This window comes from Furipterus horrens, unplaced genomic scaffold (genome assembly GCF_987537825.1).
Source record: "Furipterus horrens unplaced genomic scaffold, mFurHor1.1.pri manual_scaffold_11, whole genome shotgun sequence".
NCBI lineage: Eukaryota > Metazoa > Chordata > Mammalia > Chiroptera > Furipteridae > Furipterus > Furipterus horrens.
In genome coordinates, this window is record NW_028327181.1 from 20,565,391 (window position 1) to 20,634,879 (window position 69,489).

At 46.3% G+C, this 69,489-nt stretch overlaps 4 protein-coding genes and 1 long non-coding RNA gene across 12 annotated transcripts; 2 read left to right on the plus strand and 3 right to left on the minus strand.

Annotated features, from left to right (window-relative positions):
- The first annotated feature begins 4,903 nt into the window (after positions 1-4,903).
- On the plus strand, positions 4,904-10,204 carry NRGN (neurogranin). Of its 2 annotated transcripts, XM_090292506.1 has the most exons (4): positions 4,905-5,089; positions 8,497-8,723; positions 8,955-8,972; positions 9,383-10,204. In XM_090292506.1, the coding sequence occupies exons 1-2, from the start codon at positions 5,075-5,077 to the stop codon at positions 8,716-8,718; spliced, it is 237 nt and encodes a 78-aa protein (XP_090148632.1). In that variant the 5' UTR covers positions 4,905-5,074; the 3' UTR covers positions 8,719-8,723; positions 8,955-8,972; positions 9,383-10,204. The 2 variants fall into 2 exon arrangements, with proteins under 2 accessions (XP_090148633.1, XP_090148632.1); XM_090292507.1 differs by lacking the exon at positions 8,955-8,972 and having other exon boundaries at positions 4,904-5,089.
- Positions 10,205-10,470: 266 nt separating this feature from the next.
- On the minus strand, positions 10,471-15,677 carry VSIG2 (V-set and immunoglobulin domain containing 2). 2 transcript variants are annotated; one of them, XM_090257624.1, is made up of 8 exons: positions 15,486-15,524; positions 15,169-15,329; positions 14,605-14,768; positions 13,586-13,793; positions 12,648-12,806; positions 11,625-11,744; positions 11,374-11,518; positions 10,471-10,658 (listed from the first exon to the last, which is right to left on the minus strand). In XM_090257624.1, exons 2-8 carry the CDS (start codon positions 15,227-15,229, stop codon positions 10,526-10,528), a joined length of 990 nt encoding a protein of 329 aa, XP_090113750.1. In that variant the 5' UTR covers positions 15,230-15,329; positions 15,486-15,524; the 3' UTR covers positions 10,471-10,525. The 2 variants fall into 2 exon arrangements, with proteins under 2 accessions (XP_090113750.1, XP_090113749.1); XM_090257623.1 differs by lacking the exon at positions 15,169-15,329 and having other exon boundaries at positions 15,486-15,677.
- A 492-nt stretch (positions 15,678-16,169) lies between these two features.
- Positions 16,170-23,585, minus strand: ESAM (endothelial cell adhesion molecule). 2 transcript variants are annotated; one of them, XM_090257621.1, is made up of 7 exons: positions 23,319-23,585; positions 19,979-20,172; positions 19,192-19,393; positions 18,844-18,999; positions 17,601-17,738; positions 17,192-17,318; positions 16,170-16,962 (listed from the first exon to the last, which is right to left on the minus strand). In XM_090257621.1, the coding sequence occupies exons 1-7, from the start codon at positions 23,386-23,388 to the stop codon at positions 16,719-16,721; spliced, it is 1,131 nt and encodes a 376-aa protein (XP_090113747.1). In that variant the 5' UTR covers positions 23,389-23,585; the 3' UTR covers positions 16,170-16,718. The 2 variants fall into 2 exon arrangements, with proteins under 2 accessions (XP_090113747.1, XP_090113748.1); XM_090257622.1 differs by having other exon boundaries at positions 17,616-17,738; positions 23,319-23,581.
- Positions 23,586-24,651: 1,066 nt separating this feature from the next.
- LOC149997226 (uncharacterized) lies at positions 24,652-35,441 on the plus strand. The gene is made up of 3 exons (XR_016507240.1): positions 24,652-25,078; positions 27,089-27,184; positions 35,259-35,441. It is a non-coding gene; the product is annotated as an uncharacterized LOC149997226 (long non-coding RNA).
- Positions 27,417-58,807, minus strand: MSANTD2 (Myb/SANT DNA binding domain containing 2). 5 transcript variants are annotated; one of them, XM_090257617.1, is made up of 5 exons: positions 54,639-54,675; positions 37,026-37,115; positions 33,178-33,277; positions 31,561-31,621; positions 27,417-28,934 (listed from the first exon to the last, which is right to left on the minus strand). In XM_090257617.1, exons 3-5 carry the CDS (start codon positions 33,251-33,253, stop codon positions 28,082-28,084), a joined length of 990 nt encoding a protein of 329 aa, XP_090113743.1. In that variant the 5' UTR covers positions 33,254-33,277; positions 37,026-37,115; positions 54,639-54,675; the 3' UTR covers positions 27,417-28,081. The 5 variants fall into 5 exon arrangements, with proteins under 5 accessions (XP_090113743.1, XP_090113740.1, XP_090113741.1 ...); XM_090257614.1 differs by lacking the exons at positions 37,026-37,115; positions 54,639-54,675 and adding an exon at positions 58,052-58,807 and having other exon boundaries at positions 33,178-33,433; XM_090257615.1 differs by lacking the exons at positions 37,026-37,115; positions 54,639-54,675 and adding an exon at positions 58,052-58,563.
- Between the last annotated feature and the right edge of the window lie 10,682 nt (positions 58,808-69,489).

Consider the following 69,489-nt stretch of genomic DNA (forward strand, 5'->3'; position numbering starts at 1 on the left):
ACAAGATTTGGTCTGGACCAAAACTGAGGTGGTTATTGGGTTTGCGCTAGAATCTGTTATTAAAATATTAACAGAATGGTTGTTACCTTGTTATAAAAATGATTGTGTTGGTCCAAGGTTAATAGGTGGGATGTGTAGGCCCAGGGTTCCTTGACCATCACTAGCTTTTATTCAGAGAGAAAAGTGGGAAAGCAAACTTAAGAAAGGGAAGGGGAGTCGTACACAACAAGGAGATGTTTGGGGCAATACAGGAGCAAGTTTCAAACTGGCCCCAGGACTTTGAACCACACTGAGACACAGAGAAAAAGGGGGTGTCAGTGAGGGAAGCAGACACCTGAACCCCAGTAGGAGAAAGAGGTAGGTGTGTGTTAGAGCTCCACGGAACAGTAAGGCTGTGGAGCAAGCATGACCACACCTGTGGCATGTACCTGGAGGTCCTGGCAGGCTCCAACATGTCACTGGAAGTAAAGTCAGAGCACTGAGTGTTAGACATACAACCCTGTGTGAGGGAAGGAGATTAGCATTGTTGTCCTCGGGGCCTTTCAGGACTGGGGGAGTATAAGCTAACAGTGATACTAAATGTTGTTCCTGGATCACAACGCTGCCCCTGCCTGGAATGTCCTTCTGCCCATTCCCAGCCCTCTCCTCTTTCCTGAGTTCTATTCTTCCTCCAAACCGTCCTCACCCAGGAAGACTTCTTTGATCATTCAAATTCTCAATTATTTCTCTCACATCTCAACTCCCATGACATTTACTGTCTGCATCATTCATTTGGGTTTATCGTTACTGTAGAAGATATAACTATATCTCATACATATATACATAATATATATTTATACAGATATATATATGTGTGTGTGTGTGTGCACATACATATGTATTTGTATCCTCAGACTATCAGATCAAAGAGGGAAGAGACTATGTCTGATTTGCAACCATTGTAACAAACCATTTAGCCCAGTGCAAGTGCTGAGAGTAACACCCAGCAGTTCAGAGGTGGAAAGCACACAGAATTTAAAGTCAGAACTCCTAGTTCTGCAATTCACTAGAGTCCTAATATTGGACAAGTCACAAGTCACTTAACAGAGGTTTCCCAGGCCTGGATTCCTCCTCAGGAAAGGGGTTAAACATACTAATGCTTCCTTATGTAGTTCTCAAGAGCACAAAATTAAATCATGAATGCGGGAGCACTCTGTAAAGCAAAACTTAGATTCAGGATAATGTTATTATTCTGCTCTGAGTTTTAATCTGGACTTTTCCATTTAATGACTGCGTAGCCTTGGGCAAGTTGTTAACCCCTAGAAGCCTTTGCTTCCTCATCTGTAAAATAGGAGACATAACACTAGCTCCCTGGGTTGTTGTCAGAGTTAAATGAAATCACATATACCACGTGACTAACACAGTACACAGCATCCAGTACTCAGAAGTGTTGGTTCCTTCCAAGCACATTATATTGTGTCCCTGCACCCTGCACATAGAAGTTCAGAAATAGTTCCCCTTCTGGATAATGCTACTAATGATAACGATGATGCTGATGAGGATTAATAAGAACTGTTGGAGAAGATGTGTTATTAGCCACCTACTATCCAGCAAACCTGATTTTACAGTTGAATCCACACACTGAACCCCGTGTTTCTTCCCCTTTCCTTTAGCATATGTGGGTAAGTGGGGAGGAGGCCTCCAGTCTGGCAGAGGCCCCTTTAAAAGTGTGCCTAGGCTCCTCCTCTGCTAACCAAGTTGCTAAAAATACTACTACAGCAAAGCTGCAATATTTGCACAGAAAAATGAATTTCCTACTACATCCACTCCTTCCACTCAAATGGGTAAAATGCTGACCTAAGAAGCCCTCAGATCAGCTCCACCAAAGGCACAGGCCTCTTCTGATCATGGACACCCTCTGTGGGCTGGAGCTGCGATGTTATGTTCAGAATGTGCCCACTCCAAGGAGGCGAAGCCACAAGTATTGGCAAAGAGCTTGTCATGTGCCGCGGTTTTCTCAGTTTGTGAGGACCAGCTCTCTGCAAATCCTCTTCATTTGTCCCAAGAAGGATCTGCACTGGACTCCAGAAGCTTCCCACTAATCCATCTTTTATCTTCTCTTTTGTCCAGCCACCTCCTCCTCTGCTGGCCTGGGCATCTGGTCAGTGCCCCCTGACCCCACATGCTCCTTGATGGATCCAGCACACCCACCCACACCGAGTTTCCTCTCTGATCTGGCCCTTCTGGAGCCCATCTGCCTTCCAGGCCTGTAGTCCTTTTCCTTCCGTAGCTGTGAGGTCTGAGAGTTTTTGAAATTCGAAGAGTCAATGACAGGCCCAGGCCCAGCTAGTTAGTAGGTAAGGCTCCAAAAGCTGAAACGGACACCGGATACCACAGCCCTAGGACAAGCAGCCCTCTGTGGGGAGTGTCATCTGCTGCTGCTCTGCCCTGGTCCAGAGCCTCACAGTGTGAGGCAGCCTGCTGCTCAAAGCAGCGGGACCCAGACATTTAGTGTGGCTCTGGGGCCCCTTTCCAAGCTCATCCACCTGAGCATCAGAGGCTCAGAGTTCCACCCGGCCCATCTTGCCGGCAAACCCTGGCCACCTGGCCCAGAAAAGGAACCGAACTCTCACCAGGGGAAGTATGAGCCCTTGATTCATGGTGGAGAAGGGGTCCACTTCTGTGCCTGTCTTAGGGTGTCGAGTGTGGCAATATGCCCACAGTGCATGTCTCTGTGAATGCGTGCGTCTGTGCTTCTGCGTCTATTCGTACGTGTCATTTAAACAAGGCCATAAGTGTTGGTGCTCCTGCCTCTGGATATTCGAGTTTGCGAGTGTCTGCCTTCTCATTAGGGTCTCTCTGCTCTTCTCCTGTCTATCCTTCTCCCTCACCCCAGAGGCCGCCCATCCCCCAGGGCACGCTCTGCGGCCAGTTCTGCGTGGGCGCCTCAAGTGGGCTGTTGCTGAAATGGCTGTTTTGCGGATGAAACTGACAGTTGCCGTTCCTGGTCTCCCATGGGCCCGCCAGTGTTGAGAGACACCTCGCCCCACACAAAGGTGTCTTTTAGGAAGAGACGAGAGCTAAGCTGCCTGTGTGGGAGTTTGGGGGGAGGTGCGTTGTAAAGATACCCTTCAACTCTGACCAGCAGGAAGGGGGCCCAGAGGCAGTGCAGGCTGCAGAGGGACGTTGCCTAGCAACTTGGGAGACTTTACTGCAAACTCACTAAATCCCGAATTCTAATTTGGGAAGAGAAAAGCACAGAGTCCAGGCCTGATATCCACTCTGCCCCCCAATTCCGCTCCCCCACCCCAGTACTCTATAGTTGAAGTTCCACGGGAATTGGCACAACTGAAGGGCCCAGATGTGCAAGGACCTGAGTTCCCGGGACATCCTGCCATTTGGTGGAGGTGGGGGATGAAGGATGTGCCAGAGACAGATTGGGGAACAGATTTTCAGTTATAAGGTGGGTGGGTCCCAAACAAGCCAGGAGAGACACCCTTACACCCCTAGCCCTGGAATCCCAGCCAGCATCCAGCCCAGCTTGGGAACCCAAGCTGGCTAACCCTGTCCCTGTCAGGAGTGGCCACCACAGGAATTGGCCTTCCATTCATTTTCCCTTTGGCAAGCAAAACCCATGGCACAAACGGCCAGGTAGGAAGGAAGCATGGAACAGCTGTGCCACGACTGACCAGTGGCTGTGGGCTCACTGCAGTGCTGTTTCAGAATCCCTTGTCTCAGCCAGAGCCCCAGAGCATGCTCCCCTCCTTGCTCTGCTTCAGGCAAAGGCCTGAGTAGCAGGCGTCCTTGCTTCCTTCCCTCCTGTGGGACCTCAGCCGAGAAAGACTTTCTAGTTTTCCCAGATATGATCCACCCCACCCACATAACATGCCACACTGCCAGTTCTAGAACCCTGACACGTTGGGGGAGGCTGGTAACCAGAGAAGTGGTGGCTGCCCCTTCTAGATGCTTCTGCCATGTCTCCCCTTCCCAATCTCTCATGAAGCCCACATCCTTCCCCTGTCATGGACCCAAAGAGTAATGACTTTGGGTACTTCCTTGTACTGGGGTTTAGGGTATTTGTCTTCCCATGAGCAAGAGTGAGAGTGGCCAGTGGATCCAGATTAGTGAACCTCTGGTATGGAAAGTAGGAGGAAAGGGTGTTTTCTCCAAGTCAGTATCCATATAGGAATACTTACAAAATGAGTGTTGTGCACATAAGACTGTTTGGAGAAGGGCGTGCAGATAGAAGGATAGATAATAGATATGTAATGCAGACGTCTCAGTTAGGGCAATTGCCCATGTGTGCTCACATGAGCATCTGCATTTACCTGCACAGTACGTACAAGGTCTGCGTAGTTATATTGGCAGGTTGTGTCTGTAGTGTCTGCATGATGAAGTGCACGTTTAGTGAGTCTGGGAGAATCATACACGGACCTGTGGACTTCTGAGCATTTGTGCTTAATGTGCCCACCACCCCGTTGTGTACGGACAGCGTGTTCTTTATTCTGCTGTAGAGTATTGAGGAGAGTTTTTAACCGTGCGTCTTTGGGGCTTTTGTTTGAGGACTGATGGGGGGAGGGAAACTAGAGAGCGGGAGCCCTATTCGGGACTCTGACTAGGTTGTGGAAGTGGGGGGAGGTGGAGAGGGGTGCGCGGTTTTCTATGTATGGGTTGGAGAGTGTTGTGCCCAGATGTTAGTGTTTGTGCCCGGGATGTCGGGGGCCTCCATCTGCCTGGCAGTCTGCCGCCTCAGCAACAAGGGACTGGGTTTGGGAGGATGAGTGTGTAGGAGGAGAGGATGGAAATATGTGGGAGGAGGGGTTGGGGTGGGAGCCGGCGGAGGGGGCGTGGCCATCCCCCAGTTTCCCCGCCCACCATGGCATAGGAGGCTTCTGATTGGTTCCTAGACTGCAGGGCTCAGGTTACATTTGTGAGCGGAGCAGAGCGCGGGAGAGGGACTGGAGAGCTCTGCTGCGGTTCCCCGCAGGTCGGCGCGCACTGCCACTGCCCCGGCGCTGGAGTCTCCACCCCGCACCACACAGACCCACCCCCGCCCTGCACCAGCTCCGCCCAGCAAGGAACCCCCAACACCAGTATGGACTGCTGCACCGTAAGTTAGAGGGCTTGGGGTACTTGCACCTTGCTTGGTCTGGGGCATGGGCTCCTGAGAACCCCCTGGAGGGTGAGGGAGAGAGGGTAGTGGGTGCAAAGACCTGGGAGCAGTAGATGTGCCTGCTGAGATGTGGTGGTGGTGGCGGGTGGTGGGTGGTGTAAGGCACCGACCTGACTTGGAAGCCCTGGGAAAATGCGCTCCCCATTCACGGGGATGGCTGGGAGCCCCTTCTCCAGGTGGTCTGGGTTGGACTGGGAACTCGGCAGGGCTCTGCAACAGGGAAGCTGCAGGTTAGAGGAAGAGAAACCCCCCTAGAGAGACGTTGGAAACCATCGCCGAGTGATGCTCCAGCGACTCGGCTGCCTTCCTACTCCTTTCACCTGGCTTTCGGGCCCCCCCACCCCATTCGCCAGCCCACTGAGGCCGCCAGCGGTCGGAGCACAGTGTGATGCTGTGGACCCTCGAACCCTCTTTGGCACAGGGTAGGATAGTCAGTTTATATTGGTTAGCTTAGTACTGATGATGGACAGCAAAGAGGCTAGTCAATGTGGTTCCGGGGAGGGGTTGGCCCGGCCCCCAACGCCTTCTAGCTCCGGAGGGGACTGGATGACCGCAAGAGAGCCCTGCTGGCGAGGGAAGGAAATGTCTGCAATTTGCCAGCGCCCACGGAGACCTGGATGCGCAAGTGCCTAACATCAAACTAGGTTGCTATTAAGACTCTGGTATGAGAGGACTACAGTGCTCATACGTACATAATTTTTAATTTTTTTAAATTATTGATTTTAACCCCTACATATGGAGAAAGACTACTGCAAAGACCTTGCATTCTCAGCCATTCAGTCAACCCAGCTAATGCTACCAGAACTTACGACTTTGCTTGTTTCCCACCCTTAAAAAAGAAAACAAAAAACGTGGGGTTTGGAAGGAAAGGATGGCTTAGATTATAAGAGATGTGACTTTCTTATTTCTGGGTACCAAGAGGCAGAAAGAACTTAGCACCAAGTCGTTGTGGTTACTATTATGATTTTAACTCATATTAATATCAATGATAGTGGTCAATTTGTGAGTGCTTAACATGTACCTAACACTTTATATTTAATCATCACAATAGCCCTGTAAGTAGATATTATTTTCCCCATTTTACAGATGTGCAAACTGAGGTGTAGAAAAATTCAATGATTTGTCCGAGGAGGCGCAGCTTCTAAGTGTGGAGGCAGGATTCAACATAGCTTTCTGTCTGATTCAAATACTTTACCTCCCCTCTAAATATTTACTACTTTTTCTTATTGCAACAGTAATCTGCTCATAATAGAAAATGTAGAAACTAAAGATAAGCATAAAAAAGAAACATGCCAATCATCTACAGTCCCACTCCCTGGAAAAGCCGTGATGACATAGCTCAGCCCAGTTTTTTCCTCTGTCTGTTATTCTCCAGGAAGCAATTTTTGGTTGTGGAGGGAGGAACGGGCTCTTAATGGAGGTTCTTGGGTTCCACTGAAGAAGAACTCCTTATCCCTAGCAGTCTTTTATAAAGTAGAGAAAATAAATGGATGGAAGGTTTTGCATGAGTGGGGGAGGGTAGGCAATATTGCTGAGATGATAAGAATTGTGGGGGAGGGAAAGTAGGCAGCATGGTGAGTGGAAAGGGGTGAGAGAGCAAAGAATTCAAGAGGCCGGGAAGGAATATAGCTTGTCTCAGATGGTGCCTGCGGGAGTAATTAGGGTAGAAAGTTGGGTCTCTACCTGTAGGCCCTGGTCTGCCCTGCCCATGCTCTTGAGCACCCAGAAAGCCAAACTGAGTGATTGGTAGGCATGTTTGGAATGAATGTCCCCTGCAAAGAAGGAGACGATGCCCACTAAGCAGTACGGAAGAGGCAGGTACGCAATTATCCCAGTTGTTCTAGATGGGATGAGTGGTGACAGAAGGTCAGCCTGAGGGCTATTGGGGATGTCAGCTCAACCTCCACAGCTGCCAGCTGAGGACAGGTGGGCTGGGACTGGTTTCTTTGATCATTGTCCTCTTTTGAGGAGAAACTGCACAGTTCCTTGAGAACATCCCAAGAAAGGTTTGAGCTCTGAGAATCAAAGAACCCAAAAGCATTACTTTGGTTTGTAGATAGGGAATAAGATGTCAGGAGAGGCAGAGAATACTGGACCAGGGAAAGATAAAAGGAGTGGCAGGCCCTCCACCACCTCAGCCACACTGACCTCTTAATAACTCCTTTTAACTGCATTTAACCCCATTGTGGACACACACTGAAGAACTTTGAAATGTAGGAAATGAAGACAGCCTTCAGAAACATGATGAGGGAAGGCATTTGTAAACCTGGGCTTGGACCTCTGGGGGCTTAAGTCTGTGCTCCTGGGGCAGAACCCGGTGGGGGCAGTGTTCACAGAAGCCCCACTAAGACCCATCCCACTTCTGTGAACTGGATGGGGAAACGAATAGAACTGGATGACTGGGTGAGACCTTGATCATCTCATCTCCAGGAAGCAAAACACAGTGAAAGCAGTGGAAGTCCTTAGGCCCCCCAAATGAGGGCAAATTCCTAGAAGCCAGAGGCTCAGATCAGAGGAGAAATGTCCTCCTGACTGTATAGTAACCATCTGCATCCCAGCCCATATTAACTCTGTGAACACACAGAGGCTCAGGGGCTGAGGCCCTCTGGGTGCCAGAGCCTTGCCTCTGAAATCAGTGCCCGCATCAATCAGCTCCCTCCCCTTTCTACTCTCAACTGGGGCAGGCTGTGGGAGAAACAGAAACCAGGGGCGTGGGGGTGGGCCTGATTATTTTTAGGTTGAACCATTTAAAATTGTTTTTACATGACCACTTTTGGCCTACAAAAACAACTATTTCACATCAACTTATTATTTAAAAGAATATCTGCCATTTATTGAACTAGATTGTGCCAGAAACTTGATGCAAATTGTGTTGTTCATTCTTCCCCACAACCCACAGAGGTAGATATTATTATCCTGACCTCAGAAGGGGCCCTTTGGAGTTGGAGGCACCTCTGAGGACGGGGGAGAGGCAGCCACATCCAGGAGTGCCTGCTGTTGTTCACTTTGCTCCTCCAACGCCCGCCCCCTCCAGTCAGCTCTACAGCTCCCCCAACTCTCTTGATGGCGATGGGCCCTTGGCTCTGGATATCGTTCCACTTCTCTTTCCTGAGTGGGGAACACAACTGTGTCAACCTGAACCTTCCTTTTTCCCTGCTGCTGCCCAGGAGGGACACGCGCGCGCGCACACACAGACACACCAGCGCACCGCCCTGTCTTGGCCCTTCTCCAGCTTTCTCTGCACTTCCCACTCCCGCCCTCACCAAACCCCAAGGCTCTACACCTACCCAACCCTCTCCGAGTCTCCGCCAGTCACCCCACAAGTACCCTTGCCCCGCCCCCAGGAGAGCGCCTGCTCCAAGCCAGACGAGGACATTCTAGACATCCCGCTGGACGATCCTGGTGCCAACGCTGCCGCTGCCAAAATCCAGGCGAGTTTCCGGGGCCACATGGCGCGGAAGAAGATCAAAAGCAGAGAGAGCTGCCGGAAGGGTCCAGGCCCGGGAGGGCCTGGCGGAGCTGGGGGCGCCCGAGGAGGCTCCGGCAGTGGCCCCAGCGGAGACTAGGCCAGGTGAGCATGTCGTTTTACAGCCCTGGCACCCTCCTAGAGGTCCCGCTCCTCCTCCGAAGGAGCAAGGAAGGCAGAAGGCGGGCTGAGGGAGGAGAGGGGTTTGGGAAGCTAAGGGCAGGGGACTGGAAATCCCAGACGCAAGGCGGTGGGGGAGCTTAAGGCGCTGCGACCCGAGAGTTCACGTCCTTCTCTCTCCACCCGCTCCTCCTTCCCTCTCCCCATGGACCGAAGAACTCAGCGTTTTCGAAGGTAATGACCTGACCTCGAGGTGGCGGGTGGGAATCCAGAGTGGGAGGGAGAAAAGGACCCGGTCCCCATTCTTTCCCTCTGCCCGCCCTCACCCCCTCCAGCTGGGGAAAATGCACCCTATGACTGCAGGGTTCCTGATACCTCAAGACGCCCTGAGGCTGCGACCGGGACACACCTGGACCAACACAGATATACAGTCACCCCGTTTGGCTAATGAGCATGGCCGGGGGCTCTAGCGCCCTGTGGCACACACGCTCACTGACCAAGGCTTGGTTCAACTCAGCGGCTCTGGGTGGGGGTGGGGTTCCGGAGGCTGGGGCCGCCTGGTGCTCCTGCCCTGGCGTCCGGGTCTAGGAAGGGGGAGAGGAAGTACCAGCGAGGGCAGATACTCAGACCTTCTCTGTCCTCAGTTCCCGAAGAGAGATGGATGCCGGTCCCCTTCGCAATGATGAGACTTCCCTGCAGTGTTTGTGACCCTCTTCTTCCCACCAATCTGCCAGCTTCAGGAGCCTCCCTACGTCCCCAGAGACCCTGTCCCAGGCAGGCTCCCGTCGAGGAGTCGCTAGCTAAATCCGTGCCCTTTCATTTGGTTCTCCATTCTAGTACGGTCCCGTTCGCTCTTCTTCTCCACCCCAGGCCCAGACCTCGCACTCCACAGTCGTCATTCTTTGCTTCTCGCCCCCATCTCCCCGCAGCAGCATGCAGCTTGGCCTCCGCAGCCTCCGTGCGCTCCCCTAGGTGCACCGCAGAGGGCGCCCTACCCCCTGCGTTGCCGAGGACACCAACTTCAAAAGTCCTGTCGTTCGGCGCGCAGCTAATGCGGGCACCTTTCGTCTCTGTGCCGTTCTCACGCTCGCCCAGCTCCCGCACTTTGGATCTGGGGCGAGGAGGGAGGGGAGGAGAGTTTTTATGGTGTTGGATACCCCTTGCTCTGATGGGAAGTGAAGTCCCTATTTCACACCCCACCCCATGCCTGCCTGTAACTCGGTCCTCCCCTCGCCCTGCGGCACCCCGGCACCCGAGAGCCACCGGTCCACCAGCTCTCATCTGCTTTTACAAACGCGGAGCGCCGGGGTGGCTGGGTGGGAGGAGTCTGTTGTGGCCCCGCCCCTGCCCTGCAGGCTCCGTCCCAGGCGGGCTCCCGGGGCTGTGGCCCGAAGGTTATCTCTGTGTGTGTGCATGTGACGGTGCTGGGTTGGAATGTGAACAATAAACAGGAATGTCCAAGTGTTCCAAGGGTGCCAGAGGGGAGGGTGCTTGGGTGCACACGGCCACTGCTCAAAACTTGAGCAAGTCTCCTTTGACCAAACTAAAAATTGGAGGTGGGAGGCAGGAAAGGGCGAGGGACCTCACTTAAACCTACCCTCTGAAGCCAACCGAACTTCACGCCTACAGTGTCACATGTGGGGCTTGAAGCCCACTCCTTCCCCTGCTAGAAATCCCCTTTGAGCTGTGTAGGGGAATTTGCGGTATCAACGGAAAGAAGAGGGAGACGACATGGTACCTAGCAGCTTTAATTGCTGGTACTCCCCCCTCAGCGACGGGGAGGGAAATCAGACCACCATAGAGAGCTTGGACCCAGTGGCCTTCACAGTGCTGGCAGCGAGGGGCTTCTCCAGGAGCCCGCTGCTAGAATCTGCGCTCTCAGAAGTTTGTTCACGAATCCCAGGAGCGATGGCATCCTCCCTGATAGATGTAAACACGTTCGTAGTGAGGACTGGAGGCATTCCTCAGAGGGCACGCAGCCCCCTCCCAAACCAGGGACTTTCACACTTACTTTCCCCTGAGAATCACTGCACCACCTCTGGAACTTTGGTTGAAACGAAGATTCCAGTCCCTACCATCCTCCAACACACACACAGCGACACCCCCCCCATTCTACTTCTGCAGGGGTTGGTCGGCCTGAATCTGAATGTTAACAAGCTCCTGGTGATTGCTGTCCAGGTAAACGGGAGGGCCACACTTAGAGAAATACTGCTCTGGTCCCTATTGTGGACCCCACAATGGACAGCGGGGCAGGTGACAGCGGCAGCTTGTATCTTTCCTCTCCGTGTGCCCCACACCAAATTCCACTCAGCTGAGTGGCCAGGGCTAATCTAACTCCTGGCACCCACATCCTGTTGATATATATGAAAAGGCCTTAAAAACTGAAAAGCAAAAATTCTTTTAAACATGAGGAGGGTGGTGGCAGCTTAGGAGCCAACCCCCCCACCTATACACCCTGCTCACACACTCAAACACACGGACTATCCTGCCACCGCCACCACCAAGTGCCAGGGCTGAGCAGCACTCCTTACCCTCAAACACCCCAAAAATGTCAGAGTTGGAGGGTGGACATCATCTACCCTTCATCCAAACCCCTTCCTCCCTCTCCACGCCATCCCTCCACCCTTCACCTCACCGAAGGTCACTGCCCCGGTATGTCTCCTTAGGCCTCCTCCTCCTCTCTTTCTGGAATCTTATCAGGCAGAACACAGCGACAGACAGGAACAGCAGGCACAGGAGCACCCCGATCACAGCCCCAGCCACTCGGCCTTTGGAAGGGTCTGAGGACACACAGAATCCTCAGAGCTGCAGACCCTCTTTGGCCCCTCCTCAGACCATTTCCTGCAACCCAGGTCTGCCAGCCTGGCCAGTGCCCAGCAGCCCTACCAGTCACAGAGAAGCTCAGTTCACAGGATGCACTGCCCATCTGATTGGTGGCCACACAACGGTAGGTGCCCGAGGAGGCCACGGAGAGGTTGGTGAGGAGGAGCTGACCAGACACCTCATCTGGAGGGCAGAGAGGAAGAGTTCCAGCACTCATTGCACTCACAGTGAGCACCTACTGCTATGAAGGCATTTTGCATTTCATCCTTATAACCATCCTGTCAGGAAGGGACTAACCTCATTTTATCAGTGGGAAAACTGGCTCAAAGAAGGAAAGTAATTGTCTGGAGTGACCCAGACCGGAAGTCCCAAAGCAACTGCACATCTGCGCTCTTTCCACCCTACACAGCTGCCTTTTCAGGGGACAGGGAGACTGCATGGAGGGTTCAGAAACTGGCGATGGAAATTGCGGTGGGGTGTTTACTGGATGATATCAGATTCCTGGTTGGGGGTGAGGGGAGCCTTCATCGCTAGAAACTGTATCCTCTGGGATGGCTTTAAGTTGACCAAGTGCTTTTCTAAGCTGCTTATCTTCCCTTAGAAGGCAGAGCACATGCCAGGAGGTGACCTGGGGGTTCTCTGGATTGATCAAGGGTTTGCTGGGGCTGGGGTTAGGAGGAGACACAGGGCACTGGAGCCAGCATGAAGAGGCCGAGAAACTGGCTAAGTGATCCAAGACAGTTCATGCTACTCTGACTCAGTTTCCCTTCTAGGAAGTTTGGAAATGATTGATGACCCTTAAGAAATCTAAAAGAAACCCCTCCAAAACAGACAAGTGAGAGTCACAGAATGCCCTGGCCTTCCACTCTCGCCCAGCATACTGGGAGTCTATTTAGCTTGAGAAAGGCTTCCAGGATCACGCAGTCTTGGACTGTGCGAGAAGACACACAGGAGAGACCAACACAGGAATCAAGAAAGATGCAGGGAGAAGGTATAGCATTTGTCTCCCACCTGCAGGGGTGGGAGTGTGGAGTTTGGAGACCAGATTTGCCCGAATCCCCTCTTCCCTGATGCCCTGGCCCTTACCTTGCACCATGCTGCCAGGAGAAGGTGTAGGAGAAGATCCAAGGCGGACCCAGCTGTACACTGGCCTGGGGGCTCCTTCAGAAGAGCTGCACCTCAGTGCAGCAGAGCCCCCCACAGAGACTTGACCTGTCTGACTGCACAAGGGGCTACTGGGGGGCACTGCAAAAAAAGATGACAGGAAGAATCTCAGTGATCTAACCCCACGGAGTGCTAGACTTCCTGCTCCGATACTCCTACCAAATCGTGGTCCCCTTCTGTTCACATACCACTGCACCACCCGCGGAAATGAGCTGCACTATTGGAAATTCTAATTGTTAGAAAAATCTTCTCGTACTGAGCCCAAATCTATGTTCAAGTAATATCCATCCATTGGTCCAATTCCCACCCTCTGGGTCCACAGAGAGAAATGAAAACTATGTCCCCCACAGGACAGCCCATCAGATTTCCAAATGCAGCTGCCATGCACCACCTCCTGGGTCTTTTTTCAATCGAAACATCCTGAGCCTCTTTAGTAGTTTCTTCTGCTTGCTCCACTCTGAGCAGGCTCTAGTTTTGGGTGAGAAGGAGGCTCAGAACACAAAATTGGTGCTTTGTGGGGTAGGGGCCTTTGTTTCTTTAATAATCTCCCCCTTCCCTGCCACTGACCTGGGAGGCACAGACTCAGAGATACAAATGGGAAGTTCCCCCAAAGATGGGGCTGTCGGGGGCATGACTCAGACCCTATCTGTGGGACCTTTGTTACTGGGGACTGAGGGAGAGGCACTCTTTGCGGCAGGTGGAGCAGGTGTATGACTAGCTGGATTAGAAGGCTTTAGGAAGGAGGTGCTTTCCTTGGGGTGCCCAGTGCAGTTGTGTGCTTGGGCTGGACATCAGGACATGGGGGATTTATCAGGGCCAGTGCAATCTTTCAGGGTATGTGGGTCCCCAGCCTGCCTTACCCAGCACAGTAAGGTTGATTAGCCCCAACCCATTGGTGAAGAAATCAGGCGGGTTGTTCACATGGCAGAGGTAGGTTCCAGTATCTGAGGGGCGCACATCCATCAGTTTCAGGGTGGCCACTCCTCCTGTGGGGGGGTTCTGAAGCAGGCTGGCCCGCTTTGCCTTAGAGCCGGTTGGATACAGATGTCCATTGGTGAAGTACAGGATCTAGGGCGAAGCAGAAGACACACATGCGCTCCTTTCCCACCTGGCATCAACACTACAGTCCTTTCTCAAAAGGCTGTTCCCTTACACCAGCCATAGAGGCTGATACTCTGCAGCAGAACCACGAAGGTCTATCTCCCCAAATGTCAGCCCTTCCCAAGTGCCAAATGAACTATGTTCATTGCTTTCAGCTATGTGTGGCTCTCAGTTTGGGGAATGGCTCTCAATTTGGGGGAAAAAGCACAAATATTTCTGAAGGGGCAGCATTTTATCGGACAATCGCCACAGCTGAGCATCAATTAACAGCGTTTATTAACTGAACCTGGGACCACACTAACACAGGGGAGCAGAATAGGGGAACTCTGCCGTATTATGTGATCTGGGGTTACGTATATTGAGGTCCTCAGAAGACTTAAAAAGAGTTCACTTTGTTTTTTTTTAATTCTCATTTGAGGACATGTTCGTTAATTTTTAGAGAGGGGGAGGGAGAGGCGGGGAGTGAGAGAGGGGGAGAGCGAGAGGAGAGATGTGAGAAAGAAACATCAATGGGCTGCCTCCTGTACACACCCTGACCCAGGATCGAACCTGCAGCCTAGGTATGTGCCCTGACCGGAATCCAGCAGGCCACCTTTCCGTGCTGGGGACCACGCTCTAACCAAATGAGCCACACGGTCCAGGGCGAGTCCACTTATTTTTTCATTCAAGCATACTGGTCTCCCAACACACCTTCCTGCCCTCACTCCGGGTGGACCCCCTGTTCCTGCCTCTCCCAGTCTACCGGCCACAGGCCAGAGGCCCCCCACTCTCGGCTCACGGGAAGGGACGCAGAGATGGGCTTCCCAGGCGGCACGAAGCTCCACTCCAGGGCGAAGCTGTCAGTCACGGACGTGCTGTAGCTGCAGGTCAGCTCGGCGGTCTTGCCCACGGGCGTGCTCAGGGGTTCCGCGGGCACATGCACCTCCACCGCCGGGCCTGGGGCTAGGGGTGTACAGGGAGGGGCGCTCAGACGGCCGGCCAGGGGCTGAGGGGGTGGGGTCGGGGGCCGGGGGCCGGGGGCCCGGCTCCAAATCTCGGCGGTCCGGAGCCGGGCCCACCAGTCTTCGGCAAAGAGGCCGGGGTCTGCGCCTACCCCTCCCTTCTCCCAAACCTGAAGTTCCGGGAGGGAGGAGCACACATGTCGGCCGAGTTTCGTGGGTGAAAGGACGAGACTGGCCAGGTATGAGGGTGTGTTTGTCGGGGAGACGGAAACAATGGTTCTGCGGTGTTTCAGCCCTCCCTCCCGGCAAGGCCCAACTCGCTGGCGGGCTTGCGCGCCCTGTCCTCGCCCTGCCGGCCCCGGCCGCCTCTCCCCGGGCTCGCGCCCCGGCCCCCTCCTCACCAGTCAGGCAGACCAAACCCAGCAGCGCCCCGCACAGCAAAGGGCCCGGCAGCCGGGCCATGGCCTTGTCCTGCCGTCTGTGGTCGGGAGTCGGGTCCAGGAAGGGGAAGGCGGCGCCCACAGGGCAGCCTCCTGCGGCTGGGCAGGGGTTGAGCCGGGCTCTATCAGCGCAAACAAGGGGAGAGGCCGGTGCCTTCGAGTAAGGAAACGCCTCTCCCTCGGCCAGGCCCAGGTGCGGAACCCTTTCGGTCCTCACCCTCCCCGCAGTTTCTGAAGCTGTCAGGCCCTGGGGAAAGGACTGGGTTGGGGCTGGGCACCTGAAGGGAAGCGGTCAGCGCCGCAGCTCTGTGCGGAAAAGGGAGCCCTGGTGGCCGAGGTCAGCAGCCTGACGACCTGTGAGCTGCCGAATGACATCACCACTTTGGGGCCCAACACGGAAGAGCCTTTCTGAGCCCTTCGGAGATTCTGGTTCCTTCCAAGCCCCTGCCGGTCTCCCTGAGATCCCTTCTCTGGCACTTTAATCAGCGCGGGCTGAGGTAGGAGTCTCCATGGAAACTGCAGCCGCCTCCCCGCTCCCGTAGCCACCCCTTTTATGGGCAGAGAGGCTGAGGCTTGGCGGAGGTGTGTTTTGTGAAGGGTTAGGTGGTCTGGCAGAGGGGAGCCCCGGTCAGGTGCCACTTCTCCACCCTTGAAGAGGAAGCAAGAGATCAAGTGCACACACACACCAGCTCTGAGCACTCAGGCGCTGGCAGAAAGTGCGCCCGTTTCCTTCCTTTGCTGCTCAGAGCGGTTCCGTCCTCCCAGCCTCCAGCTCTTTGTTCCCCTCTCAGGCCACCCGACAGCAAATGACCCTTTTAAAGGCTCTAGAAAAGCTATCCTGAGCCAGTCAGGAGGTGGAGGGGGTGTGTGGGGAAGCCGTCCTGGGTACGCGCCTGGGCAGGGATCCTCTTTGCATCATCCTCAACTTCTGGGAATTCCAACTTTGAAAAGGTGACTCTCACTTTCCATACAAATACAATGCATCTTTATTGAAATTTGTAAAATAAAAACAAAAACACATTTCAAAAACATGCATTTCAAGTTCTTTTGACCAGTATCTTCCCTACAAAACCCAAACCAAGTCATCAGGAGAGGTTACATGGAAGCGGGGAGCTGGCGTAGGAGGGAAGGATGGGTTAGATGTGGGTGGGATAGAGATCAGGGGGGCAGAAGACTTGTTGATTGGCAGTCCCCACCAGGCTCCGGAGGAGGGGAGTCAATCTCAGCAGCAATCCTCTGCAGTGTTAGGGAGGTAGGGAGGCCCCGGGAGGCCGTTTAGACTCCTCCTAATCCCAAATCCGTTTCCTCTTCTCCTACCTCCTGGGAGTTGGAGTCTTAACTGAGACCCAGTCTTTCCAGAGTAAAGAAAGGTGGAGGCTGAGGACTGGAGATCTAGAAGGTAGCCACCCTCCTAGACTTAGGCCTCAGGGCTAGGTACTCGGGCAGTCTCTACAGTGATTCCTGCGGGAAGGAGGGAAAACTCGTGGCTCTGCCGGCAAACAACTGGGCCGTCACACCAGAGACCCTGCCTGGGTCTGGGCAGGCACCATCACAGGGACAGCACCCTTGCGGCCCAGAGCAGAGGAAGAGACCTGACCAGGGCTGGGGGTGGGGATCCCTGCAGCAGGCCTGCGGGGGCCTTGGGGTGGTGGTCTGAAGGCTGGTGATGAGGTGACAGAGGAAAGGGTCCCATTCTTGGAGATCGTGTCTGAGCCCTTGGGCCAGGGCAGGGTCCGAGGAGCGAAGGCATCTTCCCTAGTCATCAAAGAAGTAATGAGGTCAGAGACCGAAAGTGAGAACTTCTGCATGCCCTGTCTTACTCTCCCCTGCCCCTACTTTGACTCTCCTCTCCCGCAAAATCTACCCACAGGAATAAGGTGGCAGCCACTGCCCAACCTTCTGTTAGATGAGAGCTGTCTGCATTCCCAGCCTCTCCAAGGGCAGCAAGGAGAGTTCCATCTGGGCAGAGACCAGGGGTACTTACTTGATATCATTGGCCGGCTCCTCTTGGGCCTTACCCTGGCGTTGGTACAAGAGGACCAGTCCAGCCAGCATCCCCAGTCCAACCAGGGAGCCCACCACAGCTCCAGCAATCACCGCAGCCCCAGGCCCTGGAAAATCCTTGCTGTCAGAGGGTGACATCCAGCCGTTCCCCACCCTTCTCCAATCCAACTACCCCACTGCCACCACACACAGTTTCCTCTTTTTCCCTGTTAAGAAGAGGTGGCTGTCAAGCAGAAAATGGTCACTGATCAAACATTTGTACAACCATTTGACCAGGACAAGTCCCTTGCCCTGTTACAATGAGAGGCCTCAGCAGCCAGGTCTCCTCCCCACTCTCGCAAGCCCAGCCCAACCGACTGCTGACCAGTCTTCTCCTTAACCCCACTTACCCTTCACTGACTGACCTGTGATTACCTTCAGGGTCACATTGCATTGGGCACCACCCGCATCATTAAAAGCCCTGCAGGTGTAGACTCCAGACATAGATGCAGAAAGGTTTTTGAGTCTTAAGGACCCACTGATGGCATCTGTGGACATAATTCAGCTATCAGGCCAGGGGCCTCTTTCCCATTAAAAAGAGAGAGAGAGAGAGAGAAAATCCTGCCCCTCCTCTGTAATATGCTCTTTGGCTCTCTGTTCCGGGTGGATGGAAAAGGTGTGATGGTAAGCACACCGGGGTCTGTTCCCCGTTGCAGAACTGCTAGCTCCATATCCTGCCCCATCTCCCCAGCTCAGTGTCCCCAACTGATTCTGAAAGGAGGCTAAAGAAGAAAGGATGCCCAGGAAAACCCAAACACAGATCCTACTTTTATTTCTAAATGGCAGAGTGCTATTAGGCTAGGAATGAGAAGGCCTGGGTTCCACAGGAGGCCATGTGACTTTAAGCAAGTGACGTGCTATCCCTGGGTCCCAATGTCGTCATCTCTAAAGCAGTGTGATATGATCTTTTGGATGTTGTTGAAAGAACTGTATGAAATAAGAATCATAACAGTTCAACGGCTTATGGCACACCAGAGACTAAGTTCTTTACGTGCGCTAACTTAGAAAAGTTTCAAAACCTTTGAGGTAAGCGCTATGTAAAAATTTTTTAAATTGATCATAAAATGGACAAATGAAAAGTAGAAAGAAAAAATAAAATGAAAATCCTACTACCTAGATTCAATAATTGCTAACATTTTGCTTTACTTATTTCCTTTCCTTTCTCGTTTTTCTGAGACATTTAAAGCTAAATACTTTAGCATAAATCTCCCAAAATTAAGGCCACTGCCCCACATATACTTATACAGCCTCACTTTGTGCTCTGCACTGTTCTAAATGCCTTACAAATACTACCTTAGTTAATTAACACAATGACTATACTGAACTGTGCGATACTCTATTCCATATGAACACAGGCAATCTGGCTCCTGAAACACTAGGCCATAGGGCCTCTTTGGTACCGCAGCGATCCAGCACGTGAGAGCACCCAGCACCAGCTTGCAGCTGGTGGGCCCCCTTTCTCCAGCCCCCTGCCCACCCTCCTCCTCCCCAGGGCTTTTGCTCACCGCCTTCCCGTTTCCCCCCAGTCCCCTGGCCCCTCTCCTCTTTCCCCCGCCCCAGCCACGGTCTCACGTGTCTCCAGAAGTCTCTCACCTAAAACCGGTGGATAGAAAACCTGGGAAGATGGGGGCGGTCGCATCCACTGGTATCGGGCCACAGGCTTACTCCTTGGGGACTGGCAGCGCAGGGTCACGTTGGTCCCCACACGGGGCACACCCAGGAGATGGCAGGATGGAGGAGCTGGAGGAACTGGGGGAGGGGAGACAGGTTAAAAAGTCACACCCAAGAGACCAACAGACACCCCGCCCCCCTGCACCCCCCACCCCCGCACCCTCCAACTTTACATACACCCTTCTGCCAGCATGTGCGCCCCTCCTCCAACCTGTACCCTCAGCCATTTGGGAGGAGGGGAGGCACTGGAAGTGTGTGCTCCTCACTTACCCCACACGTCGAGTTCTAAAGTTTTGCTGCCGTGGCTCCTGTTACTGCCTTGCCGGTCCTGCACGGTCACAGAACAGAGGTAGGAGCCGGAGTCTTTCTCCTGAAGGTCCTGCAGCCGCAGGGACACGTTCCGCGAGGGCATGGAGTAGACCAGGGATACTCGAGGTTCCTTTGATGTGACCCCACCGATGAGCGACAGCACCTGGTGTGGGCATAACACCTCCTCATTGTGACACGCCTGCAGCTGTACCCACAGGCTCAGCCAGTCCCTCCCCCACAGACAGACCCCTGTGTCCCTCACCTGCACCTGTCTCCTCCAGCCTGCACTAGCTCCCCATTCACCCCGTCTCCCTCCACCCTCTGACCGCTCCACCCCAGGTCCTGTTCGCTGTAACGGTTCTTGGTCCCCTGTATATTGTCTCTTCATCTCCCACTTGGGGTGTTCGGAAAGGTGGTAAAATGGGGGAGGGATCATGTAAATAGGGGTTATATATGAAAGCAACTTAATTGCAGGGGTGTATCCAAGATTTAAAGAGATCATTTTTTATCTTATCTTGAAGGTGTCCCCCGCCCACACTGAACTAGGTATTTCAGGCCTTAGGAAACCTGGATCTACCCTGCCACCTAAGGTGCTTTCATGCACCTTATTTATCAAATGACCTCATGAAGACACTTGCCAGGGCTTTGGAAGGAGCCTGTGGGATCCTGAAAATTAGTGTCCTTGGCCTCTGGGTGCATCTGTCTCTGACTTTTTTTCTTTTCTTTAAAATAAAAGTTGTTCTATTACCTGTTGGGGGTCTTTCCCTTTCTGTTCCAAGAACCACATCAAGGTGAGCTCCTCCCACGGCTTGGCCTTGGCCGAAGCCATCTCCCCGTTAAAGGTGTACCAGGCTGGGAGCACCACTTCCTTTCCCTCCACAGCGTGGAGACTGGAGAGGCCCTCAGGCACGTGCAGCTCAACCTGGGCGCAGGCGGCGGGTGCTGGGGAGGACAGCGAAGGGCGGAGGAGAAGGTCAGGAAGTCCCCCCCGACATGGAGGGGGACGGCTTCAGGAGGTCCCACCCTCGAAGGCTTGCAGCCCGCTGGGAGACCTGAACCTAGTGCCTGCATTCAATGTCATCAGCACTCATTCTCTGACACCTCAGCCTTTGGGTTTGTAGCAGGGAGGGGGACACACTTATGTGCCATCAATTTGTATCCAGAGCGCAGATTTCAGGGCACCAAAAAGAGGGGGCAGACTTCTAGTGAGGAGGGGAAGACATCCAAGAGGAAGGGCCGGTTTAGTAGTACTTTGGATCTATATTCTGGGTAGCTCACTTGCTCCCCTAGTTTCCCCGGGGCAGGAGTGGGGGTGGAAGAGTGACAAGCTGGTAAGGATGGAAGCATTCTCTACCAGAGGGGTGGAAGGGTTGGGAGGCCACTGGTTACTGAGACTCCTGATGAACTCCCGGGAGCAGACTGAAGTGGCCCAGTGACTGCAGAGCTTCCTCCCTGCCCCCGCCGCCCCCTCTTAGTCCTCCCTATAAAGAGGATTTGGGACGCAGAAGGTTCCCACAGGCCCTCAGGGGGTCCCCATGATCTGGGTGGGTCCTTTGAGGTCACAGGGAATCGTGAATGAAGGTCCCCAACAACCAAGTATGAGGTTGTGGCTGCGTGTGTCCGCATCTAGGTCAACTAGTGTGCTGCTTAGGGGGAAGGGACTGCAATCAATGTTGCACCTTGGTGTCCAGGAACACTCACTTTTTGCCCTTTGGAAAGGCAACGGGGCAGCCAAATCCTCGGCTACTTTGGGGAGTGCCCTCAGGTTCCTATCCCACTGGGGCTAAGGATGCCAGCTGCCCTAAGGCATTGTCACTCTGCACTGCCACCTCTGCGTGGTGACCAGGTGGCCATGGTAGGGACTGCAGACTGGCCGGGCCCTCCGCCCTCCAGGAGTCCAGTTGAAGGCCTCTCAGGCCAGGATGCGGGCCACCCTGCCCCCGGCTTCCCGCTGAGCTGAGCGTCTTTACAGAGTTCCCACACCTATTCCTTAGCCTTCGAAGCACCCCCCTTCTCATTTCCCGACGGGTCCCTGCGGGCAGGGCAGGAAACTTGTGTCCAGAGATAAGCTAGAAGACAATGACGGCTGAGTGTGTGTGTGTGTGTGTGTGTGTGTGTGTGTGTGTGTGTGGCAGGCACTAGGCCGGAGGCTCTACAGGCAGAAACCACCACTGCTTCAAGAAGCCTGATGCCCCCAGGGACAACACCCCACCCCCACCTTCAGCCGGTTCGTAATGACACACTTCTGGACAAATGCTCCCTGTCTAACCTCCCCCCACAACCGGCCAGAAACCAGGAACTGAAGAGGCCCGAGGCTTTTGCCTTCGGTCCTGGGTGTCTGCTGGAGCAGAAGTCCCCCACTCTTGGTCCCTTTTCGCTCCCAGGGTCCACTGTGCCATTAGAAGAGGGAGTGGTTGGGTTTGGGTGAAGGAGATGTGAGCAGCCCAAGAAAGGGACCCCCTGGCCCACTCTCCAGAGCAAGGGCCAGAGGAGAACAAAAATGGGCCTGCTCCCCAGGGCTACTATTTTTAGTCTCCCTCCTTCTCTGAGAAACTCCCCCCTCGGGCTTCTCACGCCCCAGGGGCAGCAGAGCTGGGCCGCGGAGCGCAGATTCAAGGGCCTTGCAGAGAGCCCAAGTGGGCAGAGCGAGTGCCAGGCCCAGACCCTGGTCCCAGGACCATTTAACCCTCGCATAGCTGGGGGAGCTCAGCAATTCCGCTGCCACCAGGTAGGGACGTTGAGCCTTGGCCATCACTACGAAAACCGAAGCTCAGAGTTTAATAAGGTGTGGGGGAGGGTTACAGGAGAGGGGCGGGAGATGTGCAGGCAGCCAACTTGCATTTTTCTCCCTTGCTTCGGAGACCCCCAGCTGGGAGGGGGATGTGGGAGTTGAAGGCAGAATGCAGAAGGGAAAGAGACGCTGAGGTTGAAGCTGGGGGCGCTGAGAAGTTGGGGCACCCCCACGCAGACCCACTGAGCCTAAAGGGGCAGAAAGCTGTCCAGGCTTTGGTGACTGGTGAGCTGCTCCCGAGCCCCATTTTGCCTGGGGGCCTAATACTTCCTGCCCCAACATCCTTGCCGTAGGGACCAGGCTAAAGAGGATACGGGGGAGTTAGATGGTCCCCACCTCGGTCCCCAGCACGGCTGGACTTCACCCTCCATTGTTCCTAGCCTTACTTGCCCTGGCGACCTCCAACCTGAGAGAAACGGATTCCAGCTGACCTCTCTTAACCCACCCTTCACCCTCGCTGGGGAGCCTTGAGGAGGAATGGCAAGAAAGTCTGGGAGGTAGCAGTGGAACCGGCTTAGTTCCTGCTGGGTCCTTTTCTCCCTAGTTGGGCCACCTGGAGCTCCTGGAAGCTTTCAACAGCCTTAAGCACTTGCTCCAAGGAGGTGGCCTTCCTCTAGGGCTCTCTGAGGCCCTCCTCTCTATTTCCTAGGTCCCTTTGGCTCTGGGAACCAAGGAGGGTGGCGGACCTCTGGGTGGGGGGTGTCACAATTCTGCTCCTCTAGGCTTTCAAACCCCTCCCCCATTTCCTGTATCCCAAATGACCTCACGGTCGTGCTTTTGGGGCACCTCCCTTGATTCCCAGGGCAGGAAGCAGGAGGCGGGGGCCAGAGTGCGGATCCGGGCTGGGGCGCCGAAGTGAATGAAGTGCAGGTATCAAGCCCGGGATCAGGGAATTCCCCCGGGGCTCCTGTGTGTGGGGTGGGAGCAGGAGAGGAGCTGGAGTTAAGTCCTTAAGCTCTTTAGCCAATGTCTCATCCAGATGCTCAGTTCATCCGGCTCTGCTAGGTGGTGGTGGAGAGTGGGGGTGAGGGATGGTTCTGAACTCACGGCAGAGGTCTCCCCTGGCGATGCCCTTACCCTCTTCCCCACCACACACCCCCGAACCCGAAGTGGGAGCTGCCTCCACACAGCGGGGGAAGTCAGCACCAGAAGTGATGCCCTGGGTCGGGAGAGGAGGGAGTGTGTGTGGGGGGAGGGTGAGAGTCAGAGGCGGGTGTCGGCTCCAACCAGCTCCCCCAGGGTCGGAGTCACCCCATCTCCCACCTCAAGTCCCCTCCTGGTTCTGGGTTTAACTTACCTGAGATACTCAGCCCCAGGAACAAAACCTGCATTAGACTGGTCGCAGGGGACCCGGACAGGGACACCATGACTTCTCTTGGCCCCGATGGTCAGGGGCGCTGGCTCTGGGACACAGTGACCCACAGGTACCGAGGCCGAGCGACAGCCGAAGCTGGAGCAGACTCGGGAGCCGAGCCACTGACACCGAGGGCAGCCAGAGTGTTTGTGTGCGTGTGTGCCCGTGCGCTGGTTGACGGGGTGGGGACGGACAGGGACAGGGGGCGGGGCATTCGCAGGGGCGGAGAGGTCGCTGTCCTCCCGGGCGGGGCGCCCGCATGGGTGACCCTCCTAGTGCTCCGGGATCTCTGGGCCTTGACCTGGTCAGCACGCAGGGTGGGGTCGGGTCGCCGGTGGGAGCTCAGGACGGCCTAGGGCAGGGCATTCGAAGGGTCCTGAGGTAGGAGATCACCACAACTCCCTCCGCGGGGTGGGTGAGAGCAGGGCGGGAGGGAGGGAGATTCGGGGGTTCCCCGGCGTCCAGGGGCCGCCCACACTCCCACACCGTAAATGGCCAGCTGTGGCCCAACGAACCGGCTCCGAGCCTAACCGGGCGGCCTTCCTGAAGGAGGAAGAGGGGAACGGAGTTTTCCCCGGGCCATTGCGGCTCCGCAGTGTGGGAGACCGGCAGGGAAGGCGCCGGAGGGCCTGATCAGCAGCCCGAATGACCGCTTTCCCAGGGCGGGGAGCGCGGGACGACAGAGGGTGCTGGGCCGCGGGAGCCGCGCGGAGGAGCGGGTCAGGGAATGGGTTACGGCCACCGCTGACCGGGCCTGGCCGCCTGGCAGGAGGATCGGCAGCACCTTCGGAGGGGAGCCTGGCGCAGGGGGCCACAGGGGGGTATAGCCACGCCCGCCCCCGTCATTCTCCGCAGCCCAGGGCTGCCGCAAACGCCCGCGTGGGGACGCAGGGACCGTCTTCAACTGTGGACGGCGAGGAGAGGGCTCGCACCATGTTATTGGGGACGCCCTAAACCCTGGCCCGAGGGTCACTGGGTCTTGTGCCCGGTCCCACGAACTGGAGAACGACTGGTGGGAGGGCGCCCCGGGTGTTGAGTGGGAAACTGAGACGACAGGTACTCCGTTCTGCAAACAGCCGCCCCCAGGCCTTATGCTGCCTGGGGAGGAGGGGACTGCGGAGAGACTGGACCGAGCCCCTCTGTGGCTTTACTCCCGGGGTCTTCACGGCCTCCCACCCCTCCTCAGGTCTGCTCTGATCCTGTAACTCCCTGGACTAGTTCGCGTCCTGGCGAATTTCAATGTGCCCGCCCCGCCCCCACCCCCTGCGCCCCCTGGCGGCCGCAGACCCCTCGAGGAAGCGCACGCACCTGTTCCTGCTTCTCTCCCACAGCCAAAACAAAGACGCTTCAAACATCCAGGTACAGCGCAACCACCGCGCAAAGGCCACCGAAGACACAAAGCGTAACCACGAACTCCTGGCGCTGCCTGCTCTGGGTGACAGTGGACTGGGAAGAAAAATACCCAGGCCTCCTGGATTCCACCGACTCCCAACAGCTCTGCTTTCACACTGGGTGTGGACCTTGTGCCCGCAACGCACACGGACCCTCCCAGCTGCTGCTTCCTAGTGTGACCTGCCTGGCTGCTCTTTAAATACCTGCCGGGCAGTGGCTTTGAGAAATGCCTATGCAAACACTACACTGCCAGTGTGAACTCTGGAATCTAATACTTGACAGCTCAGTGGCAGCTAAGGCAACAGAAACAGGTAACTGCCAGTCTCATACCCTTATGCAGTCACCTACAAACTTGAAATTGTCACGTATTGTGTGTATGTGTGGGGCGGGGGTGGTGGTGGAGCTGTTGGTTTGGTTTTTCTATTCACACTCAAGTTTTTCTTGACTTTAGTCAGCAGTGCAGACTTCTTATAAACAGCCCTCCTTTGTGTCCAGACCAGGGTTGTCATCCCAAATAAGTAACTCCAGAAATGCGATACCAAGTCCCTTGGTTCTATATCCCAGAAGTCCCAAAGCATCTCATTACAGAGGCTGTGCTCATCTCTGTGAAGTGCTTCCTAAGGGATAGTCTCGACACTCATTCTATGGAGCTTTTTCTTCAGGATTCGGGTCGCAAATAATTTGCGACATTGGAAGTAAAGCTGCAGCCCAAGATTTGTAGACTGTGAACGTTTCCATGGGACAAAGCGTCAGCCCCTTCAGGACTCTTTCACTGCCCTCTCCCCAATGAAGGAATTTCCATTCTACCTCCTATTCCAACCCCTCCCTCTTCTGATGGTCAAGTGAGGGAAGTTAGTGGAGCAGCTCCGTTACTTTTAAGTTTTTGCCGAGATTGCTCCCTTGTGTACAATGAGAACATGGGCACAGGTGACCTGCGAGTGACCTGAAACTGCCTGCATGACCATGCTGTGTGCCAGACCTCAGTTCAGAGTTCCCTATGCTAAGAGACTGGCAGGTCACTACCTTTTCTTCCAGTCACACCACATCTTATATCTCTCAAGTATTTACTAATGCTCATCCTTATGTTTGACTATAGTGTCTCCATCCCCCTTGAATCAATTCTAAGGTTTCATTAAGGTCTCAATGGTCCCCTTTCGGTTAGTAATGCTTGTGTAGTTATCTGACACTCTGATGTCTTTTCTAGAATGTTCTGGCAAAAGAAACTGGATATTCAGTATCAACAAGCTACTTTCTTTCCAAGTTTCACTTCCCAATGCTCAGCTTTGTCCTCTTGCCACTATCCCTCACCCCTCCGAAGCCTAATGGTGACATCGTGGACTGGACCAGTCTTGCCACCTTCCCCAAGCCGCTCCCAGTGGTGTGGCAGTATGCATTCTTGGTAACGTGAGGCAGACCTAAAACACGTCAAGCAATGTCCACAAAACGCTCTGCTCAAGTTAAGTACTTAGCAGCAATGGAAAGAGGGATTGAAAAAAAAAAATACGTGATGCATAAAGTTAGTTTTGGGGCTGTTAAGTGGCGAGGTTTTAGGGATTCCCATAGTACTGGTACTAATGCTTTTTCCTGCAGCACTTAGCACTGACTACTGTGAGGTTATTGCTACAAGATGGTAAATGGACTGTAATTTCGAGTGTCAGAGAAGAGCAAACTCATGAGAATTTCCTAAGGCCCACCCATACCTGGAGCTGTGCTCAGGGAGAAGAGGTGCCACACTAGAACACTACAAGATATTTATAATCTCTGTGAACTAGCACCCGTTTTTAGGAGCTCACGTCAGCAAACTACTTAAACCCAGATTCAAATGACTTAAAAATAATCACCCATTGATTATAAGCTCTCTAGCCATTAAAAAAATAAGCATCACCTAAATAAGAGGTATCAGAGTGACAAAATCACTGGGGGTGGGAAAGGAAAGAGTATTTTTTTTTTATCAACATGCAGTTTTATCTTCAATAGTATAGAAAAACAGGGAGAATTTTAGCTCTTACCTGGATCTGTAGTCCATTTAGACTAGAGTACCTGAGAGATGTTAGAGAATCATTAAAGATAAAGAACCAATCTGACAAGTCCCGCCATGACACCAAAGTGGTCTCTGACTAACCCTACTAGTAAGCTGGCTCTTAGCCATGAGTATTAACCTCTCCATGGAGTGCTAGTTGAGCCATGGAAATCTCTGCAAGATGTAAACGTGATAGTTACCTCCCTAATGGACTGATACCTCCCAAGTTCCTATCCTATATATAGGTCACTTAATCACTTTTTGGGATGTTTCTGCTGGATCTTCTCTCCTTTTTTTATAGGCAATGTGATGACATCAATTCTCCCCTTTACTCCTTCAGAGAGTTGCCTCTGATTATTGAGGATGAAGATGAGAAATGAGTCTCTTATACAGTAAGGTATGTAGGTCAGAAGGAATATCCTAGTCGTTTTTAAAAAAGAAATACAAAATGAAATGTCCAATGACCCTTGCAATACTCTTGACAAGAAATAATGACGCTGGTCAGCAGGGTGCAGGGAATGCAAGAAAGTGGAGCCCGACTGCCTGTGCCGTTGGTCCTGTTCATTCTCGGCAGGAAGGCGGAGCACGGTGAAGCCACATTCTGCTACAAAAAGCCCAACCAGCACGCCAAGAGGCCAGGAATTACTTTAATTTTGTAAAAAAAGTTTAAACGGCAACACAACCGTAAAGTGGGTACATCACAGAAACAAAGGTCTTTGCAGGCAACACTGATTGGGAATAGCAAAACACTGGGCTGGTGAAAAAAATGAAACTCTATAAATTATATACAATAGTAGCTAAAGGTGATATTGAAAAACAGTCTTATTTACTGTGACTCAAGATTTAACTTGCCATTATCTATTGCTTATTTATTCAGGGTTGTAAATAATACTTATATAGAGACATAGAGATGTGTAAAAATGAAACATTGTGAAAAAAATACAATTTTTCAATTTCATATGAAACTTAAAGTATAAGTTTTGTCCAATATGGAATGTACCTACATTGGTTTATATTAGGGCTCTAATATCCGTTTAAAAATTTTTGCTTTTAAAAAAGAAACAGCTGACCCACCATGCAAGTTCGCTGTAAATCTCATCTGCTCAAAATGAGCATTTTCGATGAGGTCTGTTTAGTTTGTTCAAAGTCTACTGTGATTCCTTAGACGCTGTACTGGCCCAATGGGGGAAGAGCCTCCGTGAATAGTCTGATGGCGGCATCGGGTGGGGACAGTCTGGGCAGTGGGAAGTGAGAGGAGGGAGGTAAGAGCCCAAATCCTTATGAAGGATGACATTCAGTTGTTAAATTTTAAGGGATAGCCGATGGCTTTTTCCAGGCACTCAACTAAAGAGCCAGCGGAAAGAAAATCCCTCTCTACTTCCACAAACTTGATGTAGATGGATTTCGGGGACACTCCAGGATCCACAATGCAGTTCTGAGACAAAAACCCATTAATACCAACCCAATCTTTGCTGAAGGTTTTGGTATTGGCTTGGAAATGTAAAAACAGGCATTGCTGCAGAGTCCTAACCTCAGCGATCCCGAGGTAGCAATAGATAATTCGGGTGGGTTCTATTTCCACCTGTAACGAGGCTTGTGCTGAAAGAGTTTCCAAGTCAACCCTGCCCTCCTTTCCTGGGTCCAGGGAACTCTGCTCCATATTGGGTGAGGAGGGCCTTTCAATACATTCTTCATAGCCAATGGCATAAAGGCCTGGGCTTTTGGGAATGCCTCCTGGCAATAAATACTGAACAACGTTCCCACCAGTTGGTTTGGAGTGGGCAATGGGTATCCAGTCAATTTCCATGTGCAGCTCCAGGCACCTTGCTTCACTAATGGTGATCTCTAAAAATTTGTAGTAAACATTTTTCCAGTTCATTTTCTGCACTCGGGTCATAATGATCCGTCCCTCGGGCTTCTCGGAGTTGAAGTACTCCCGGAGTCGTTTGCCAAGGGGCACCTGGGAGCTGATCTCGGCATAATGGTAGCGGATGTCCTCTTTCCAACGGGTGTTGTAACCAATCCCAAAAATGGCCAGTTTGTTAGAAAGATGAAGCCTTGAAAAATCTGTCCAGCTCTGAAATAGTTCCCATTTCAACTGTACTGATTCCAAAATCTGGATGATATTCTGCATGATGTCTCTCTTCCTAGAAAGAGAAATAAAAATCAAATCTCTCAGGTGTCCAGATCAGCACTGTCCAGTACAACTTTCAGTGATGACGGAAATATTCTACATGTGCGTTGTCCAAGATGGTAGCTGCTAGCCACTTAAAATGTGGCTAGTGTGAGAGAGGTATTTTTAATTACAATTTGAAATTACGGTTAAATAAACACACGTGATTAGTAGCTTCCATAATGGATGGGGCAGGTCGAGGGAACCACAGTATTAAAAGCTGAGAAACACTCTTCTTTACAAGTTTCTAGGAATTAATGGCAAATTGCTTCCCGTTACTTATACAGGCTAGCTGTATTAGTCTTCTTAGTCACTACTGATAGATAAGACCCTAGGACTTCAGAAACCTAAGGGCCATGAATTGTCTTAAGTGGCTATTATAATGCTCATGAAGGCCTTGAGACCTAACTACCAAAAGCAAGTGAGGAACGCTGCGTTCAGAAGGGTAGCCAGTATCACTTAAAATAATGAACATCTTAATTTCTAAGCTTGAAATTCTGGAAGTTCAACAATTTTGGCCCATGCATGCTTGCTGTAGGAAAACAGACAACTGATGATGTGTAATGACCTACTGCAAAAAGAAAATGACAGTTTCTTCTATTTGACTGAAATTCGTTACTACTCCCAAATTTAAAAGAACTGTCAGTACAAAACAGAATTAAGATCTGAGAATTCAGATGAAAAAGGTTTGATTAGGTTTAGCTTTTGAGATAAAAATTCAAGAAAATGAATTGAGACTGTTCTAGAAAATATTTTATAAAGGGAAAGAAAAGTAAAGAAATTTCTATTTTGATTTGGACAGTTAATAGAATTAAGACAAAAAGTGCAGGAAATTATTTTTGCACATGCTGGGTTCATATATATATATATGAGGACATGAAATTACAAATTTATTCTCAGGTACGGCAAAACTTTGATATTGGAAGACTAATGTTTGTTAAATATTAACTTAGCAATAAACTATTACCATCTCCATCAATTATAGATTTAAGCTACAAAACTTTGATATTGGAAGACTAATGTTTGTTAAATATTAACTTAGTAATAAACTATTACCCTCTACATCAATTATAGACTTAAGCTACAAAAATGCTCAACTACCACTCACATACAGTCAAACATAAGCAAGAAGGCGGGTGTACGTGTTGGTTTACTAATAGCTTCTTGGGAGGAGACAGACCCTGGAAACTTCCTATTAAATTCTCAAGTCTAGGGGAAAAGCTTCTGGAACGAACTGGGGCATCTTCCACGCTGTCATTCTCAGTCTGCCCTCTTACTCTCCATGACTTCCTTTGCGAGATGACAGAGATGACAAATTTTGCTCTCAGCTGCTTCTTGGGGCCAAAAACCACCCTGGATTTATCCCTCACCCTTTAGTTTGTCTTGAAAGCTTCTCAAGCGTCAGACTAGCCATCTAGATGAAATCACCGTGTTCCTGGGGACTTGTCCCTCTTCTCAGAGGACATAAAGGCACTTAATCATTATTTTACTATTTATATTATGCTGCTTGTGAGGTTAAGATACAGGACCATGTGCCCTGGCCAGTGTGGCTCAGTTCATGGGGCATCGTCCTGCAAACAGAAAGGTTGCGGGTTCAATTCCCAGTCAGGGCACATGCTTGGGTCCCCTGTCCAGGTGCAACCGATCGATGTTTCTCCCGCACATCAATGTTTCTCTCCCTCCCTTTCTCCTTCCCTTTCCCTCTCTCTAGAATCAATAAAAAGAAAAAAAAAAAAAAAAAAAAAAAAAACAGATATAGGAAGTTTCTGCCTGGGTCAATGCTTTAAAAAAACAAACAAACCTATTTTCCTGTTCTCAAGGAGGATGAGGCTAAGGAGCCAGATGGAAGGCAGAGATATATATCCCAATGCCTGACACACGGTAGGTACTTGATATATGTGTTGAATAAATGAGCAGAATGTTGCTTCCCTTTCCTAATGTATAACTAGGTCACCTAAGAGCTTGCTCCCCCCCACCTTTTTTTAAGAAAGCACTATTTATTTTTACAATTCTATGTATGTACGTATGTATGTATGTATGTATGTATGTATTTTTAGAGAGAGGGGAAAGGAGAAATAGAGGGAGAGAAACTTCACTGTGTGGTTGCCTCTCATGCGCCCCCAACTGGGGATCTGACATGCAACCTAGTCATGTGCCCTGACTGGGAATCGAACCAGCAACACTTGGTTCGCAGGCCAATGCTCAATCCACTAAGCCACAGCAGCCAGGGCCAAGTGCTTGCTTTTTGATTCCCAAAATGTGATATTATAATAAACGTAAGTGTCCCTTTAGCCCTCCTCTCATTTCACTGAACACAAGATAAACCCAGGGTCCTGTGACTCATCTTTCTGTCTTATTTAAATGTCCAGGTATTCACAGCCACACACAAACACCACAAACATGCTTGTTTTCATGGAACATATTTACTCCTTCTGACTATATACAAAATTCTCAACATTTTAGATTAACCACTGGAAAACATAAGCTAAGAAAACAGGGAAGAATGCCTAGACACGCTTCCTCAGTAAAATGGCTCAGGAAGAATCGTCCCATTAACCTTAGATAAACGCACTTTGTGCAAAGGGGGAGCAGCTACTTACTGTGCTTCTTCAGAAGATTCTTGTTTTATTTTTAATGTTCTCTTTGTGACAGGTATTTCATCTGAAAAGCAAAGTTTTTGAAACAGATTATATTTTCCTAAGTGGTGGCACACATTTATGTAGAAAGTAGCTATGTGTTTACTGTTCATTTTACTTTCCAATTTGAGGACTGACTTCTAGTTTCAAACACTGCCCAGTGCCAGATTTATAAATATAACTCTTATATAATGAGGTGCATACATTTATATGCAAGATCAGAAACCAGCTCTACAAGTATAAAATTCTTCAAGGTCACCAGCAGATTTCCAGCTAGGAGCTTAAAGCTTAATTTCACTGCAAACATGATTTTTATAAAGGAACAAGAATGAAAATAATTCTGTGTAATTTAGATTTTCTGTGTGGGTTTTACAGAACAATTATTTCCCCAATATCAGGATCAACATGTTTTGCATGTTATTTTTTCCCAAAGATTTGGGGGAGCTTAACTCTCCATGGCAAAACCAGAGTTATGGGATGCTGAAGTAATTTAGGCCTTATTACTGGTTTGAAATTAAGGAGCAGTGATCTGCCCTTCTTATTCTTCTAGTCTTTACGTCCTTCTTAAATTGCGTTCTTAGTTTTGATAGCCCCTTTCTTCTCTCCCTCCCTCCTCCAATATTTGAGAAAATTTTTAAAAAACACAACGTTCATGAGAAATATTAGCAATGAATCCTGTTTCTATCGAATTGGCATTACTCTGTCGTCTTGAGTTGGGGAAGCCAGCAAGAGTGCCAGCCAACCTGCTATGCTTTCGTGGGGGGGGGGGGGGGGGGTTGCCTGAGAGCTGCTTGCAGAGTGACAGCACCTGCTTATAAAAGTACTCATCACACCACTTGCTATTAAGGTGCAGTGGCTGCAGCAGAAACTGGATTAGTACTTCCAAATCATGAAAATCAAAATTGGAGCATTTATTACAAAAAGCAACTTATATGTACTCTCTTAATTAGGCCACACCAGTTCAGATTTGATGGCCAGGAGTTTTATTTTCCATTTTTAATGTTAAAACTGTGGGTCAATCATAACGGCTATTGTAGGGATGGGATCGTTTATGAAGTTTGAAGGGATATGATTGCTGATAAAGCTCCAATATGAGCCCCTTTTAAGATAAACCAAGGCTTCGCCTCATATTTTGTTCAGACTGAAGTCTGGGAGGGGAGCATTTCCAAATCCCAAACAGGAGAGAAAAAGAATCTGGGATAGAGGAAGGGACAGGCGGCCCCGTCTACAGCGGGTGAGCCAGGAGTCCATGCACACGGCTGTCACTGCAGACCTGAGAGGCGCAGGATAGTTAAGATCACAGACGATTCTGTCCCTGAGCTTCCTGGGTAGCTCAGGATGAGGAAGGAATTCTGTGTAGCTAGGAAGTTTGCTGGTTCCCAAGTCTCCACATGACCAACAGCAACCACTCGCTGGCAGTTTAAAGCTAAACCAGGGGTGCCTGAAGCCCCACATAAACCGGCTACAGGCCTTGTGCGGACCGTGGGAACGGCACCAGTCCCGGGGCACATAAAAAGATATAGAGATGCACAGACAGAGAGACAGACAGACACGCGAGTAGCAGACATGCCGCTTCCTTACCCAATTCCTGATCTGTTGGGTAGCCATGGAGATCCTGACTGTGGTTTCCCCAGTCCTCCTGTGAATACTCCTCCATAGTGCTGCCGTCTGACTCCAGCTCCTGGTACAAGCCACTACTGTTAATAAGTACAGGCTGGCAGGGCTGAGCATCCCATCCTCCCTGACCAAACACCTGTTCCAACTGTTCAAATGTGTAACTGCTCTTTCTTTTCCCAACACCATGTTCTTTCACCCGACTGTAACACCTGCGAAGGGTCTAAGACACAAAGTCTTTTGTTATTCCTTTAAAGCTGTACTTCCTCTTCCAGGTACGGACCACAGATATTAATTACTATTAGACAGACACAGACAGACAAACACAGACACATTGTTACAGGAATGCTAGATTTCAAATTCATTATTATATTAGAAAAAAAATTACTAATTTAGCATTTACTCAAACATGTTATAATTTAAACAATTATTTTACAATTAATAATCCATTAAACAAGAACCATTACAACATTATTGCATGTACCCCATACACATATTTTATACCCCTCCCCCACTTAAAAGAATAAGGAAAAAAAAATAAAACAAGAAATACCAGCCAGCCAATAGGATGCACACCTGCCACAGAAGAGAGAGAGCTGCTATTGCGCCAGAATTTGGAAAAAAGTGAGGGAGGGAGGAGAGAAAGAAGAATTTCCCAAAGCAAAGAATATAACCTTCCTTACTCTTAAGAAGGAATACAGGGTAAAAACAAATGCCTAAATAAATCGACTAGTAAAACATATTACTTCCATAGTCCATATTCCTTCCTAACTCACTCTGTCTTTGGGAAGTTGCTAAAATTTAAAAGAAGTCAAAGAGATAATGCTACAGATTTTCAGTCTCAAGGATCGATGATCAAGAAACAGTATACTAATACCTATGTCTAAAAATAAGCCAATACTACTAGTCAATAAACTCAAACTGCCAGCTAAACAAACCAACAAATGAGGCTGATAATTTCTTTTTGGGGGGTGTGAGGGGAGATGTAGGGGTGTTATTATTTTACTGCCTTTTCTACCTTGTAGCACATAGCAAATAAATATCATTATGCAAGTCCACATATAAAACCTGGGTAATTTTATCACCTTGCACAACTTCCCATTTCCTTCATGGTCTTCTAAGCCATATTTCTTATTATTGGCCCAGTTTCCTCAGTTTAATGATACATCTTATGCTATCTTTTATGACATCACAAAAGATAAATCAAGGACTTAGTCCCAGCTTCCAAATTTAGTTTAGTTGCGTTCCGTCTCTGCCCCCTCAACCCCCCGTTGTTCCTGGTGCTTTACTGGGTTTCACGCTGAGAGTTATCTTGAGACAAGAAGACCCTTTTTCTCTGTGGCTCCCGAACACCTCCTAACATACCCGAACAAAAGCAGTTCACCTCAGACTTCACGCTTATGCTGTAGCCAGACTGTAAGTTTCTCCTACGTGCAAGATTACATTCCATAACCCAATACGTCACCTGTCCTCACCGCACTAAAACAACCCAAAAATCTTTTATAGAGCCTCCAAGAAAATTCAGGATCTTTCAGTCACTGAGAGACTACAAAACACGCTGTACAATACTCCCCTTGATGCCAGAACGTGGGCAAAGGAACAGTAAAAGCATGACACATACGATGCCAGTCCTTGGACGTAACAACAGAGCACCCTGACCCTAGATGTGGTTGGCCTACCCCCTGCAGAGGACCTCATGTTCTTCCTCTCCAGACCTCTTCTGGTGCCTCAAAGGATGTCGTGAGGGGCCGCGGTTTCTGAAAAGACACTCTTTAGAGGGGTTTCTTCCTTGTCTTTGTAGAAGAGTCACAAGTACGCACTACAAGGCTTTCTCGAGCAAACGGACTGGGGAAATGTGTCATGGGAACGAGAGAGATGCCTGCGGCAGATCTCAGCAAACTTGCTACATGCTCCCCTTTCCCAGCGCCCTCTGCCCTCCTGGCAGAGACTGGGGTTGGAATTGCAAACATCTGCCCATTTATTTTTATCTCATGATGTCTAGTTGCTGCCTCCGAGAACACCCTGACCATTCTTTTCACTCCTCCAAGGACCGTAAATGGAGAGTCCCAGAGTGTCCCTTCCGCCCTTCCGAGGCCATACATGGAGATGAAGCCACGCCACCACTGCTGGCTGCCCGGAGAAAAGCCTTCAGCCCCAAAGGAGACCTCAGCTTCAAAAGCCAGGAAACACAGCTAATGGTCCTTTGCCCCACTCACCAGGACGTGACTAGGCACAAAGCAGCCAACCTCTGACAGTAGGGTGGGAAACCACAGAAAAGATTTCCTTTCTGCGAAACCACCAAAATTGAGTTTAAATTTTCACTTGGCCTATGTAATTGTGAATAACGAGGAGTATCTAATAGTTTTAGATAAGTAAGAGCAAATGACATATTTTATATTTCTTACTTTGTAGTGTACTCGGGTAATACCCTTTAACATGATGCTGATACGTAAAATGTCTAGTACAGGTCTGAAGAAAAAATGTTTGGTAATCCTAAATCATTATGATAAAATGTGATGTATTGAAATAATGTTAGAAAGATTTCCAAATTGATGTCAACTCTCTCAAAACATAAATACACACGGGATACCTTCTGGGTTCAGTAAAGACTACAGATCCAAGGATAGGCTGTTTAAATAGGACACATTAACCAAGACAGGAAAAAAAGTAAGAACTCAGACATCCGCCTGACTGCTACTGTAAGCAACACTGGGATTTGATGAAACTAGAGGGGCTTTTTAGGACAAAAAGGACACGCGTGGGCCTTCCAATTCTTATCGCCCATACTAAGTCAGGCCAGTTACACCTTCCACACTCTAAACGAGTAACCGAGGCATACACGTCAGTGATTGGGTCTGTGTCACCCATCCTAAATAAACCAACTTAGAAATCTACTCTAGATTGAAACTAAGATGCTGCTCCAGAGCCCAGGAAAAGTGAAGCCTCACCTCCCATCTCAGACAGCGCACCAAACCCAGCAAGAGCCTCCGTGTGGCTCCCCTTGGGGAACCGTTTCCCATTTCCTGCTCAGCACAAAAGCCCTGCCTTCTTTCTTCCTGCCCTGACTCATCTTCGAAGTGTATAGTGACTGAAGCTCTAGCATTTTTTAAAAAACTAAGATCTCAGGGGGGAAAGAATTTGCTTAAAATTATTAGAGATTATTCTATTCACAATTAAGAAGAACACTTTCCTTATTGTTGGAAGTCTCCAAGGTAAAATGAGGTGACTGCCTGGGGGAAGAGCTGGGAGAGATGCTGCATCTGGAATGAGGTCACAGGGACAGAGGTCAGGAAGAGCCCAGAAAATCTGGACAGCGGAACTCAAGTGTCGGTATCACCTTGATCACGTGGTCAAATCAGAGGGGTTCTTGGGGATTGGACTGGGAAGAAACACCAGGTGAATGCTTACTAAATCCACCATGCCAGATGTCTGATGGCTACAAAAGGAAAAGGGCCAGACAGAAGACCTTACCATTACCAAAGCTGGGAGGAGAAACAAGATGGCTGACAACTGACAAAGTAGAGACAGAGGGAAAGTTCTGCCAAAGTTTAAGATCAGAGAGAACAGAAATGAGAGAATAAAGATGACATTCATTGTGGATGACTGTAAGGGGAGTCTACAGGGGCGGGGGAGGGCAGGTGAACAAAGGCAGGAATTTCAGAGGGGCAGGACGGGGGGGGGGGGGGGGGGGGTTGACCGGCAGCAATGCAGAGACCCAGGGTTACAGTACACGGAACATTAAATACAGTGCACGATGCAGCTATCTTGCCCAAGTAAGTAAATCCAGTATTGGGTTGTATAAGCAGAGGAATCACATGTAAGCTATGGAGGTGGCTCTTCCTCTCTAGTCAGCACCGGTGAGGCCACAGCTGGAGCACAGCGTTCAGTTCTGGGCATCGAACCAGCTACAAGAGAGGGAAATTGTAGAGTTCAGAAAAGGGCAAATAATATAATCAAAGGCTTGGAAAATAAGGTCTGTAAGTAGGGCCAGTGGTTTCATCACAGCCCTTTCTGGTATCATATAAGCTACTTTTGGGGTGAAATTAAAGTTTCCTTTGCCTGGGTGCCTTCCAGTTCCTCCTTTGACGGTCAGGAAGGAAAGAACGGACTTCTCCCGTGGCGTGGCAGGTAGGAAGCAAGCTCAGCAGATCGTATGCGCGTCTGCCAACTCATTCTGCTATGGCTCAATCATGTTCTCAAAATTTACCCCATTTCATTCAATCAAAAAGTAAGCACCATGACAAAACCACTGTTCTAACAGGACTGACTGCAGGGAGGACAGGGTATATATAACGAGGAACAGCAATAAGGCATAATCACTATATACATGTTTTGTGTAGAAAACGTTCATTGGCGTGATCAGTCTAAGGTGTCAGGTGAAAAAATGAAGTCCAGCTGCAAGGAGGACAGCTTCGTTATAACAGCAGGAAACATAAGAAAAAACAAGCAGTGAAACAGATTTTCAAATGTAGTTGCTAAACTGGCCAAACTAGAAATGGATCACGTAGTTTATCTTAACATTCTGCCGACGATAACAAATTTGAGATTTTTAAAAACCCAAATGATTACATAAAGAATACACTTATTTGCAAACAAAGTCTTAAAAATCACATAGTATATTACACAAGAGGCAGGGGAAACGACCCTGGGGGCAGATCTCCAGGAACTGATTATAAAAGTATTGGAAACAATACCTCTGCTTAAGCAGAAAAAAAGTCTTTGTGAAACGGATCTATCTTCTTCCTTTAAACGTAATTACCGCTTTATTGCAGCTGTTACTAGTTGCTCTTAGTTTTAACTAAGGAAACAAAACAACATTCAGGTCATTCAGTGTCTTTAAGAAAAACTCAAAATGTCTTCATTTAGGTTTCTTTTCTGTGAGCACAAAGGTAGGGGAAAAAGCCCTGAAAGTAAATACACACATTTCTGAGGCAGTAAGAGGGAAGACGGACGGCTGCCGACGACGACGACGACGAAGAGGGATATCAGGAACATAGTATAAGTTTCTCTATCTATGTATTCTATCTATGTATCTACCTATCTGCAGAGATGTAAGTAATGAATAGGATGTGGTCTAAGACAAAATCCAGCCATCTGGGGTCAGCAGAACTTTTTACTTATTTTCTTAGGTTTTCTTGCCATTAAAATCTGGCAAACTGAGTTGTCAGTCACCTAAATCCTGTAAAACCAACCAACGCCCCCGCCTCCAAAAACCAATCCCCAAAACAAAATCCAAAAAGAGCACTTGTTCCGCACTCCCATAGTCCTCAGCACTACACGGGAAGTTTTGGCAAGTGAACGATTTATAAGTTTTACTGCTTTTCCTCTTCAGAGGAGAGATTCTTAACTCGTTTGGGTCATGGATCTTCCCCCCACCCCCCGAAAAAATATACATACAAAACAATTTCAAGGGGAACATGCATGGACTCTGGGAAGAGCCCACGAAACACCTTGGGTTAAAAACCTCTGCTCTACCATTTGGTGGTTTCTTCTATAAAAGAATATAACAGGTAGTAGTCAGAAACCCCAAAGCAATGGAGACTTCATTCAAGTCTTAGGTTTTACAAGAATCTGAGGATTGGGACATCCAGTTTAAGTACAATTTATCCAGTTTACTCATTATTCTGCACATTTAGATAGAGCACCATTAATATTTCCTCTAAGAGGTAAATTAGCCAAATCTCTGTTTCTTGAAAGAAGTATACAAGGATATCAACTTACCCTTATACAAACATTTGGCATTTTTTCTATTTCCTGGGAAAGAAATTTTTTTTCAGAAGTGGCAATTAAGTGATATTAAATGTTTCAGCAGCTATGATGATGATCTGTTCCAAGTGTATCACACAGGACTTGGTCATTCATTATCTGATTAACACCAATATAGATGTTAGGAGGTAAGTTTCCCAAGGTAACAACTTAAAACAGGGAAATTTACATAATGAGAAACAAGTGCGTACAGGAAAGTAAGTCTTGGCTACTTTCCTTCGTAGTCACAATGGCTAAGCATTAACATCTTCCCATTTTAACACTCAAGGGTCTCCATAGAACAGACAATGCCTACACTTATTCAATCCTTAACTCAATGGGATCAAAGTTCTAATCTATTATCCCACTGAAATTGTCCGTATTAGGGTCAGCAATGTCTTCTTAAATACTAAGGAAAATGGCCCTCAAACTTTGTTCTCAACTCATTTGAGTGTGCAGCATTTGCAACTCTTCATTACCTATCTGTGTCTCTACCCTTGCCAAATATCTTATAAAACTTTCTATAATGCGCTGACTGACAGGGGGTGGGTGGAGCTGCCTAAGTCTCTCATGGCAAACCAGGTTCCAACTTCCAAAATATTGTGGAAGTTCAGAATGGAAAAGAACCTTAGAGATCAGCTAGTCCACCTTCCTCAATTCAACAAATAAGGCGTCAAGGCCCCAAGACAAGTAAGTATTCCTTTCAAAGGAATTTGTCATATAAAAATTACCAAATGCCCACAAAATGCTACTAAGAAAGCTTTGCTTCCAGACTGTGAACTCCCTGAGGCAGGGGTTCCATCTGCCTTGTTCACTGTTTCCCTGAGCCTAGAACAGGACCTATGAATAAGAACTGTTCAATTATTTATTAAGTAAATGAGTTAATGTAATTTTTAAAAAGATTTTATTTATTTGTTTTAAAGAGAGGGGAAGGGAGGGAGAAAGAGAGGGAGAGAAACAGTGACATGTGATGTGTGAGAGAAACATCATTGATTGTTTGCCTCTCACATGTTCCTGGACCAGGGACCTGGCCTGCAACCCAGGCATGTGCCCTGACCTGGAATCGAATCAGTAACGTTTTGGTTTGCGGGGACAATGCCCAACCCACTGAACTACACCAGTCAGGGCAAATTAATATAATTTTAAAGTAGTAAGTAACTTAGCAAGAAGATGAAATTTCTCTTAGCAAAGAAAATCAGGAAACTTGTTTAACCACTATGGTATATTTATAAAATCAATAAATTTAAGCAGGTAGGGTTCCTAAACTCTTTTGAAAAAAGCAGGACCAGAAAAAGGAATAAAATATAGATATAGCTATAATTAACAAAGCAAATTACTGTATTTTTTGCACTATCAGACGCACCTAAGTTTAGAGGAGGAAAACAAGAAAAAAAAATCTGAACCAAATGGTGTACTAAAATATTTAATAAAATATAACAGAATAATATTTCAACCGTGTAAAGTGAACAGCAGTCAACAGCTGTATTAAGAACCATTGTCACTGTCATTAACAAATGAGGAGAGACTTTAAGGTTCAAGTACTCTTCTAGTTTTCTGGGAATCCCAGGTCAGGTAACACACATCATGGTCTGTGACGCAATATTTGCTCCATAGGACGCCCAGACGCCCACCCCCCACTTTTTTTTGGGGGGGGGGAAGGTGCGTCTTATGGAGCGAAAAATACGGTAATTTCTCTGTAACAAAGAACAATGAACTGCAGAGGTCAAGGCTCTTTTAAAAATATCTACTGTTCTTGTTATATTTTTCTTTGGTGGGGGAAGGAGATACGTGTCAAATGAAGCTCTGCAGTCTTGTCTGAACTTTATTATTTCTTATGCCTTACAAATTAAATATTAAAAAATATAGAGTGATTATGTCAAAGACAGAAAAAGACTGGAATTGTTTCCTGGATTTTCATAGGGTCAAATGGAAGAAAGACTACGGTAAAGTGAGATCTTATCTCTCTGGAGCCCTGGTCTCTGCGGGGAACTAACTGTCCAGGACTGAGTTCTACCAGTTTGTACTTCCTCCAGAACCTGGCTATGAATGACTCATTTTTATGTCTATAACTGGTCAGTTCTGTCTTCACAAGGGAGAGACTGTTGCACAAAACAAATAATTCAGAAAATTTGGACTTTCAGTATCAACTCCTAAGTTTTTTGGGTTCCTCCAAGCTAGCAGCTGAGGATCTTGCCTCAAGGAGGACAATACTAATTGTGGAAAACAAACCTTCCATTGCTCAAGGAACTATATTCATGTGGCCATAAAGCATTTAACCTTACACTGGGTAAATCATACAGTACTCATACAATAGCTCGTAGTGGCAGCAACACTATAAAACCCATACTTAATACATGTGGTCATGTTTAAGGGTTTCTTTGGGATACAATAACCCTTCAAGACGTGGAATCAAGTGCTTGTCTATTTTGAACAAGACAGGTCAAAAAATTAGGGTACACTGAACTACTTAATGATTTCAGACACAGGCAGCAACAGGTGGTTACAGTCACCAAAGACAGTCAGATAACACTATTTGTCTAGAACTTCTTCCTTATAAAAGGGGGGAAAACCAATTGTTTGGTAAAGAACTGACTTGCATTAGAGGTTATTTTCATCTGACCTCCTGTATCACCTCTCAAGGTGCTACATTAGCAGTTCTTTGAATCTTTTTCTCAGTACTTCACATCCTGGGGCACCACCTCCAAGTGGTATTCAGATGGTATTAAAAACGTTAACTTTTTGTGGGAAATAGGGATGGACTGGGTGGAGGGGGGGCAAAAGGGAAAAAACTGGGACAACTGTAAAATAAAAAAATAAAGAAGGAAAAAAAAAGTTAACTTTTTGGTTGAGCGTTGTCCTGCAAAGCAAAAGGTATCCCTGGTTTGATTCCCGGTTAGGGCACGTGCCTGGGTTGCGAACCCATCCCAAGTCAGGGCATATGCAAGAGGCAACTGATCGATGTTTCACTCACACATCAATGTTTCTTTCCCTTTCTCCCTTCCTTCCCTTCTAAGAATAAAGTCTTAAAAAATTTTTTTTAACTGTTAACTTTTACTAGTATGTGATGACTAAAAAACATTCAAGAGAATTATCTAAAATATTTCTAGGATGGCAGAAAAGAATCATTCATTTTTAAAGGTCTCCTATACAAACATCCTGCATTAAGCACTAACTGTTCCATAATCATCCATGTCTAAAAATTAAGATTTACACATGTACATACATACACGTACACGCAAATTACAAAAAAGCTCACGCAGCTATATTATTACAATATTTGTATTGTATTGTATTGCTTCCCAAACACAATGGTACCTTCTTCCATTCCTGAGACCAATGTTTAAAGGGGAAATGGTGCAGAACAGGTCCTCACCCCTCACCCCCAAATAGTAGGCTACTCTATTCCTTTCATACGCTGATGATATTGTCCTCTCAGTCTTGTATTTTCTTATTAATGTGGACCCTAAGAAAGAAGATACCTATTAAGAAGGGCTCCTGGTGGTTAACAGGGCTCAAATTTTAAAACACAGAGCCTAGCAGCCATTTCTATACCTGGGCCTCTCATACTAACTGCACTTGAGGGAGAAGCCTGCACTAAGCTGCCCGTCTTCTGAATTGAACTGCCTGCCTGCACCACGTTTCTGCCAACTGAACTTGCCCTTAAAAAGGGAGTTCCTGGAATCTTATTCCAACCAATAGGACTGAGACTTTCCCCATCTAATAGGAGATAAGCAGCTATATCCCCATCAGCTTCCTTAATAACAAATCAGAGTGGACTCCATTCTGACCAATCAAGACAGTGCCCCCTGGACCAAACTGTGAGGATTTGGAGCCCTCATTTGCATGAGGACAGACCATTCAGGGATCAGGAGAAGGGGCTCCTGGAGCTGAAACATGCAAGATCTCTCCAAAGCCACCAGTACAGGCAAGCAGACTGGTGCAGAATATGGAGTAGACCAGAGCAGAGTGTGCCACTGGAGGGGCCTGGCCCCAGGGCCTCTAACAGGAGGGCTGGCTGTGTCACAATTGAGTTGTTCACAATGAATAAAGTTTCCTTCTTCACTGCACCTCAAACTGGGAATTCTTGCTGGTGTTGAATTGACGCCAACAACCTGACCTTCTGTTGACACTAAAAACTACCACCTATAATGCAAAGATAATCTATAATAGATTTTTCCATTAGTAAATTTTATGTAGTTGTGAAAAAAGATATAATATTGACAGTTGGATAAAATCATCTAAAAATTAAGGTTATTAGGGGTCTTCCATCAAGATAATCTGGATATAAGTATTAAGTCAAGATTCAGTCAACTGTTCGTTTTTTTTTTTTTTAAGGGTGATACTGAATTATTTCAGAAAGGTTTTTTTTTTTCCATTTATACGGTATAAACTACAGGTCATAAGTGTATGAAAGATCGCATGTGACACACACCCTTCCTATGAAAAACTTGAAAATAAGCATGTTTTAAGTTTATGCATCTATCCTTGGGCAACTGAACTTATGTAGAAAGTTGTTAAGAAGAAATTCAGGCATTCATTACATTTTCTACAATGCATTTGGTAGCATCTTTATATTTTATTCTTACCTTTATGAGGACTGCTAAAAGCAATGGCCATATGCGAAAATGTACCTTTTACAAAAATCAAACATTTTCCGTATGTGGTTCAATGTCCCATGTAATGAAGTTAAATCATGACTATTATTTTCTTGGTGCCTACTGTGTGCCGAGATTTGTACTAAGCAGTTTACATATATTATTCCTAATTTTTAGGGTCCCAGAAAACAGACTCAGAGGAGACTGTGTGCAGGAGTTTTACTTGGGCGAGATCAAGAGGAGCAGGACTGGGCAGAGAAGCTGAAGTGAAGAAAGCTGGGGCAGAGGCCTTGGCTACTCCCAAAGTGAGGCATGGGACTCGGATGCCCCTTCAGAGTTGTCCTGAATTGAGGAACGCACCTTTGTATTTCAGCACTGAACAGTCAGGGCACTCAGGCTACCCCAGGACAGGAAGCCTGACCTTGCTGGAGACGGCTCCCTTGGGCAAAGAGGAATTCCTGGGAGGAATCCAACCAGAAGGCCTCACCAATCAGCGCTCCAGGCAGCTGTGGTGACTGACTTCTGTCTCATTCCTGGAGGAGGGGTCTGGGAAGTGTGATCACGTATGTACAAAGGGTAAGTGATGCACCCTTATTTAACAGAAAAGAGAACTAAGAGAAAGGCAGTGACTTATTCAAGGTCACTAACAGAGTGTATTTCACATAAATGAATCTTTGATTTCAAAACTAGAACCTGGCACGCTTCTCTTCAGCAGACACTGGAAAGTATGTAGTCGCTGGATTTACCTTTCTGCTGGGACGTCTGTAGCTCATTTTAATACTTAGCTGAAATCACCATGTTTACCTGGATGACTGCTGTACTCCCTGCACGGATTTACTTTCTGATTTTGTTTAGCTTTCTTCACACGCATATTCTTTGTTGGTACATTCATATTATGTATTACGAGCCAGTCCATCTCATCCCCATCATCTCTCAGGAGAGCGTCCAAACCATTCGCACATTAGGTGAAGAATGGCAGGCATAAGGCAACAGACACTCCTTCGTCAGCCACAGCCTTACCTGCTTTTACTGTCAAAAGGGATTCTATTTTGTAAACGTTTCTCCTTCTATAATTCAAACTGACCACCTCTAAGAGGAGTTAGTAGTCCATTCTTTCTGTAAAGATTTGAATGACTTTCTTCTACAATGAATGTTTTGTTTCAACACTTGTTTTAAATTCTTCCAAGGGACTTCCAGATCAATGTTTCTCACTGAATTTATTTAGGACACCATGAATTAATGATCTGCAAGAATTTTTAAAATTTGTGTTTTCATTTCTATGATAAGAAACATGTATGTGCATAATATCCATCTGGATGTTGTTATTTCGGTATTGCATTCATGACTATGATCACACCGTGGCCAAAATATTACCTGAATTGTCAAAATATAATAAAGGCGGGCTGGTGATTAATAAGGGAACAAGATAACTAAGAAGTTAAGCGCATGGAGACAGACTGTGCTTAGTCTAGCTTCCCCACCTACTAGCTTTGTAACATTAGACAAATTAATCTCTCTGTGCCTCAACTTCTCCATCTGTAAGGTGGGGCTAATAACAGTACCTCATGTATAGACTTGTGAGTATTAAATGAAAAAATATAAGGAATGCATTTAAAACAGTCTGCCCAATAGCTTACACCCAGTAAATGTTAGCCATTATTATTATTACAAAAATAACAGAGCCACACAATATGAAGACCAAGATGCCTTATGAATAAAGGTTAGTTCAAGTGGAGAAAAATTAGCATCGAAGTTTTTTCATGAAGCTAATGGCAGGAATAACAAACTCAGAGAACCTAACTGTAGCACTCAGTATCAAAATCTTGTTCAGAAAAACAGGTAAGTTTCAGTTAACCTGTGTTCTCCGTTATTAAAGGAATATTAGCTTGATTTTATTTTTATTTCATTAGTACTTACAGTATTTTATAAAGTTGTTTTTGTTTGATAACATGTGAGATCTATATGTAAAAGGGCTTTATATATAGAATTAGGTTTGTTACATATTAAGTAACTTTTATATACATGGTTTTGCCCACCTATTATTATATAATTTCAGAAACACCTGGGTATGTTATCACAGCTTCTTCAACTAAAACACTGACATAAAAACAAAGGGAGAAAAAAGGATCCACAGTGAGGATCTGGCCTCACTCACTGGGCAACAGTCACACAAGAGGCAGGAAAACTCAACATGAATCAAATGAAAAGTCTGAATGACCCAATATTTTCTTGGAGTTCAACAGAACAAAAAGCATGTAGACCTCTCATTTATTTTTTGGTGCATGGAAATTTACTGGAATTAAAATCAGATTCGCTATCACTTTTCAAAAAATGTTTCATGAATATGTGGTTATGCTGAAGTTAAAGTTTTCCATTGATATTTTCTCTTGATTTTTTAATGTGATTTATATTACTTAAAGAAAAATATTATTTTATACTGTTCTAAAATTGGCACAACTCTGACCTTTCAAAGCCCAACTATTAACCATGTTCTCTAATTTACACCAGACAGAAGGAACATTACCTGGTTTTTTGCTCAAGTCTGAACCTGGGACGCCAGCACAGGGTGCTCGTTACCTAACGGGTAAGTAGAGACTAACAACACTGCCCTTTGCTGGCTGGTGGGGCAAACCTCAGGGCCAACTGCAATAACACACAAAAAAGACAGAACATAAAATCATGTAAATCATTCTTGCCCTGGCCGGGTGGCTTAGTTGGCTGAAGCGTCATCCTGGACACCAAAAGGTTGTAGGTTTGAATCCTGGGTACAAACAGGGGGTGGGAGTGGGAGCAGCCCATCAAAACCCATCGATGCCTCTCTCTTCCTCTCTCTCTAGAATCAATAACTATATCCTCCAGTCAGGGTACATCAGAGAAGGAAAACTCTGACTCCAAAAAACCTCCGCTGCCTTGCGGCATACCTCTTCTGGGGAAAGGCTAAGGGAGTAAACCCCGACAGAAAATCCGGAGCCGGAGTCCCTAAGGCGGTTTGACGTTGTAGTCAACACCGGCAACTCCTGCGGCGCACCTGAAGCCAAGCTGTATCGACTCCGTCTTTCCCTTGGACCCTTCAGCTGCGAAGAGAGGGGGGGTCTGCTGCATGGGCAACAGCAGACCCTCCATATCACCCTGCCCAGGCTCTGTAGCTTCAGCTCCACTGGAGAGGACATTCCAGCGTCATCGCAAGATGTCAATTCAACACGGGAGGAGACAGATGCCGTGTCACTCCTGAGTCGGACTGCACAGCCATTCTCGGCGGTGCAGATAGACACTTAAGAAGCTACACCATCGTCTCTCGAGACGGACGGCTGCCGACGACGATCCTCCAGTGAGGGTTAAAAAAAACCATGTAAATTATTCTTAATAAAGCAAAGGCAAATGTATTTCTATTTCTTGTGCATAATGAGAGGTAGAGAGCTCAAACTTTCTAAGGTCAATAAGGCAATATCATATTTGGGAGGTTTTCTAATTATGTTATTGTTGTGAATGAATATACTTTAAATATCATATTGTTTTCTATCAGAATGTAAGATCTCTGAAGGCAGGATTTTCCTTTCCTTCAGTTTTGTTCACTGATGTGTTCCCAGCACCTAAATCAATGCCTGGCATGCGGAAGTAGTCCAACAGATTTTTGCTAAATGAATGAATGAATGAATGAATAAATGAAATGATTAACAATTCCTTGAGACTGTATATGGCAGTTGAGAGATCAAATACAAGGTCAAAATACTTTTTGACCTATCATACTCTCTAACACGTAAACCAGGTCTTTCCATTTAGAGAAAACTATTTGCAAATTTAAAATAATAATAATAAAAGCAGTCTGAAGCAGACATAAACTTTATTCTGGTTTTATTAATATCAATTACAAACATAATTGAGTTATTTGGATAAATGAAGAATTGTGAAAGTAGATAGTAGAAAAACAATATTGTGGGCTTCAAAATTTGACGCTGTTACAACAAAGCAGTCTTACATAGGCTGATAAATTGCAACTAGAAAAATAACTGAATAAATAACTTCCATTCTAATGTATCAATTTATATTAAAGTTATATTTGGTAGCTCAAAATATGTAATTTATGAATACAGCCAGGAACACATATATAAAAATAAAATGATGGCTGTTATTCCTAAAATGTCTGAGGATAAACACAGCTTTGTATTTTCCTAAGGAATAACACATCCCACTACGTGACAAGATAACACTCACTTGATTACTGCCAAGAAAAAAAAGAAAAATTCCATTGGCTCTCAAGGACTCTCTCAACCACAAATAGGTAAGTATTAGACAGATTTCAATATGTGTCTTTTTCCAACACGCAGACATTTCTCAATTATTCAGAACCACAGGGGGTAATGACTCTGCATAGATTGCAAACTACAGATAATTTATAATGTATGCACCCAGAGGCACAGATTCATTAAGCCTTCCTTGTGGACAAGGAACGAAGTTTCTGCAATAGTAAATAGCCAGCAGAACACACTGCATGAACAACACAACAGAAGTAAATTTAAAGAGTACCTAACAATCAGTTGTTTAAAATCTAAAGTTCTTTATGGTACTGGTCTTTGTGTTTGAAACTTGGTAAGTTTTTTCTCCCATTTTAAAAAACATTTTACTCTCATAGTATACCCATGCCAGAGCACATTGCAACCTCGAACCATTGCCCAGCCTTCTTATCTGTGGGTTGTGAGCACTGGAGGAGGTTGTACAGTAAAAAAAAAACAAACATTTTAAAACATTACACACATAACCTTCCAAAGGGGAAAAACTGCTATTTTACCTAGTGATATGAGCACATACTTTAGAATGCCCTATGACAATTAACATTTAAAATTTTAGATCTGAATTTTAGTGCTTACCCTCTGGTAATATTAGGAAAAATAAAATAAATAAATAAATAAATAAAGGAGACAGGAGGATCACTTCGATGATCACCTTTGAAGACTGGGGAGCAGATCAGAATCCAAAGGAATCTATAGAGTATACCCTAGAGGTAATCAGACAGGACTGTCTGAAAATGGAGTTTTAGTTGGATCTCATCAGGGTTCTAGAATCAACTCCAAATTCTTAAGCTATGAAGTGCTGTGACAATCTTCTGTGTAAGGTGAAATAGCAATACACAGTGAGTTTTCTGACAGGTTAAGATCTAACAAATCCTATCAACTAGAATTTTCAGATTCTCCAAACAGCCCCACTGATACTGACATATTTGACATCAGTTCTCTCTCCTCCGTTTTCATTGCCAGTCTTATTTCACCACTTACCTACCTTAGTGCAAAAGAAGCCCCTAAATGATCTTTGGGCTTCCGGTCTCACCCTTTGCAAATCATTTCCCACGTTATAGCCAGTCCTAGAACCTGAGACTAACCACGCCACTATCAGCTTAAAATCCTTAGATGATTAGGATAAACTCCTTGGCACATCATCTGACCTCATTCCTTACAACTTCCCACCTCCTTTCACCCTGTTCCCGCAAACCCTAGGCTCCAGCTGCCTAGGGCTACACAGTATATCACATTTCACCAGAATACCTCAGACATGACGGGCTCCAAATTAGTGACCTTCCTGGAGTTTTGATACCTTACGTCTAAAAGAGCACAATGACCGAAAAAACTTGATCTCACCTCATTATCTTCTAATCCTCTTTTATCTAATTGCAGGTTATGAACCATTAGTGGGTTGGGGATTTGATTCAAGTGGGCTGTGGCCATCTTTCTAAACACCCCAAGTGGGAGATGAAGAGACAATATACAGGGGACCAAGAACCGTTACAGTGAAGAGGACCCGGGGTGGAGCGGTCAGAGGGTGGAGGGAGACGGGGTGAATGGGGAGCTAGTGCAGGCTGGAGGAGACAGGTGCAGGTGAGGGGCACAGGGGTCTGTCTGTGGGGGAGGGACTGGCTGAGCCTGTGGGTACAGGGGCAGGCGTGTCACAATGGGGACGTGTTATGCCCACACCAGGTGCTGTCGCTCATCGGTGGGGTCACATCAAAGGAACCTCGAGTATCCCTGGTCTACTCCATGCCCTCGCGGAACGTGTCCCTGCGGCTGCAGGACCTTCAGGAGAAAGACTCCGGCTCCTACCTCTGTTCTGTGACCGTGCAGGACCGGCAAGGCAGTAACAGGAGCCACGGCAGCAAAACTTTAGAACTCGACGTGTGGGGTAAGTGAGGAGCACACACTTCCAGTGCCTCCCCCTCCTCCCAAATGGCTGAGGGTACAGGTTGGAGGAGGGGCGCACATGGTGGCAGAAGGGTGTATGTAAAGTTGGAGGGTGCGGGGGTGGGGGGTGCAGGGGGGCGGGGTGTCTGTTGGTCTCTTGGGTGTGACTTTTTAACCTGTCTCCCCTCCCCCAGTTCCTCCAGCTCCTCCATCCTGCCATCTCCTGGGTGTGCCCCGTGTGGGGACCAACGTGACCCTGCGCTGCCAGTCCCCAAGGAGTAAGCCTGTGGCCCGATACCAGTGGATGCGGCCGCCCCCATCTTCCCAGGTTTTCTATCCACCGGTTTTAGGTGAGGGACTTCTGGAGACACGTGAGACCGTGGCTGGGGCGGGGGAAAGAGGAGAGGGGCCAGGGGACTGGGGGGAAACGGGAAGGCGGTGAGCAAAAGCCCTGGGGAGGAGGAGGGTGGGCAGGGGGCTGGAGAAAGGGGGCCCACCAGCTGCAAGCTGGTGCTGGGTGCTCTCACGTGCTGGATCGCTGCGGTACCAAAGAGGCCCTATGGCCTAGTGTTTCAGGAGCCAGATTGCCTGTGTTCATATGGAATAGAGTATCGCACAGTTCAGTATAGAGTCATTGTGTTAATTAACTAAGGTAGTATTTGTAAGGCATTTAGAACAGTGCAGAGCACACAGTAAAGGCTTTATAAGTGTGAGCCATATTCATTATTATTTTGTAAAATTTGTTTCAGTTACACATACATATTATGTGAGTACCGGTCCACAGGGTAAAATGTATTTCTTCTTGTTGTATGTTCAAAAAGATGCATTGCGCCCTGACTAGTGTAGGCTCAGTGGGTTGAGCATTGCCCCTTAAACTGAAAGGTTGCCGGTTCTATTCAGGGTCGGGGCACATGCCTGGGTTGCTGGCCAAGTCCCCAGTTGAGGGCCTGCAAGAGGCAACAATGTTCCTCTTGCACATCAATGTTTCTCTCCCTCTCTTCCTCCCTCCTTTCCCTTCTCTCTAAAAAAAATATATAAAATCTTTAAAAAAAAAAAAAGATGCATTGCTTTAGTTTTTCTTTCAGTATAGAAATTAAGGAAGGAGATATATCATGGATATTTGCCTAACTGCAATTCAACATAAATGATCTGGAATTGGTGTGTACACTATACTGTTATCCCAAAACTATCTTCCCCACCCTTTTGCATGTTTCTTTATACTACCAGTCGTTCATTTGTAGCTTCTAAGTCATACCTTCCCCAAATGCCACACTACTGCAAATTTTCCTTCCACTGGAAGGCATGACTTTTAAAAACAGCTGATCACTTAGAAATTGCTTGGAACAACTGCATTATTTGGGTCCTTCCAGTTTTGGATTCTTGAACAAGTTATATTTTACTCTATTTGTAGTTTGCACCATTTTAAGTTATACTGCCCCCGGGCTTTTACCCCAACCACTCATCTGTCTCTCCTCCCTTCTGCCCAATTCAGTCCCACTTCACCTTCAGGAGCCAGCTCCTAAAATCCTACGATATGCCTTTCCTGCGTGCACCTGCAGGCACCACGAGCTCAGCCAGCACAGGGCAGAGACCTGGCTCCTCCCCTGGAAGGTGGACACCATGAGGGTAAGTACCCTGCTGTATTTCTAGGACCTGCTGCAGGAGGCTCGCAAATATTTACGGTAAACAATAAAAAACAAAGTCCATATTTCTGACCTTAGTATTCACAGAAACCCCATGATGAATCTGTCAACTGAGTGTGATATGTGTGAGCCATACTCATTATTTTGTGATATTTGTTTTCAGTTTCACATAGAGCCGAGTTAAGCTCTACACCTTTCCTGTTTCCTAAGGGTAGTGGAATTCATGGGCCCGCCAATCAGCCAAGTAAGAAAGAATGCTCAGCGTTCTAAAGCAGTGGTCCTCAACAGGGGTGTCCACACGCCCTCTTTAATGACTGATTGAGGAACCTTAAAACCTCAGGGATTCCTGTCATTCCCAGTCTTGTATTTTTTAGGTGTGAGGCTTGGCTCCTAAATTTAGAATAACAAAAGCAATATACATTAGTAATATTGCTTTGTTTAAATGGAAGTAGAATATTGTCTGATCACCAACATTTTCAAGATACATTTGATAGAACCTGTAGATAAGAACTTTGGGTAAATTTTTCAGAGTCACAGTATATTCTCCAATAAATTTTACAGCCAATCCTCATCTTACTCATCTTACATTAGACTTACCATTTCCTATGTCCTGTAAACTTTCAAACATATTATGAAAAAATTTTAATATCAGTTTTAAAATGTTCAAGCAAGTATATGAATTTCAAAACTCTTTTGGGAATACGTAAGCAAAAAGGTTGTTCTGGCCAATACAGTAATCACTAGCTGTATATGAATATTTAAATTTAAATTTAATTTAAATTAAATTAAAAATTCAGTTTCATAGTACAGTAGTCCCTCTCTATATCACGGTTCACTTATCGCAGCCTCACTGTATCACAGGATTTTGAAAAATATTATATTTAATTATCGCGGATTTTTTGCTATATCGCAGGATTTTGCGGTACTGTATACGTATGTTGTTAAAAGTTATGTAGGTTTAAGAGTGTAGAATATGTTTAAGAACATAAGCAGTGTTTATGAAAGTGTGGAAAAGGTTAATAAGGGACTGGGAACGGTTTATAAGTGTGTGGGAAGGGTTTAAAAAGCCTTACAATATATATAAATACTAAAATAAATGTAAGGTTCCTGCTTCGCGGATGTTCACCTATTGCGGGGGGTCTAGAACGTAATACCCGCGGTAAGTGAGGGAACACTGTATACTAGCCACATCTCACCAGGCTCTGTGCTACCGCACGGTGGCTGTGGGACGGTGCAGATCTAGAACACTCATATCATCACAGCAAGTTCTATTGGGCAGCACTGTCCTAGACAACGAAGAGTATGGCACTGCTGAGATTATACTACTTCATTCTTTGCACATATCTTGGAAATCTTTCAACGAAAATGCACAGGGATAGTCTTGTTTGCAAACATCAGGGAAAAGTCCTTGGAGGTGAGCAGTCTATTAAAATGCTTATATAGAGGCAAGCATTTGGCTCCAAGTTATCTTTGTCCTATTGGTTCTCACAAATAATGACGAGGCTTGACAGCAAAACTAAAAGACCAAATATACTATACTGTGATTTGTCTGCTAAAGTACAAATGGTCCTAGAATGCTGGACCATTTTTCTTGACTTCTATCAAGGTTTCTCCTACTCAGGGGTCAAGTAGCAGGGAGTACGACAAGAAGGGCTCTTGAACTCTCCACAGAGGTTTGAGTGTATAGCCAAGAGAATCCCTTCATAATACAAAGACTTCTTTAATACTCTGAATCACAACTTTTTACTTATAGTATTCAATATGGCAGCCATCAATGACATGTGGCTATTTATAATTTAAAATTAAATTAATTAAGATGAAACTCAGAAGCCTATTCATTTAGTTTCAACATGTGTTTGTCAGGTCCCTTACCTACAAAACTGAAAGCCTACCTGTAAGTTTATGGTCGGTAGTCTAAGTCTACAGCCACGCACCGCTTAATGATGAAGACGTTCTAAGAAACACATTGTTAGGCAATTTCCTCATCATGCAAACATCATAGAGTGAGTGCGTTTACCCAAACCCAGATGGTATCTGTACTACAGCCTACAACTAGTAATCATATACATAGGTTAGCTGGTATACCACCGTCATATAAGCGGTCCACTGCTGACCGTAATGTCAGTATGTGGTACTGACTATATTCTTTTAAGATACACATGAAGCCCCTGTCAGACTCCCAAGCAGACAAGCAAACTGGAACGCACAAGCTTTCAGGTAACAGTGAGCATCAGAACAACAGAAACAGAATGTGGAAAAAAATGGAAGAAAACAAATCTGACTAAATCTTTCTTATGAACTAGTTGAGTGGTACACCACATATCTTGGAAATCTTTCAACGAAAATGCAAAGGGATAGTCTTGTTTGCAAACATCAGGGAAAAGTCCTTGGAGGTGAGCAGTCTATTAAAATGCTTATATAGAGGCAAGCATTTGGCTCCAAGTTATCTTTGTCCTATTGGTTCTCACAAATAATGACGAGGCTTGACAGCAAAACTAAAAGACCAAATATACTATACTGTGATTTGTTTGCTAAAGTACAAAATTTGTTCCAAAGATTATGACAATACTGATGAATAAATCTAAGCAATGTCCCTAAAATTTTAATCACTGTGTTTGCTGGCCAGAAGACTGCCCACTTTTTAAATTCATCTCATGAGCACCAGCACTGACCCAGCAAAGGCAAATGTTTTAGGCCATGCAAGCACTTGCACTCTGTCTTCAGGCAGAGCGAGAAGAACACATCTGTTTCAAAGACATAAAGCCAACTCTCAAGAGGCAAATTTTTGGAAAAAAACCAAAAATATGGGACTTGAGAATGAGTTTTGTAGCACATGAGATTAACTGACGGAAGTGGGAACAGAGCACATGGCTCAGAAGTAAATGTTCTCATGAATTCCACATCTAGAGCAATTTTTTGACTACTACAGTATGAACTAACTGTGATGTGCTGTCCCTCCTTTGAAGTCATCACACTTACTGTCTGCTTTAGTATGGCACGAAAGCATTTAGTATACGACACTTAATCAATTACTACATTGTGTACAAGCTGTGTTGCTTGTACAGCTTTGAACTCCCTGATGTGTGTATACAGACTTCAACTGCACTGTACGCTCTCAGACTGTATAATACAGTTCTTTTACTCACCCTAACATCTAGCAGACAACCTTGCACATAGTGAGCGCTCAAGTATTTGCTGAATGGAGATGTGAAGAAAGGCCTATACAAAAGGGTAGAAATCATGTAATGACTGAACAGAAAAACCACTTGTTTGTTTACCTTGCTCCAAAATCAGGCAGGAATTGTTAGCAGACAAATTTTCTTCTGGCAAACAAACAAAAAGCAACAAAACATCAGAGCAGCAGCACAGTTGCAAACACATCCTTTTATCCAAACGACTGAACAAATATTAATAAAGACATGTCAGACTTCAAAATGAAACTCTTTGCAGCAATAAACAAATGTTTATATCTGACTTTGAAGTTAAAATCATGTGTGCTTAGAAATATACATAATCACTTGGGTATGATTTAAAAACTGTACTTTGGTAGCAAAATCTGAAAGCTATTAATTCAATTTCAATAGTTACAATTTTAATACTTCCATTGCATAGATACGAGGACTGAGGCCCAGCCCAGAGAAGGAAGGGTTGTGCTTTAAGATTATTCGGAAGGTGGCCAGGGAAGAGGCTGCCATAGGACTCAGCTTTCTGATGCCTTCTGTGATGAGATGAAAGCTGCTACATCAACATGTTGAAACTATGATTAAGGGGAAGTTTCCTGAAAAATAAAAACTTAAGTTACTATATACCTCTTCCCACCTTTCAAACTTCGAAGCAATGAGAGTTTTCAAAATTGAAGTTTGATAGATCTCTTATATACATTAGACCAAAAACGTAACTGATACACATGGTGTTTCTTCCCTGTGAGCCTCTGATGTGAGTTCACATTTACGTGAGCACATTATATTAGTCTGTACACGATTTCTTCCTGGCCCATCTTACTGCACTACTTTGTTTCTATTTTGTAAAATCTAAAGTGGAAAGGATTAGTGAATTTCTCTTTGCAGTTCTCATTGAAACCATGAAATGAAAGACGTTTATGAATTACTTGTTCTAAACTGCCATTTCTGAACCTGGGACCTAAACGTTGGCTGTCAGGGGTTTGGGATTCTCTGAGAATTTTTTAAGGTTTTTATTTTATGAACATAATCTGGATTACTTGGCACATCGACCTCATCACTGTTTAAAGCTATGACTTAACTGACCACATTAGCTTCTATGCTTAAAATTACATTCATACTAAGTCTCCTAGAGGGACAGAGTTTATGTTTCAAAGTCTGTCTTTGGGTTCAAGTTTAAGTAACACTGCTCTAGATTTTTATACTTTCCAAAATTCTTCTCCTTGTTTATTTGGTGAATTTAATAAATATGTATCCAGAGCCTAAAGTGCTAGGCACTGAGATACAGTAGTGAATAACAGACCAGAACTTGTCCTTACAGAGCTTATAATTCTGACAGGAAAGACCAACACTGTTAACGAAGAAGTCTGTTCCTTGGTTGAAATCACTCAAGGAGTACAGCCGTTAAAAAACACACATTGATATGCCTCCTTGACAACTGCTGCCGTGGATCAGAGAACCCAATGTGCTCATCTATGCATTCTCTAAGTAGTCTAAGAGCTTGAGGTCAATTTGGTCTTATTTGTTTGGAGATAGGTAAACTGATCCTTTTAAAATATTCTTCAGAGAAGCTCAATCTCCTTTCTTTGCTTTAGGTTGTGGTTCTCATAACTGGACAAAGATGCAACCCAACTAGAGATTTCCTGGTCATCTGAGAAACAATTTTATAGATACACTTACATTCAGCGAGGTTTTGACAGCACAACACTTTCTCCCTTTGGCAAATTTCTATGGACAAAAATTGATCAAGCTAAATGTCTAAAGTGCACTTCTAAACTCAAGAAAAGTTCACAGACAGGTGCTAATCAGCACAGTGCAAAACTCTGCCCCCCCCCCAATTGAATCTTAATGACATTGAATAGAAGAATGAACTGAAATTCAGAAAACAGTGGTTGCTATTAGCTACTACAGTGGACCCTTGAAGAAACACAGAGGTTAAGAGCACTGACAACCAATGCAGTGGAAAACTGAAAAGGAACTTTTGACTCCCCCAAACCTCAACTACAGTCGTCCCTTTGCACCTCTGGATTCAACCGTGGTTAGAAATGAGAGAATAAAAAACTGTCTTCAATCAGGGTTGGCTGAATCCACAAATGCAAAACAAGGGCTGAATCTATATTTATTGAAAAAAAAATATGTGTACAAGTGAACCCACACAGTTCAAATCCTGTCTATAAACAAACTACTCCTCTAATGACCTCCCTGTTAAAAAAAGAAAAAAAGAAGTGGGTCATAAGACCCAAAGGTATATGTTATCAAGAAAACCAATTCAATTTTGTGACTGAGAAATGGATGTCAAATTCCTTGAACAACAGCGAACAGGTTTCAAATGTTTTAGTTTCTGGATTAAATTTTCTAAGGAACAATGTCCCCAGATGAACACTATTTGAGCCAAGATCTCTCAAACTTACGAGCAATCTCTTCCTTCAGTGTGATTATCATTGTCCTTACTGGGTAAAAGCCCAGGGAGTTCCGGGAGAAGTACACAGATGCTATGACTATGAACGAGAAGTAGTTCGGTGAAAACTGGGAGAAAGAATCCTACCAGAATCTTTCAGCAGACACTGTGAGGAGGAAACTAGCTTACCTAAAAAACAACTCCAAATCAGTTTATAATACAAATCTGAACACCTAGATTAAAAGTCAGTAAAAAGAGCAAAGCAATAACCTGGCTGATAATAGAATTTCTAGCTCAAGTTAAGCTTCTGCATTTAAACATTCACATACACAACGATAGCCAGATGCACACTGAGACGAAGCTTTATTATATGTCACCACATCTGGCACAATAACCTGGGCAGGGGAAACCTGGTTCTCATGAAGAAGCTCAGTCAGAAACGTCCCTCAAGTCAACCTAACTCCGGAGGCACGGACACTCCAAATTCCAGACCAACTCTGAGCCAAGCTAACTCGGCGGTAACAACGCCCTACCTGGCTGCAATCCAGCCTTTCCAATTCTCCAAAGCATCTCCAGTCTTAACTCATCTTTCATAGCTCCAGTTAGAAGCAAGACGACTGACACAAAGGCCAGTCATCCGAAGGCGCTTTTTGCATGGCTCTGCCACTGCACTCATCTGAAAATCCCGAAACTCGGGGCCCAGCGGCCACCCTTTGCTACCCTTCTGCAATCCCGCCCCGGTAAGCCTCTGCCTAGGCGCCCCCTCTGCTTGGAACAAAGCGAGGCCCCGCCGGTGGGGTGAGAGGCGCCCGGGCTCGGGGATGCCCACCGCGCACAAGGAGAAACCACTAACTTCAGAGCGCAGGAACGTCTTCCATTGGCAAGAAAGAGGGGCGGCGGCAGGCACGCCCAACTTCAAACTCAGGAAACCTACGGGCTGGCGGCCATCTGGAAAACAACCCCTTCCCAGGGAGAGAAGAAAAAGGCGGAGAGATGCGAGTAGCCCACCGGGCTCCGGAGGGAGCCCCGACCTCGGACCGGCCCCGCCCCCGAGGTCCGCTCCCCGCCTCCTCTATGCCTCGGGTTCGATGCCCCGGGCCGGGCGGCCGGTTACCTTGATGCGCTCCCGGCACTGGGACGGGGTCCGCTCGTAGCCCAGCTCGGCCAGGGCCCGGGACACGCGCTCGTACATGGCCGGCCCGGGGGCCTTGCTGCCGAATACCGTGCCGGCTCCCTCCAGCTGCTGGTACCGTGCCTCCACCAGCCGCTCGTTGCCCCACACTGCGATGAGCGCGTTGGTCTCGGCCGGCGTCCACGACATGCCGCGGCAAGCGGCGGCCGGAGCTCCCCAGGACGAGGCGGCGCTGCGCCCCCCAAGCCCTAGCCCGAGACCCCCGGATGCCGCTGCCCCCGAGCCCGCCGCACTGCCCGGCCCGAGCGGGGAGGCGTCCCGAGGTGTGGAAGGGTCGGATAGCGAAGGGTTTCCGTCACTCAGGCCACCAGGAGAGGCCGGGGAGAGCACCTCCATCTTCGGGATTTTAAGCGGCGAGTTGGCGGGCCGCTCCGAGCCACAGGGCGCAGCCATCTTCCTAGCGGCCGCCACTGCACCGCTCGGAAGTGACGCACCCGCACTTCCGGCCGCCGGGGTTCCCCGGGCCGTCGTGGGGCCTGGCTCGCCCAGGGCTTCGTGGCTGGTAGTCTCCCTTGCCAGGCGCGGGCGGTCAGCTTCCCGCGGCCTCTCTCCACGCCCTCGCCCACGCCGCCCGCTCCTCTCCCCAGGCGAAGGCCGGGGAGGGGGCGCGCTCGGGCCCCGTGCGGCGGAGAAGGGAGGGGGCATGGGGGCGCCGAGGTGCCGATGGAGCGGAGCCTCCCCACTTCCTCTCCAGTCTCAGCCCCTGCGAGGGAGGGCGCCGCGCGGGGCCGCGGTTAAGGGGGACTGGACCGTCGCCCTTCTCTGCCTCCCCTCGGCCGCCCCTCCCTTCAGCCTGGCCCCGAGCTCAGGGCCGACGCTCAAGTGGAGGCCGGGGAGCCTCGGGAAGTGTATCCAGGGAGTCGCCAGAGCTGCAGGGCGAGCATCTCTGGGAGAGGCTTTAAAAGGAGGGCCCTGTAGCTCTTCACGAGACCCAAACGCATTATTTAAAGAACAGCAACTCTGATTCCAATTATGATAGATTTTCCAGTCAGAGTGGGTGGGCGTGACCGTTCGCAGAAGAATTACATATCTCACTGCGTTTGTACAGTTTATAGTTTACGTATATGGAGCCCAGCAGAAGAGGTACGAATACTTTCCAATGCCATTCTCCAGTCTCCCTGATTCGGAAGTTGAATCGTTTTCCCACTGTTTTTCATTTTAAAGAGTAAGGATATTAAAAAAGAAGACTTCAGTTATGACAGCTCGTAGTGATCTCTGGTAACTAGTGTATTGAAGACTCTTTAAGGGCTGCTATTTAAAGAACATTAGCACAGCAAAACCAATATGTAACTGCTAGGTATTTCAATATTCTTGAAAGCCAAAGATCTAATTGTTTATATTGGATCTTTTACTTAATCTCAGCGAATTTTTTTTTTCTTTTCAAATTTGAGTAAGCTATTCAACACGGTTAAAAATAGCAAACATGTTAGGTTAAAAAAAATAGCGCTGAGATCAGTTATGTTTTTAACTCTAATAAGAGTCATTCAAGAGAATGATATAGTTGTCATTGGAAAGTCCAAGGAAAGAGTGCTAAGGGTAAAATAGAGGAGAAAATTGTCTTTGTATGTCACACTAAAATGCCACCATAGTTTCTAAGCTACCAGTATGAAGAATCATAAAAAAGTTCCAAAATTTATGCTATTTCTTCCTCTTTTTCTTTCTTTTTTTTTAGATCTTATTTTAGAGAGATGGGAAGGGAGGGAGAAAGAAAGGGAGAGAAACATCAATGTGTGGTTGCCTCTTACATGCCCTGGACTGGGGACCTGACCTGCAACCCAGGCATGTGCCCTGACTGGGAATCGAGTTGGCAACCCTTTGTTTCACAGGTTGGTGCTCAGCCTGCTAAGCCACACAACCCAGGGTGTGCTATCTCTTCCTCGTTTTCAAAAAAAAGTAGAATCTAGTACCTTAGTTAAGATTATGGATTCTAGACACAGAGGCAAACACAAGAGGTTGTCAAGTTGAGGAAACAGAGAGGTATGGCCCAAAAGAGGGGACAGATCAAGGTTCCAGTGGGAGAACTAAGTGATGAGGAGATAACCAACCTAACAGATGAGGAGATAGCCAACCTAACAGATGTAGAGTTCAAAACATTGGTGATAAAGATGCTCACAGGCTTGATAGATATGCTTGAGTATGGCAAACGCATAAGAGAAGAAGTGAAGGCTATGCTAAATGAAACAAAGGAACCAGTGGTGAAGGGAAGGAAACTGGGGTTCAAATCAATAAGGAACATAAGGAAGAAATAAACAGTCAACCAGTATAGAATGAAGGAACAAGAATTGAAAAAAAGAGGAGAGGCTTAGGAACCTCTGGGACAACTTTAAATGTGCTAACATCAGATCATAGGGCTGCCCAAAGGAGAAGAGGAAGGGCAAGAAATTGAAAACTTAGTTGAAAATATATTGAAGGAGGACTTACCAAATTCGGTGAAGGAAAGAGAATCCCAGGAAGCGCAAAGAATCCCAAACAAGCTAGACGCAAAGAGAACCACACCAAGGCACATCATAATTAAAATTCCAAAGGTTAAAGATAAAGAGAGAATCAAGGACCTACAACCAAGATCACTCTATCCAGCAAAGTTATCATTTAGAATGGAAGGGCTGATAAAGTGCTTCTCAGACAAGGTAAAGCTAAAGGAGTTCATCATCACTAAGCTCTTATTATATGAAATGTTAAAGGGACTTATTTAAGAAAAAGGATCAAAACAATGAACATTAAAATGACAACAAGCTCACAACTATCAACAATAGAACCTAAAATCAACAACAACAAAACAAACTAAGCAAACAACAAGAATAGGAACAGAATCATAGGTATGGGGAGGGTTATCAGCTGGGAGGGGGAAGGGGAAGAAATAAGGAAATGGTGCAGGGATTAAGAAGCATAATTGGTAGGTACAAAATGGACAAGGGGAAGTTAAGATACTATAGAAAAGGGCGAAGCCAAAGAACTTATATGCACAACCTATGGACATGAACTAAGGGGGGTGGGATTGCTGGAGAGAAGAGGGATACTGGGCAGAGGGGAGCAAAAGGAAAAAAAACTGGAACAACAGCATAATTAATAAAATATACGTTAAAAAAATAATGAAAGAAAACTTCCCAAATTTGATGAAGGAAATAGACATACAAGTCCAGGAATCACAGAGAGTCCCCAACAAGATGGACCCAAAGAGGACCGCACTAAGACACATCATAATTAAAATGTCAAAGATAAAGATAAAGAGATAAAAGCAGCAAGAGAACAGAAGAGAGTTACCTGCAAAGGAGCTCCCGTAAGACTATCAGCTGATTTCTCAAAAGAAACTGCAGGCAAGAAGGCACTGGCAAGAAGTATTCAAAGTGATGAAAAGCAAGGACCTGCAGCCAAAATTACTCTATCCAGCAAAACTATCATTTAGAATGGAAGGACAGATAAAGTGCTTCCCAGACAAGGTAAAGCTAAAGGATTAGTTCATCATCACCAAGTCATTACATGAATTGTTAAAAAGACTTATTTAAGGAAAAGAAACAGATCAAAACTATGAACATTAAAATGGCAACAAACTCACAACTATCAACAACTGAATCTAAAAAACAAAAACAAAAACAAACTAAGCAAACAACCAGAACAGGAACAGAATTATAGGTCTGGGAATCATTCAGAGGGCTATCAGCTGGGAGGGGGAAGGAGGAGAATGGAGGAAATGGTGCAAGGATTGAGAAGCATAATCGATAGGAACAAAATAGACAGGAGGATGTTAAGAATAGTATAGGAAATGGAGAAGCCCAAGAACTTATAAGCAAGACTCATGGACATGAACTAAGGGGGGAGGATTGCTGGGGGGATGGGGGTACTGGGTGGAGGGGGGCAAAGAGGGTAAAATTGGGACAACTCTGATAACATAATCAATACAATATATTTAAAAGATGATTGTGGATTCTAGAGTCAGAATGCTTGGCTTCAAATTCCACCCCTGTGATCTTGGCCAACCTAACCAACTGCTGAGTGCCTTGCTGTCTTCATCTATAAGATGAGGATGACCTCACAGAATTCTTGCAAGACTGAAATAAGTTAATACAGGTAAAGCCTTTAGAATGGTGCCTGTCTCACAGTTAACCACTGTGATCATTAGCTAGTAATCTTGCTTTGTCTCTAGTTAAGAGGGTCTTCCCTTTGTCACTTTCTCTCCACCACTGGTTTCAATGTTCTCATTTTCAGTTCTATTAAGGGCTCTAGTGGAATCTCAAACATCTATCAACGCAGATTCACTCTCATTCAGTCCAACAGTAAATCTTTTAATGTTATATTTAGCGTGTCAGCTGGTTCGATCTTCCAGTCAGGGCACATCAGAGAAGGAAAACTCTGACTCCAAAAAACCTCCGCTGCCTTGCGGCATACCTCTTCAGGGGAAAGGCTAAGGGAGTAAACCCCGACAGAAAATCCGGAGCCGGAGTCCCTAAGGCGGTTTGACGTTGTAGTCAACACCGGCAACTCCTGCGGCGCACCTGAAGCCAAGCTGTATTGACTCCGTCTTTCCCTTGGATCCTTCAGCTGCGAAGAGAGGTGGGGTCTGCTGCATGGGCAACAGCAGACCCTCCATATCACCCTGCCCAGGCTCTGTAGCTTCAGCTTCACTGGAGAGGACACTCCAGCGTCATCGCAAGATGTCGATTCAACACGGGAGGAGGCAGATACCGTGTCACTCCCGAGTCGGACTGCACAACCATTCTCGGCGGTGCAGATAGACTCTTAAGAAGCTACACCATCGTCTCTCGAGACGGACGGCTGCCGACGATGACGATATTTAGCGTGTATGAAAGGGAGAATTATGTCTAATCAGACCCTAAATCAGAGACTCCAAAGAGCTTTAAAATCACTACTTATATCCCATTCTCTTTTTCCCCACAAGCCTAAAACAAATCCTCTCACTTTCTATTGTTAATTCTGGATGACTCTCAAATCAATTCTCTCAAAAAACCCTCTCACTTTCTATTGTTAATTCTGGATGATTCTCAAATCAATTCTGACTCATGAGGGAAACCTTCCTAGATTAAGTGGGTTGGCTGAGAAGTCTCCCTTCCCACAAACTTCTGTTTCTAGACATGATGTCTACATAACCCCCTTTATTACCACACCCATCAGTCTACCCAGTGAGAAAAGTTGTATCAAAAAAATTTCCACTTGGGGGGGAGGGTTACTGGGGGGAGGTGCTGGGCAGAGGGGAGCAAAGGCGAAAAAATTGGAACTATTGTAACAATATGATCAATAAAATATACTTTAAAAATTTCCAGTAATATCCTAAAGTTAAAACTAAGCCAATAATGTAAAAGTTATTAATATGTATTACATAGTACAAAGTCACTGTGATATGGGCAACCAGGATCATGCGTTTTTTGTGTTGGCTTACCATGGCTGATCCTGGGTTCCAGGAGTGTGTGATGTGCTTGTTCAAGACTTCATAGTTCAATCAGAGTTCATGGAATGTCACCGTGTTTGAAGTAATGTACTGTATCTTTTATTGTGGATCTATATGATAGTCATAACTTGAGAAAAACCTATTTAAGAGATGATGCATGAAATGTCTCAAAAACAAAGTGTATAAAAGAGTACAGCACAATACATGTTAATCTTCAACCGGTAAACTCTCAGCCACTCCCTTTAATTGAATTATCCCCTCATCCATTTCCTCCACAGTCTGTGTCAACTTTTTGTTCTCCCAGCTTTTCTGTGAAACCTCCACGAACCAGTTGGACAAAAACCTTCCATCTAATACCCACTTACACAACCTAGCACTTCACAGTAATGTTTTCTGTTTTAAAAGCTTAGCTAATTCATTTTTTTCACTCTTAACATTTTCTTAGCATTTTTAAATTGTTGTTCTGTTACAGCTGTCTCATCCCACCCCACCCCCCATTACTCTACCCTGCCCTGCCCAACCCCTTTCTCCCACAGTCAATCCCCACCCTGTTGTCCATGTCCATGGATCATTTATACATGTTCCTTGACTAGCCCCCTCCCCTTCTATTCCCTCTTCTCCCCCTCCCCCTCCCCTCTTGTCACTGTCAGTCTGTCTCTTGTTTCCATGCCTTTGGTTCTATTTTGCTCATTTGTTTGTTTTGTTCGTTAGGTTTCATTAAGTTCCTGTATTAGGTGAGATCATATGGTATTTGTCTTTTGCCACCTGGCTTATTTCACAAAGCATAAAATGCTTCAGTTCCATCCATGCTGTTGCGAAAGGTAGGAGTTCCTTCTTTCTTTCTGCTGCATATACTCCACTGTGTAAATGTACCACAGTTTTTTGATCCACTCATCCACAGATGGGCACTTAGGCTGTTTTCAACACTTGGCTGTTGTAAATAGCGCTGCTATGAACATAGGGGTGCATAAATTCTTTTGAATTGGGGTTTCAGGATTCTTCAGGTATAATCCTAGCAATGGAATTGCTGGACCAAAAGGCACTTCCATTTTTAGTTTTTTGAGGGAATTCCATACTGTTTTCCACAGCAGCTACACTAGTTAGTCTGCATTCCCACAAACAGTGCACTAGGGGTCCCTTTTCTCCACATCATCGACGGCACTTGTTGTTTGTTGATTTGTTGATGATGGCCATTCTGACCAGCGTGAGGCGGTATCTCACTGTGGTTTTAATTTGCATCTCTCTGATGGCTAGTGATGTTGAGCATTCCTTCATATGCCTATGGACCCTCTGCATGTCCTCCTTGCAGAAGCGTTTGTTCAGGTCCTTTGCACATTTTTAATTGGATTATCTGTCTTCCTGGTGCTGAGTCATATAAGTTCTTTATATATTTTGGAAAGCAAACCCTTGTCTGAAGTATGTTTGGCAAATATGTTTTCCCATATGGTGGGTTCCCTTTCCATCTTGCTGATGTTTTCTATTTCTGAAAAGAAACTTTTTAGTTTGATGTAGTCGCATTTGTTTATTCTTTCCTTTATTTCCCTTGCCCTAGGCAATACATCAGCAAAAATATTGCTGTGCGGGCTATCTGAGATTTTGCTGCCTATGTTTTCCTCTAGGACTTTAATGGTGTCACATATTACATTTAAGTCTTTGATCCTTCTTTAGTTTATTCTGGTGTGTAGGGTAAGTTGGTGGTCTAGTTTCACTTTTTTTGCATGTCCTTGTCCAGTTCTCCCAGCACCATTTGTTTTAGAGGCTATTTTTACTCCATTTTGTGCTTCTGCCCCCTTTGTCAAATATTAATTGACCATAGACCTCGATTTATTTCTGGGCTCTCTATTCTATTTAATTGATCTTTTTGTCTGTTCTAATGCTTGTACCAAACTGTTTTAATTACAGTAGCCTTGTAATATAGTTTGATATTAGGTATTGTGATTCCTCCTACTTTGTTCTTTCTCAAGGTTGCTGAGGCCATTCGGGGTTGTTCTGGTTACTCAGCTAATTCTGTTGCATACGTTCTTACTATGTTTTATGATTGTCAGAGTGTTTGTTGCTTTTCTTTTTTTTCTTTTCCCTTCACATTCCACATCAAGTTGTTATCTTTACTTCTACAATATTTCGAAAATCCAACTGCTTCTCAACCTTGGTCCAAGCCTGCTCCATGTCTCTACTGGGCAACTGGACTTCCAGCCTACACACTTGACTGTTTACACAGTAACCAAAGTGACCTTGTGAAATAGGACATGCATACAGAGAAATACACAAAACATATGTGTACAACTACTACATGAATTATGATACAGCAAATACCACGTAACTACCATCCAGGTCAAGAAATAGAATATAGCTAGCACTCTAGAAGCCCTGCCCCACAACCCTTCCCAGTGTGAGCCTTATCTCCCTTCCACAGGTAACGCCTATCCTGACTTGCTTCTCTTTATAATTTGTCACTTTTTTATGCATTACTCAAAGTTTTATCTGATTTTGAATATTTTGTAAATGAAATCATACATATTCTGTGTCTGACTTACCTTATTCATTATTATGTTTTTACTTAAGATTCATCAATTCTCTATGAGGCTGTAGTTCGTGAGTTTTTGTTGCTGTAAAGTACTCTATTTTATGAATACATATCATTTTATTTATCCACCCTACTGTTGAATTTTTGGGTTGTCTCTAATTTAGGATATTATGAATAGTGTTGCTACAAACATTCTTGTACATGTCTCCCAGTGCATATGTGCAAGTATTTCTGCAGACCGTATACCTTCCTTCCTCCCTCCCACCATCACTCCCTTTTGTTCTTCTTTCCTTCCATGTGGATACCCAATTATCCCAACTCCACTTACTGAAGAGACCATTTTGTCCCTCCCTCTTTGGCAGTGCCATCTTTGGCATAAATCAATGTCCATATGTGCATGGGTCTGTTTCTGGGCTCTTTTGTTACATTGGTCTATTTGCCTATCTGTTTTTCTGTTTGTGTTCCTTGTGACAATATCACAATGACCTAATAATGTCTCACACCAGCTTTATGATGTCTTCTGTCAAGTAAAGAAAATCTCTCCTCTTACATTCCTTTCTCCTTGAAGGGTGGTTTGCCATTCTTGATCCTTCACATTTCCATATACACTTTAGAATTAGGTTATCAAGTTCCACAGAAAAAGCTGTGGGTGTTTTAATTGGTGTTTATTGACTCTATGGACCAATTTGAGAAAAACTGACATCTTTATAGTAATCAGCCTTATAGTCCTTGAAAATAATATATCCATTTATTTAGTTTTGCATTTTACTCAATAAAGTTTTATGGTTTTCTGCATAAAGTTCTTACACACTTTTTGTTGGACTTATTCCTAAGTAGTTGGTATTTTTTAACACTCCTGTAAATGATATCATTTTTACAATTATTTTCTAATTGTTTTTGCTGATACAGTAGTTCCTCCTCATCAGCATTTTCACTTTCTGGGGTTTCAGTTATCTGTGGTCAACTACAGTCTGAAAATATTAAATGGAAAATTCCAGAAATAAACAATTCATAAGTTTTCAACTGTACTATTTTCCAAGTACCATAACGAACTCTCATGACATCCCACTCTGTCCCGCCAGGGACATGACTCATCCCTTTTCCAGCATCTGTGTGCTGTAACCTCTCCCCACCAGTCAGTCCCTTCAGAGCCGTCTGGGTTATCAGATGCACTGTCGTGCTACCACAGTGCTTGTGTTCCAGTCACCCTCGTTTTACTTAAAAATGGCCCCAAAGCACAGGAGTAGTGAAGCTGGCAATCTGGATATGCCAAGGAGAGGCTGTAAAGTGCTTCCTTTGAGTGAAAGAGTGAAAGTTCTTGACTTAATAAGGAAAGAAAAAAATTGCATGCTCTGGTTGCTATGCTCTACAGAAAGACTGAATCATCTATCCGTGGAATTGTGAAGAAGGGAAAAGAAATTCATGCTAGTTTGGCTGTAGCACCTCAAACTGCAAAAGTTACGGCCACAGTGCATGATGTGTGCTTAGTTAAGATGGAAAACGCATTACATTTGTGGGTGGGAGACGTGAACAGTAAATGTGTTCTCATCAATGGCGATGTGTTGCTCTAGAAACCATTGAGCCTACGTGAAGACGTCAGGGGTCCCCTGAAACAAGTGACACCAAGCCATTCGCTACAAGTGAGGGGTGGTTACAACAAGACATTTTGAGAGAGAGAGAGAACATTCACACAACTTTTATTACAGTGTATTGTTACCATTGTTCTGTTTCATTATTATTGTTAATATTTTACTATGCTTAATTTATAAATTAAACTTTACCATAGGTAGGTGTGTATCTAGGGAAAAGTGTAGCATGTGCAGGGTTCAGTACTATCTGAGGTTTCAGGCATCCACTCGGGGTCTCGGCACGAATGGCACGCATTGGCAAGTACGCACAGTGTCTGACACTCTTCTTACAGGAAGTCTGTAGGATCTGGGTAAATCTTCGTGACTATCTCGATGAAGCAAACGTGGTGGAAGTGACTCTATGACTTTCAAGGCTAGTTTTGGAGATAAGCCAAAGCTTCTGCCAGTTTCTCTTGAGATACTTGTTCTAAAAACCTTCAGCAACCGTGTAAGAAGTTGGGTTACTCTCCATTTGGAGAGATCACAGAGGAAGAGAAAGATAGCCAAGGAGCCAGATGTGTTCCAGCCTCCAGTTTTTGTCTTTCTAGCCCAGGCTCCAGAAATGTGAATGAAGGAGCTTTGGAATGACCCCAGCCCCAGCCGCCACCTGCCTGCAGCCACATGAGAGACCCTTAGGAAGAGCTCCTAGCTGATCCCAGGCATCCCTGGATATTGATTATTAATGTTCAATGCCATTAACTTTTAGGGTGTTTTGTTATACAGTGATGGGTAACTGGAACAATGATCTACCTACCACACCAAACTCAACTGCCACTTTAAATGCCACACTTGTCCTATCAAACAAGTCATTTCTGTTTTGGGGCCTTTGGATATGTTATCTGAGAACACGGGTTATCTTAGATCTTCAAGTGATAGCCTCCTCCATGGTTCATCTCCTCAAATGTCTCCTCCCTTTACTGCCTCTCTACTACTCTGCCATTTTATTTTGTCGATGTGTATTTCTGATATCATTTATTTATATATATTAATTTTTTCATTTATCTATTGTATGCTATCCCCCTTTAGAATGTAAGCAGTTTGAAGTCAAGGGTTTTGTCCATTTCATTCACTTCTAATAGATCCAACACTTAAGATAGCAACCACGATGGAGTAACAGGGACTGGATATACTCTCCTATATTGAAGAACTACAAAAGAAAAGAAAATATATAAAACAATGGTTTTCAGGACATAGGACCTCAGACAATGAAAGACAGTGAACCCTGAGAGATGGACAACAAACAAGGTGATTGTGGTAATGGTTTCACAGATGTATGCATGGGTTACAGAAGATTGGTTTGTACGCTTTAAATATGCACACTTCACTGTATGTTAATTATAGTTCAAAAAAGCTGTTACAAAAATAGTTTCAGGAAAATAGTAGGCATTCAATAAACACTTGTTGACTGGCTATTTACTTTCTCAGACTGTGATTTCTTAGTGATTAGGGATTGATTTTCTGTTCATGTTTATGTAATACCCAGCAAAGCACCATGTCAGAATAAGTATTCAAAAGCTTTTTATAAATATTATCACAAAACACTTATTACAAATCCATTGGATTAGTGCATTTTAAGTGGGACTAACGATAATATATTTTTCCTGACAAAAATGTTCAACTTCATTAGCAATCGAAAAGATGCAAATTAAAATAATGAAAAACCATTTTTAACCTTTCAATTTGCAAATAGTTTTGAATGATAGCACAAGCATGAGCTATTTTATATTCAGAAAAAAGGAAGCTATTTCCATTTCTAAAGCGTTTTATAATACCTACCTGACAAGAGATTGGGGAAATGGGTGCTCTC

What these genes read in the sequence shown, in the direction of transcription:
- ESAM (XM_090257621.1), bottom strand. Translation starts at nt 23,388, where the DNA reads ATGGTGTCCCTGTCCGGGTCCCCTGCGACCAGTCTAATGCAGGTTTTG. An exon ending in CCTGGGGCTGAGTATCTCAG is followed by an intron (nt 20,173 to 23,318) that starts GTAAGTTAAACC and finishes TGTCCTCCCCAG; the next exon opens with CACCCGCCGCCTGCGCCCAG. An exon ending in TTTCTATCCACCGGTTTTAG is followed by an intron (nt 17,739 to 18,843) that starts GTGAGAGACTTC and finishes TTATGTCCACAG; the next exon opens with ATGCCATCAGTGGGTCCTTA.
- MSANTD2 (XM_090257614.1), bottom strand. Translation starts at nt 58,774, where the DNA reads ATGCCCCCTCCCTTCTCCGCCGCACGGGGCCCGAGCGCGCCCCCTCCC. An exon ending in AGTGCCGGGAGCGCATCAAG is followed by an intron (nt 33,434 to 58,051) that starts GTAACCGGCCGC and finishes TTTGTGTCTTAG; the next exon opens with ACCCTTCGCAGGTGTTACAG. An exon ending in GAATCTTCTGAAGAAGCACA is followed by an intron (nt 28,935 to 31,560) that starts GTAAGTAGCTGC and finishes TTCTCTTTCTAG; the next exon opens with GAAGAGAGACATCATGCAGA.
- VSIG2 (XM_090257623.1), bottom strand. Translation starts at nt 15,582, where the DNA reads ATGTCATTCGGCAGCTCACAGGTCGTCAGGCTGCTGACCTCGGCCACC. An exon ending in CGCTGACCGCTTCCCTTCAG is followed by an intron (nt 14,769 to 15,485) that starts GTGCCCAGCCCC and finishes GTACACCCCTAG; the next exon opens with CCCCAGGCCCGGCGGTGGAG. An exon ending in TACCGGGGCAGTGACCTTCG is followed by an intron (nt 10,659 to 11,373) that starts GTGAGGTGAAGG and finishes TACATCTATCAG; the next exon opens with GGAGGATGCCATCGCTCCTG.